The sequence below is a fragment of the Lissotriton helveticus genome, chromosome 8 (assembly GCF_964261635.1).
Source record: "Lissotriton helveticus chromosome 8, aLisHel1.1, whole genome shotgun sequence".
Lineage (NCBI taxonomy): Eukaryota > Metazoa > Chordata > Amphibia > Caudata > Salamandridae > Lissotriton > Lissotriton helveticus.
The window spans coordinates 438,776,448-438,848,536 of record NC_136069.1 but is presented as its reverse complement, the minus strand read 5'-3'; positions in this window follow the sequence as shown (position 1 = coordinate 438,848,536).

Genomic DNA, 72,089 nt, shown 5'->3' with positions numbered 1-72,089 from the left:
ATGCATGCTATGAGGAATATGGTGAGACTTACAACACAGTTATGCGAAGGGTTGCTGCTTCATATTAGGCTGGGCACACCACTGAGTAGTAGTAGAATGGTGAAGCTGCAGCTCAAACATGAAGTTTAAGACATGTTGATAGAACAATTAATGATTAGGCTACTTTGTACAAGTCTGTGGAAAGGTACACTTGAAAAACACCGCACAATTTTTGGAGTCTGCCTGAAATGGGAAGTGCATTTTGTGACTGAGGTATGTCTCTACTTGCACATGTATTCTCATACGTGTCGTGCATTTGAGGATGCTTTACATAGAAAACACAGGTATATGTCTATTTGTATGTTTCTTTTGTATATGATGCCTCTAATGTTAGTACTTGTACTTGTATGTTCATACATGTTATGCATTTGAAGATCCTAGATGTATAAAACACAGGTATACGTCTATTTGTATGTTTCTTTTATATATTGTGGCATTAGCAAAAGGTACAGACACATGCATGCATGTTTGCAGGAATATGGTGACAGTTACAACAGAGACATATGAAGGGTTGCTGCTTTATATTTGGCCAGGCTCAACACTCTCAGTAGTCACTGAATAGTGAAGCTGCAGCACAAAAGTGAGGTTTAAGACATGTTGACAGAGGGATTAGTAATTAGGCTAGTTCGTATGAGTATGTACACTTGAACCTCACTGCATAAATGTAGGTGTTTTTTTGAAATGGCAAGTGTAGTCTTTAAAGTTTAAGGGACTTTATGGTCTTGTGACTGAGGTATGTCTCTACTTGCTCACTTATTCTCACACGTGTTATGTCTATGAAGATAGTAGACAAATAAAACACAGGTAAACATCTATTTGTAGGTTTCTTTTATATATGGTGGCCCTAGCAAAAGGTAAAGACATATGCACACATGTTTTGAGAATCATGGTGAGACTTATAACAGTGACATGAGAAGGGTTTCTGTTTTACATTTGGCTAGGACCAAGATTCTGAGTAGTGGTTGAAAACTGAAGCTGCAAGTGAAAAGTGAGGTTTCTGACATGTTGGTAAAATAATTAGTGATTAAGCTACTTGCTATGAGTCTAGGTAGAGGTACACTTGAACTATGTCGCCTAAACTTAGGTGTTGCCTTGAAATGAGAACGGCAGTCTGTGAAGTTTAAGGGACTTTATTTTCTTGTGAATGACGTATCTGTCTACGGGGTGAATGTTTTGCCATTGTGCAACATTCCGTCCATCATCTTGTGTGTTTTGCTGTTCACCCTATGTGGGAAGGGTATGCCCAGACGTGGGTCCCGTGCTCATTAAGCCACTGGAGTCAAGCTATCCTGGCTGAAGACGGCTGATAGCCAGAAACCGGTCCTAGGATGCTTGATTCCGGTCCAGGGAAGACATGGCTTGGCAGTTCGGGCTGGACTGTTCTCATGAGGCACAGGGTCAAGACTGATTTGCATATGGCCATGTCTGAACTGGGTTGGCTTGGTGAGCAAAATAATGATGGATTAAACCCAGATCTGTGACTGGGGGTGAATGTTTTGCCATTGTGCAACATTCCGTCCATCATCTTGTGTGTTTTGCTGTATCTGTCTACTTCTACATCTATTGTCTGATTTGTTATGCAACTGAACTTGGTTGGTTTGGCTACTGGTAGAGAAATCTTTTAGCTCTGCTCTGTCGTTCTGTCGCATAGCTTGTGATGTCTTCTGAATAAAGGAATTTTGTAGTGTCTGACATAGCTTGTTCAATACCCAGGGGCCACATTTTATGAGCAGAAATGAATACATACACTTTTTTTTTTACAAAAATGTAGACAGCATTCGCTGTGAGACACAATTTTCAACTATATCACTGTCCCACCATATTTATCAAGGCATACAAACATCACTCTGCGCATTTTTGATACCTAAGTTTCACACTGTATGGTCTCTAAATTTGTGTAAAAAAAGTCTATGTACTCCTCTCTGCTCATAAAACAATGGCACCTGACTATTGAACAGGCTATTTGAGCGGCTCCCTCACACCTATATACAGAAGACATCAGAGGTTGAGCGACTGATTGATAGACCAGAACTGATACATTTATCCACCAGTAGCTAAACCAACTCGGTTTTCAAGCTACAATATTTAGATGCATAAGAGATCAGACATTAGATGTTGAAGTAGATACATACCTCAGTTACAAGAACACGCAGAGTTTTAAATTTGACAGACTACATTTTTTCCTTTCAGGTAGACATGTAAACTTATACGGCCCACTTCAAGTGAACATTTCCACAAAGTGATAGTAAGTAGCGTAATCACTAATTCTTTTATCAACATGTCTTAAACCTTACTTTTCTGTTGAAGTTTCAGTTTTCACCAACTGCTTAGAATCTTGAGATTAGCCAAATTTAAAACAGCGATCTCAACCATGTTATTGTTTGAACGTGTGTGTTCTTATCACAGGTTTGTTAATATCTAAAGTATAATATTCTAAATATTTACGTGTTATGGAGACATTTGTAATGTAATTGAAAGTATTCATTTTCTTTATAGATATGAATATTTACACATAATTATTTTAAAAGTATAGAAATTATTTAACAAACTATTTTAACTTTTCTTTGTTTTTCAGATATTTACATTTATTGGTGAGAATGACTGAGTAAGGCAAAAAAAGATCAAAAGAGAAGACACGAAAGAAACTGTACTATTTGAAGGAAAGAGAAAAGAGGACAACTAAAGAGTTTCTTAAAAGACTTTTACAGAATGTAAAGTATTATCAAAATGTTGAAAAGAGAAAGAGAAGTTCAAAAACAGATCGAAAGGAAAGGAAAAAAGGACATGATAATAGAAAATCATGTTATGGGAAAACAATCCATGTTGAAAGAAGGCTGAAAGAATATGAAGACATAAGGAAGAGAATGTAGAGAAGTAGAGTACTGCAAAATGTATTGAAATATTGTAAAAAATATAAAAGAAGATCAGCAGCTTAAAAGAAAAAACAACAGATTGAAATAAAGAGTAAATAATGTATATTAACATTGACGAGAATGAAAACATAGGATAAAACAATGCCGTTTATGAAGGAGAAAAGCAAAAGAAAAAGACTGGTAATAGAAGTAACCTTTGTACATTTTTCACTGGTGAATGGAAGCTTACTTTTAGTACTGAGCCTTTCTTTAATGGAGAAACTTATTTTCAACAGAAAACATTAGTTCATGCAGTTGATATTAGTGGTTGATTCTATGAGATGAAAGATGGTTGTCCCATTGCAAAAAAAAAAAGGATCGTTCCTCGGAATGTGGAAGAAGTAATAGCTGAAGAAGTTTAGGGGAGGCATACACAAGCTCTGGTATATAAGTAGGATTGTAGTAGTATTTGCAGTATTCTGCAGGAATCTCTTGACATATTACACATTGTTTTACTAGGATATGCCACAAAAAAGTCTTAAACAGAAGATTAAGCTGTTACAGGGACAAGATCCATATAAAGTAAGAAAATATACTAACTTGCAGGCTCATTCTCTGGCTTGTCTTTCAAGAAAAGTGTGTCAAAGTAGTTTCCATCATTTAAGAATGTAAGCAGTACACTACTCAGAAATGCGGAAGTTAGTAAGGAGACTATGTAAAAAATCCTGGATTGTCTTTAAGTGAAATGAACACAGCTCTTTTGCACGGTTCACTATCAAATGTAAAAAACTATTGTAATGATATTCAGTTTTGTTTCTTTGGTTCACAAGAGGAGTGTAGAGAAAGTGAGAGCTTGATAAGTGTAGGTGTTGAAGAACAGGTGGAAGATATTAGTACTGACGAGTTTGCAGAAGAAATTACTAAGTTTAAGACAGTTTCATCTGAAAATCCAAACTATGTTTGTGTTTGTTGTCGATGTACTCACTATAGAAGTCAAACTAGGAATATTGATTTGTATTTAAAAAGGAAAAAGGAAAACAATGATAAGTGGCAGCAATTTGGTGCCTATTTGTTGTTAGAAGGTCGGTTTGAGTTGGCTACTGATCAACGTATTTGTATATTGTTACAACAAATTAGAAGAGAACAAAATTCCAGACAGAGCTGTACATACCAACTTAGAGCTATTTCTCGAGTACTGGCAGATTTGAATTCAACCTGTCCACCCATTTCAGGCTATAGTTCGTATGGAGCCTAAAACAGGTAAGCTACCTCCAACAGATTTACAAAGAGGTGTGAAAGGAATAGTTGTGTAATTTCCTTTATATTTTAAGAAACAATATTGAAATTGTTGTTATAGACACAGAGTAAAATAAGCCTGCAGTTATTCTAGTTAATGGTGTACCAACAGAGAGTCGAAAAATATGTCAAGAGCTTGACGATGTTAACCAACTTCAAAAGGCTACATTATATTTGGTACAGAATAATATTTGTTATAAGAATGTAAATGTTGATGAACTGGAAATATGCTTAGAAGATGAAACTGAAATTTTAAGTGGAAATAACTGTTCCTCCTCCCTCCCTCTCCTTACAGGATAAACAATCTCCTTACAGCGCGGGGATGCCCTTGGGTCACCAGGCGCTATACAAATCGCTAAAATAAAAAAATAAAAAAATATATATATATATATTAAAAGTCGACAAGTCGAGGACTGAAGAGATATATGAACATTAAACTATACATCCTCTATATTCAAAAGAAGCAATAGGAAATAGTATCAAATTATTTGAAATGAAGGAAGCAAATGGAACTCCCATTAGTGTATGGGAAAAAAAGGTAGAAGCTCGTTGTTTTCCACAGCTCTTCCCCACTTTAGAAGGTGGATGATTTGATGAGCAAGCTGTACAGATTCCAGCTTCAGAATACCGCTCCACAAGATTGTACTATTAAGATCCGAGATTCTGACAGTGTATTCCATATATATTTCATCTTATGTTTGAAAGTGATCTTTCTGCACTTTCATATGCAGTGAACCACATATTAAAAACAGGAGTTCTTCTTCCACATGTTTCTGCAAAAGAATTCACGGACAAAGTTCAACAAAGGGATGACCATTTAGAATCTCAGTTAATTAATATGATGGCAACGTGGTACCAATGAGTATTGGTATCATCGTGAATGAGAACTTACAAGTATATTAAGAAACTTAGGTATTCCTACATGGTTTGTAACACTTAGCTGTGCTGAATATGCAATCGACTATTTACTTGAATTTCTAGGAGAAGCAAATTCAAATGTAAAAAATACTCAATTGAAGACACCTGGATAACTCGGTTTCTTGTATCCTCTAAATGTCTGCAGGTATATTTAACCATAGGTTTCAAACTATGATGTCATTTATCGGCAATAAAAATATTCCACCTCTTGGAGAGGTAACAGATTTCTTTTGGAGAATATACACATGTTATTATGGATCAACAATGCTCCAAAATTTGTTACTGATACTGATGAAAGTGTTTTGTCTTTCATTGAATACAAGTCTAAAGGGGAATTTTACACAAAATGTTGTTTCGGATTCCCGCATCCAATAATTTCTAAGGCAAGAGTAAATAGTTTTATGTCAGCAGTTTTGAAATCTCCAAAGAATACATAGAATTTAAAAAGAACAGAAGCTTCAAAGTACACTAATGACTACAATCCAGTTATTTTGAAAATGTGGAATGAAAAATGGATATCCGGTATGTTGGAGATAATTCAATTACTGTAGCTCGCTATGTTACATCATATATAACCAAATCTGCAAAGACAGAGATGAGAGAAATGTGGGAAGATATTTCACAAGAGAAAACTCTCAGCAAGAAATTGTACAGCTTTAGCATGAAAACGCTTTCCCATCAAAAGATTGGATCCTATGAATATTCAGATTGCTTGAGTTCAGCAAGTTTATATTGTAAGTCAAGAGAAATCATTTGGGTAAGTCTAGGTCTTGCCACCACACAAAACAGAATATTGAAATCTCTACAAAAAATTTAATACTTAGCACCGAATGAACCAGAAAGTACAGATATTGTTAAAACTAATATGTTGGATACATACTATCCCAAAAGGGGTTCACATTACAGCTTTAAAAGAAAAGTTACAGAAAATATAAAAGAAGAAAAATATGCAGTAATTGGATGTGATGGATGTTTGGCAAAACATGCAAAAGGAAATCTTATTAACCACAGAAAACTTAGTTGCGAAAGTCAAAATAAGAGCACATTTTTCTATTTTGAACTTCTGCATGTTCAAGCCTTGACGTAGTGAAATGGAATTACTTGGAGAATTCAACTGCTATGCAGATTCTTTTAATGCAAGTAAAGATAGTATTCAGTGTACAATATTTCCTATATATCTACACATGTTACATAATGAGATTGAACAAGAAAGTACTATTGCAGCAGAAGTAGCTAGAGAAAGTTCTCAAGATAGTCAAAGTTCTGCTCCACTGAGTCAAGATCCAGTGGGGCAACCAATTATCGAAAATGAAGCAGCAATAGCCATGAATGAGGTAGAAACTGCAATGCAACAAGCACAACAATGTATTATACAGTTGGAAAAGTTAGAACAAATAAATATTGAAAAGAAAGAAATATATCTACAAGTGAAAGAACAGATACAACATGGTTTGCTGCATGAAAAAAAATGCCAATGTTCATCATTTAAACCTATTCTAATGTACATCAGCGGTCAAGCTGGAACAGGAAACAGTTTCTTAATTAAAGTTTTGATCAGTTATCTACACAAAAGTACAGAATCACATTTATCTTGTGTTTTAACAGCTCCAACTGGATTAGCAGCACACAACATTAAAGGGATTACTTTACATCGATTACTTATGCTACTAGTTGAACATCATGTTAAATTGGAATATCAGAAGCTATCAGGAGAAGCTTGTTATGATGTGTCAAGAGTACTGAAGAAAATGAAACTTTTATTCATTGATAAGGTGAGCATGGTCTCAAACTTAATGCTTGCCTTTGTACACGTGAGAATGCAACAGATTTTAAAAAATAGATTACGATGTTCTGTTTGTAGGAAAACATTTAATTGTATTTAGAGATCTACTACAACTTACTCCTGTAAAAGGACAACCTTTTGTTAAAACACTTGTCCATGAAGACACTAGGAAATCTTTGGGAAGTATTGGAAATGTGAACATTTGGTTACATTTTGAATATAAAGAACTTATTAAGAATATGTGACAAGCAAGTGAAGAAGATGATGGAAATATTGTTCAAGATATAAGAATTGGTGTCTTGATGAAACATGGTAAACAAGCTTTAGAAAGTCGACTACTAAGGAACTTGTTTACAACTGAAAACACAGTGGCTGAAATAATGTACAATAAGCTTGGAGAAAATAAGTCTGTAGTTTGCCTAATGCCTACACTGCAAGAGTGTTCTACATTTAGTCAAGAACTTTTGAAACTGGAAAAACAGGAAATAGTGAAAATTGAAGCAATTGGGAAAAGTGAACACCATGGAGTGACCCTTCTTCTCACAGAGAAACTATAGGCTACATTGCATTCTTTGGAAAGGTTTCTATCTAAAACGGCAGGCTTAGAAAAGACTTTACATGTATGTATAAACTGTCGGGTAATTTTACAGCATAATTCGAATGTAGAAGATGGTTTAGTAAATGGGGCAATGGGAAAAATTGTTCATTTTGTAAAATTTCAGAACAGAGATGGAATAGAATTTTTGATTATAAAATTTGATCAGAATAAAGAGATAAGACAGATTGGGCATTGTGTTGTACTTTTTTTGCTTGTAAAAGAGTTGTATGTTCGCAGAAAACAGTTTCCTTCGTCTTTAGCATATGCAGTAACTATTCATAAATCTCAAGGTTTAAGTATAGACACTGCTTTGTAAATATCGGAAGTACAGTGTTCAAAGAGTGAATGGCATAGGTTGCATTATCTCGAGTAAGAACAATGTCTGGTTTGTAGTTGATAGATTTTGATGAGAAAAGGATAAGTGCTGATGCGAATTGTGTAAGAGAGTACAATCGTTTAAGAAGATGTTATGCTCCTAATTTAGGTGAATATCCCATTTATGAGAAACGTGTACTGTGTCCAAAATGGATATATGTGAAAGATGCAACTGAGGTTCAGAATAAGAAAACAAAGAAATTTGAACATGCAAAGAAAAAGAAAATAGAAAGTTTTGATGACATTGTAGGATACCAGTTAGAAAATAGTTCAGTTGTCAACTCTTATCTACAAGATCTTCATCATGAAATCAAGAAAAAAGATTCTGTTATTTACTGCATAATGTATTTTAACAGTTGGTAACAGACAGAAGTAAAATTCATACCACTTCTGGCATTTGGCAACCTTTGGATATTTGTACTGGTTCTTTGACACTACCTCTTAATATATAAAAAGATGCACAACAATTTCTAATCCTCATGCTTGGAGTATTAGAACATGAAGGAATACAAATGGAACACTTTTTTGGACTAAGTTATCGATGGGATTATAAATGTGAAGTGTTCATTTACTTCTACCACTGAAATACAAACAGAACGATTCTTATACTTGACAATACCAGACTGCAAATCAGTACCTTTTAATAAATTGATAAAAACAGATAATCATGACATGAGATGTTCACATTGTAGATCAGAGATGTTGCCTACATTACATATGGAAAGATTTAGAAAATATCTCATTTTAATGCTACAACATTTTAGAGCAAATGGAAGAAAATTGGAAACGAAAATGAACATTTTTGATCCAAGTCAAATATCTATTTCAGGAAGAACTTTTACAGCAGTGGCTATTATTTTCCATGATGGACCTAATACAACATCTGGACACTATACTGTTTTTTAAAGTGTAATAAAGGATGGACATATTGCTATGATGGCCACTTGGAATTCAAACCTAGATAGCCTTATGAATTCCCAAATTCATATGTGTTATTTTTTAAGCCAAAGTTTTGAGTACATCATTCAGCCTATTAGGAAGATGGGAACAGAAAGTAGACAGGACTGGAAACTATTAGTATTTATAATTAGTGTTTGGAATAATATTTGCAATAATTGATATTGCGTTTGGAAAATTGTGTTTAAAAGAAAATACTTTATATATTTGTTGTCTATATTGTACCAGATGTAAATGAGAGTCTACATTTGCAAACTATCAACATGTTGCTAATGTAATCACCAGACAGTCATCCTTTCATGCAAACACTACCTGTGCTCTCATCTATTCTCATTAGCACAACTCTTGCACTAATAGGAGAACCCAGGCATTATCTTTGCATTCTTCCTTTCAGACAGCCACAATGTATACACTTATCCAATCACCCAGGCAGTACCCCTGTGCTCATACATTCACTCAGGCACTACTCTTGCACTTAACATTTCACTCATATACAACCCATGCACTCATCCATTCTCTCAGGTACTAGACATGTACTTGTGTAATCATCTAAGAATTACTCTTGCAGTCATCCTTTCATAAAGGCACTACCCATGCACTGATCTAAGCACTCACACATTACTCTTGCAGTTATGCAATTACCCAGGCAGTACCGCTGCACTTAGAGAATCACCAATGCACTGCCAATGTACTCATGCAATCACTTAGGAAGTATTCTTGCACTCAAGCATTCAGTGAGGCTCTCCCATGCACTTGTGCAATCAAGGAGGTACTACCTATACACATACCTAATCACCCAGGCATTAACCATATATTCATGCAATCACCCAGGCACCAGACCTCCACTCAAACATCAACTCAAGCACTACCCATGCACTCATATATTTACTCAGGCACTACCTATGCACTCATGCAACCACCCAGGGATTACCCATGCAGTCATGGAATCGCCCCGGTATTACCTCTCCACTCATGCAATCACCCAGGTAGTATTTTTAAACTCTACAATTACCCATGCACTACCCATGCACTCATGCAATTACTCAGGCACTACTCTTGTACTGAATTATTCATTCAGGCACTAAGCATGCAGTCATCCAGTGACCCAGGCATTACCGTTGTATTCATCCTTTCGCTCAGGCAGTACCCATGTACTCATCTATTCCCTCAGGAAGTACCCATGCACTTATTCAGTGAACCAGGCATTACCATTGTATGCAGCCTTTCACAGGCAGTACTCATGCACTCATCCAATCACTCAGGCAATATCATTGCACTCGTTCAATCACCCAGGCACTACCCTTGCCCCAATCCATTCACTTAGGCACTACCCATGCACTCCTGCAATCTCCCAAGCAGTACCCCTCCACTCATGCAATTATCCAGGCAGTATTTGTGCACTCATGCAATTACCTAGGCATTACCCATGCACTCATGCAATCACTCAGGCACTAATCTTGCACTAAATTATTCACTCAGGCACTACCCATGCACTTATCCATTCTCTCAGGCACTCATCTAGTGATCCAGCCATCACCATTGTACTCATTCTTTCACTCAGGCAGTATATATCCACTCTTTGAATCACCCAACCACTACCCTTGCACTCATCCATTCACTCAGGCACTACCCATGCACTGATCTAATCACCCAGGCAGTATCACTGTACTCATGCAATCACCCAGGCACTACCCATGCACTCATGCTATCACTCAGGTACTACTGTTTCACTCAACCATTCATTCAGGCACTACCCATGCACTCATCCATTCTCTCAGGCACTACTGTTTCACTCAACCATTCACTCAGGCACTACCTATGCACTCATTCATCCAGTTTTACACTATCCATGCACTCATCCAATGACCTAGACATTACTCTTGCAGTCATCCTTTTACTTAATCACTAACCATGCACTGATATAAACTCCCAGACATTACCCTTGCTTTCATAAAGCCACACAGGCACGACCCATGCACTCATCCAATCACCCATACAGTACCCCTGCACTTATACAATCACCCAGGTACTACCCATGCACTCCTTCATTCACTCAAGCACTACCCATGTACTCATACATTTTCTCAGGCACTACCCTTGAACTCATCTAGTGACCCAGGCATTACCCTTGTACTCATTCTTTCACTCAGGCAGTACAAATACACTCATCCAATCACCCAAGCACTACTCTTGCATTAATCGATTCACTCAGGCACTACCCATGCACTCATCCAATCACCCAGGCAGTATCTGTGTACTCATGTGATCACCTAGGCACTACCCATGCACTCATGCTATCACTCAGGAACTACTGTTTCACTCAGCCATTCACTCAGGCACTACCTATGTACTCATCCATCCAGTCGGACCCTACCCATGTACTCATCTATTTTCTCAGGCACTACCCATGAACTCATCCAGTGACCCAGGCATTACCCTTGTACTCATTCTTTCACTCAGGCAGTACATATGCACTCATCCAATCACCCAAGCACTACCCTTGCACTCATCCACTCACTCACGTACTACCCATGCACTTATGGAATCTTCCAAGCAGTACCCCTCCACTCATGCAATTACCCAGGCAGTATTTGTGCACTCATACAATTACCCAGGCACTACCCATGCAATCAGTCAGGCACTACTCTTGTACTAAATCATTCCCTCGGGTACTACCCATGCACTCATGCAATCTCCCAGGCAGTACCCCTTCACTCATGCAATTACCCAGACAGTATTTTTGCTCTCGTGCAATTATCTAAGTACTACCCATGTACTCATTCAATCACTCAGACACTACTCTTGAACTAAATTATTCACTCAGGCACTACCTTTGCACTCATACATTCTCTCAGGCATTATCCATGCACTCATCCAGTGACCTAGGCATTACCTTTGTACTCATCCTTTCACTCAGACAGTACTCATGCGCTCATCCACTCACTCAGGCACCACCTATACACTCACTCACAAACCCTGGCACTACCCTTTCACTCATCCATTCACTCAGACACTACCCATGCACTCATCCAATCACCAAGGCAGTATCTGTGTCCTCATGAGATGACCCAAGCACTACCCAAGCACTCATTCTATCACTCAGGCACTACTGTTTCACTCAACCATTCACTCAGGCACTACCTATGTATTCATCCATCCAGTCAGACACTACCCAGGCACTCATCCAATGATCATGACATTACTCTTGCAGTCATCCTTTTACTTAGACACTACCCATGCACTAATCTAAGCTCCCAGACATTACCCTTGCACTCCTGATGCCACCCAGGCACTACCCATGCACTCATCCAATCATACAGTACCCATGCACTCATGCAATCACTCAAACACTAACCATGTACTCATCTAATTTCTCAGGCACTTCCCATTAACTCATCCAGTGACCCAGGCATTACCCTTGTACTCATTCTTTCACTCAGGCAGTATGTATGCACTCATCCAATCACCCAACCACTACCCTTGCACTCATCCACTCACTCATGCACTTATGGAATCTCCCAAGCAGTACCCCTCCACTCATGCAATTATCCAGGCAGTATTTTTGCACTCATGCAATTACCCAGGCACTATCCATGCAATCACTCAGGCACTACTCTAGCACCAAATTTTTCACTCAGGTACTACCCGTGCACTCATCCCCTGTCTTAGGCAGAACCCAGGCACTCATCCAGTGACCCAGGCATTACTCTTTTACTCATCTTTTCACTCAGGCAGTACTCTTCCACTCATCCAATCACTCAGGCACTACCAATACAATCATTCAATAACCCAGGGACAACCTTGCACTCATCCATTCACTCAGGCACTACCCATGCACTCATGGAATCTCTCAAGCAGTACCCCCACTCACGCAATTACCCAGTGTTAGACCTGTCTGCCTTTGGATAGCCCCTCCTAATAATTATTTATTTTGTCCCCTTTTTGCCCCTCAAACCTTTTTATCCTTTTGTGTTCACTGGATTTTTGTGGTGTTGACTAGGGGTTAGATGCTCTTTGACCCTCATAGTCCTTTTTCCTGAGGCCTAGGTGCCTTTTCTGACTAGAAAGTAGGGGATACACAAAATGGTGGTCATTAACTGCCATAACTGTTTTCCTCAGAGGATAGACCCATAGGACAATATAGGGACGCTCTAGAACCTTCCAGCTGGTTCTGGAAGCTTGGGGCTAGCCTATAAAAGGGTCAACGCTAGGGCAGCCATTTTAGAAGTGGAAAGAAACCAGAGAGAGTCCAGCTAGGAGTCCAGGCCACTAGTCAGGGAGAACAGTGCACTGTAGGCGGGTTGATGGTCCCTTGGGGCTGCTATCCCCTGTGGTTGATACTTCCCCTGTGTGTGGATCTGACCCTGCTGGGGCCCTCTAAATCTGATTGCTGCTCAGGGACTCCCAGAATTTAGGAACAGTGAGACGCTGGGATTTCACCCCCCCTTCTCTCTCATTACCCCCATTGGCGTCAGAAGACCGGCTGTAGTTGAAGGTGGTGTGCTCACCTGTTGTTAGGAATCGGCCTTGACTTGTGTGATTAGTGCGGTTCTGACACTTTTTTATGGCCCCTTATTGTATGAGCATGTACTTCATAGACCTTCCCTAAGGGGAATAAGGAGGAGCAGCGCACTACCGTCGTTGCTTGGCTTACTCCTTCGTGACCACGCCCCCTCTCCACTTCCTGGTTCCTGCTCGTGTGTTGTACTGGCGTCTTGAGGACTCTCTGCTGGGGTTCTTGAGTATAGACGCTGGTATTCTTGGTTGCTGCCCCTTGTCCCTTTGAATGCCTGCTCTTGGAGTGTGTGTATTTGCCTAAACGGTACTCGGCATTTCTTCGCCGCTTCTAATACCGGTGATCGCGACGCCCCTGCCATCGTTCACGCATTTTGCGGGCGTAGTCCGTTCACTATATTCAGTTTCTTCTTTTGTTTGTGGCTGCAATACCTCCTTTGCTGGTATCATTCTTTTGGGACTTCCTATCGAGTGTGAGCACTCCGCCCTGTATTACTAGGGGCCGGGTGTCTCACCTCCTGAGTGGGTACTGCTCCGCTGTACTTGCCCCCTGTGCAGCCGGTCGGTGCCCCTCACTCCTTCTCTGTGTTTGTTTGCTTGTGTTTGGTGTATGGTTGTACTGCTCCGCTGCACTGGCTCCCCCTTCAGACAGCCGGTCGGTTCACCTCACCTTCCTTTAAGATTTTTGTTTGCGTCTGAGGTGTGTTGAGTCCTTCGTGAGTTCGTTCTGGCCCCCTCCCTGTTGCCTGGACTCATCGATGAAGCTCGCCCGACCTTCAGTTGGGGTAAGATCCATAATTAATCACACATGTCAATGTTTCGCTAGGTTTAAACAGAATAACCGTTGGGAGTGTTACTGTTCATAACTTGCTTTTTGTTTCCTAGCCTGGACCATCCCCTGAGACGCCTTCTGTTATTTGTTACCCCTCGTATGAGGAGAGTGGTGGACACTCCTTGGGTAAATTCCCTCATACTTTTAGGAGACAGTAGACAGGAGTGTTGTATACTCTGATATCGCATTCCTGCTTCTGTGTCCTGGAGGTGGAGGGATTCTTCTTCGCTCCTGTGGAAGTTGGCCCTTCTCCTAACACCTGTGCTGTGTGCACGGCCCGGCAGCTGGCTGACCTACTGCCCAGAGAAGTGGCGTCGGGGTTTGAGGAAGACCTGGTGTGGTGGCGTCGCTAGGTCCGCTGCAGTGCGGAAAGAGGAGAGCTGCGTCTGATCTCCCCCCAGGCTCTGCGCCTCTTTCCGCACTGCAGCGGACCTAGCGACGCCACCACACCAGGTCTTCCTCAAACCCCGACGCCACTTCTCTGGGCAGTTGCCAGCTGCCGGGCCGTGCACACAGCACAGGTGAGCACACCACCTTCAACTACAGCCGGTCTTCTGACGCCAATGGGGGTAATGAGAGAGAAGGGGGGGGAAATCCCAGCGTCTCACTGTTCCTAACTTCTGGGAGTCCCTGAGCAGCAATCAGATTTAGAGGGCCCCAGCAGGGTCAGATCCACACACAGGGGAAGTATCAACCACAGGGAATAGCAGCCCCAAGGGACCATCAACCCGCCTACAGTGCACTGTTCTCCCTGACTAGTGGCCTGGACTCCTAGCTGGACTCTCTCTGGTTTCTTTCCACTTCTAAAATGGCTGCCCTAGCGTTGACCCTTTTATAGGCTAGCCCCAAGCTTCCAGAACCAGCTGGAAGGTTCTAGAGCGTCCCTATATTGTCCTATGGGTCTATCCTCTGAGGAAAACAGTTATGGCAGTTAATGACCACCATTTTGTGTATCCCCTACTTTCTAGTCAGAAAAGGCACCTAGGCCTCAGGAAAAAGGACTATGAGGGTCAAAGAGCATCTAACCCCTAGTCAACACCACAAAAATCCAGTGAACACAAAAGGATTAAAAGGTTTGAGGGGCAAAAAGGGGACAAAATAAATAATTATTAGGAGGGGCTATCCAAAGGCAGACAGGTCTAACACGCGTCCCCCCCAGCTGAAAGTGGGGAGAGCTACCCAACCCCTTGGGAGTCCTCATCACTAAGGCGGAAATACCTAGAGAGACCGTCTGCATTGGCGTGGTCCACTCCAGGCCGATGTTCCACCCGGAAGTCCATTCCCTGTAGGGAGATGGACCACCTCAACAACTTGGGATTTTCCCCCTTCATTTGCATCAGCCAACGGAGGGGTCGGTGGTCGGTCTGAACCAGGAAGTGCGAGCCAAACAGGTATGGCCGCAACTTCTTCAGAGCCCACACCACCGCAAAAGTTTCCCACTCAATTGCACTCCACTTCTGTTCCCGGGGAAGCAGTCTCCTGGATAGGAAGACTACCGGCTGATCCAGACCCTCTTCATTGAGTTGCGATAACACTGCCCCAATGCCATGCTCGGATGCGTCTCTCTGGACGATGAACTCCTTGGAGAAGTCTGGGGCCCTCAGGACCGGTGCTGCACACATTGCCTGTTTCAATTTCTCAAAGGCTTGCTGACAAGCCTCTGTCCAGACTACCCGTCGAGGTTGTTTCTTGGATGTGAGCTCTGTGAGGGGCGCTACAATAGTGCCATACCCCTTCACAAAGCGACTGTAGTAACCTGTGAGGCCCAGGAAAGCTCGGACCTCAGTCTGGGTCTTGGGGGGTTACCAGGCCATGATTGCCTCAATCTTTGCCTGGAGGGGCTGCACTGTTCCCCTACCCACCAAGTGGCCTAGGTACACAACCGACCCCTGCCCAATCTGACATTTGCTTGCCTTGATTGTCAAGCCAGCTTGCTTCAGGGCCTGGAGAACAGCTTGCAAGTGATGCAAATGGTCCTCCCAACTGCTGCTGAAGACAGCAATGTCATCCAGGTAAGCAGCGGAGAAAGCCTCCATTCCGGAGAGGACCTGGTTCACCAGCTGCTGAAAAGTGGCAGGGGCGTTCTTGAGCCCAAAGGGCATCACACAGAACTGGTAGTGTCCCTCAGGTGTGGAGAAAGCTGACCTTTTCTGATTTCCGCGCAGGCTCAGTGGCGCAGAGCCTGGGGGGAGTGTCCCGGAAGAGGAGCAGCCTGAGGCGACTTGCCGGTGTTGAGTGGCGGCGGCGTCTACCTCCTTCGCAGGGCCGGAAGCGCGGCTCTATGGAGAGGCGTCTCAGCGAGTGAGCAGCTTGTGAGGAGACGCGGCGGTGTCTCTGCACGGCGCAGGTCCTGTGGTGAGTCAGCCGGGGGGAGGAGCAAGTACCGGCAGGAGGAGGCGGAGATCTCCTCTTTTTCCGGCAGTCAGCCGCTAAGGGCCCGTCTTGTCCAGAGAAGGCAGCGCGAGGTGGGAACTGAATTCCCTGACTGGCCAAAGACCCAGACCCACTGATTCCCCAACCGAGTGCGCAGTAAGTGGGAAGGGGGAGGCTGGGCAAGCTTAAAAAAGCCTCCGGTCACTTGAGGAAGTGGGGGCTCAGTCAGCCGGCAGGTGAACCAGGAGGGAAGAGCCCCTGAAAGAAAACCAACTGTACTGTGAGCTGACACAAGTGTGTGGGGAAGGTTCATTCGCTCAGGTGCCATTCAATCTAGACTTGGGCCAATCTGAGGGTGGAAGTAAAGAAGATAACTTAAAGAAAGTGCAGACTGTACTATTTTAGATAGGAGGCGAGGAAGTTTGATGGTGCAGCGCCTTTCTCCTTAATGACTGGGTAACCTTAAGGACCTGCCCTCATGGAATGAGTAAGCCTTCCCAATAGATCAAAGCCTATTCCCAGAAGGATCTAGAACTGTGTACTGAACAACAAATGTAAGATGAATGTAAGGAAAGAGTTGGTGGATTCATGTTAACTTGCAATTAACCTACCAGTCAGTAAGCTGTTTGAATCTTTCTTCAAGTTACCAATGTAGAAGTGACCCTAGAGCTTTATACCTTTTACTAGGGAATGTAATGAGGTTATGAAGAATTGTCTTTGAATTGTGTGCCAATACCTTCATAAATGATTATAAGTACAGGTATTACAGAGAAACAATCTAGATGCTGATTTGAAAAATTGTATGCAACTATAAAACTAAACTCAAGAAAGGATAAAGCTTTTCTACTTTTATAAAAAGTAAGGTGTAATGTCATTTTTGGGATGGATGGGCACTGAGTTACTGAGTGGGTGTGGCGCAAACTTTGCACATGTACTTTGGAGTTAAGCCTTGCCATTTAGTGCCAAGCTACCTTATGTGACTTGGAGACCCCAGGTCCAACACCCAGTCAGTATTTTTGCACTTATGCAATTACCCAGGCACTACCCATGCACTCATGCAATCACTCAGGTACTACTCTTTCACTGAATTATTTACTCAGGCACTACTCATGTACTTATCCATTCTCTCAGGCACTACCCATGCACTCATCCAGTGACCCAGACATTACCCTTGTACTCATCCTTTCACTCAGGAAGTATGTATGCACTCATCCAATCACCGAGGCACTACCCTTGCAGTCATCCATTCACTCAGGTACTACCCTTGCACTCAACCATTCACTCAGGTACTACTGTTGCCCTCATCCAATCACCCAGGCAGTACCCCTGTACTCATGCAATCACACAGGCACTACCCATGCACTCATGCTATAACTCAGGCACTACTGTTTCACTCAACCATTCACTCGGACACTACCCATGCACTCATTCATTCTCTCAGGCACTACTGTTCTACTCAACCATTCACTCAGGCACTACCCAGGCACTCATCCATCCAGTCAGACTCTACTATTGCACTCATTCACTGATCCAGACAATACTCTTGCAGTCACCCTTTTACTTAGGCACTACCCGTGCACTGATCTAAGCACCCGGACATTACCCTTGCACTCATGAAGTCAGTCACTGCCCATGCACTCATCTAATTACCCAGACAGTACCCCTGTATTTCTGCAATCACCCAGGCACTACCCATGCACTAATGCAATCACTCAGGCATTACCCATGTACTAATCTATTTTCTCAGGCAGTACCCATGCATTCATCCAGTGAACCAGGCATTACCCTTGTACTCATTCTTTCACTCAGGCAGTGCATATGCACTCACCTAATCACCCAGGCACTACCCTTGCACTCATCCATTCACTCACACATTACCCATGCACTCATGAAATCTCCCAAGCAGTACCCCTCCACTCATGCGATTACCCAGGCACTACCCATGCACTCATGCAATCACTCAGGCACTACTCTTGTACTAAATTATTCACTCAGGCACTACCCATTTACTCATCCATTCTCTCAGGCAGTACCCATGCACTCATCCAGTGACCCAACCATTATCCTTGTACTCATATTTTCACTCAGGCAGTAATCGGGCTCTCATCCATTCACTCAGGCACTACCCATGCACTCATGGAATCTCCCAAGCAGTAGCCCTCCACTCATGCAATTACCCAGGCAGTATTTTTGCACTCATACAATTACTCACTCAGGCACTACCCTTGTACTCATCCATTATCTCAGGCACTACCCATGCACTTATCCAGTGACTCAGGCATTACCCTTGTACTCATCCTTTCACTCAGGTTGTATGCATGCACTCATCCAATAACCCAGGCACTACCCCTGCACTCATCCATTCACCCAGGCACTACCCGTGCACTCATGTAATCTCCCAGGCAGTACTCCTTCACTCATGCAATTACCCAGACAGTATGTTTACACGAGTGCATTTATCCAAGCACTACCCATGCATTCATTCAATCACTCAGGCACTACTCTTGCACTAAATTATTCACTCAGGCACTACCCAGGCACTCATTCAATAGCCAAAGCACTACCCTTGCACTCATCCATTCGGTCAGATACTACCCATACACTCATGCAATCTTACAGGATGTACCCCTTTACTCATGCAACTACCCAGACAGTATTTTTACACTCATGCAATTACCCACGCACTACCCATGCACTCAGCAATCACTCAGGCACTACTCTTGCACTAAATTATTCACTCAGGAACTACGCACCTAGTCATCCATTCTCTCAGGCACTACCCATGCACTCATCCAATGAGCCAGACAATACCCTTGTACTCATGCTTTCACTCTGGCAGTACATATCCACTCATCCAATCACCCAGGCACTAGCCTTGCACTCATCCATTCAACCAGGCACTACCCATACAATCTTCCAATCACCCAGGCAGTACCCCTGCACTCATGCAATCACCCAGGCACTGCACATGCCCTTATGCTATCATTCAGGCACTGCTATTTCTCTCAACCATTCACTCAGGCACTACCCATGCTCTCATCGATCTCATCAGGCACTACCCATGCCCTGATCTAAGCACCCAAACATTATCCTTGCACTGATGAAGTAATTCAGTATTCCGATGCACTCATCCAGATAGTACACTTATGCAATCACTCAGGTACTACCCATGCACTCATGTAATGACTCATGTAAGTACTCATGCATTCATCCATTCTCTCAGGCAGTACTGATACACTCATCAAGTGCCCCATGCAATACCCTAGTACTCATCCTTTTACTCAGGCAGTAAGTATCCACTCATCTAATCACCCAGGGACTCCCATTGCACTCATTCAATAACCCAGGCACAACTTATGCACTCATCCAATCACCCAGGTAGTACCCTTGTACTCATGCAATCACCCACGTACTACCCATGCATTCATGCTATCACTCAGGCACTACTGTTCACTCAACCATTCACTCAGGCACTACCCATGCACCCATCCATTCTCTCAGGCACTACCCAAGCACTCATTCAATACCCAGGCACTACCCTTCCACTCATTCATTCACTCAGGCACTACACATGCACTCATACAATGACTCAGACATTACCCTTGCAGTAATTCATGCAACACATACTAGTTTTTCTATCTTTAACCAAAAAAGCAGTTCTAAAAAGAACCATTTTTTCTTCTTTTTTAATTTATATTGTGTTTTCTAACTCTTTTATTTATTTTTTGGGTGTTTTAAAAAAAAAACAAAGCAATGAACTGCAGTAAATGTTTTAAACAATTTTGGAATTAAAACGTCATTGCAAAAACAAACAAAAAAATTACATTCATGATTTTTTTGCAGCTACAACAACTGCTGCAATAGATTGTTCTCCTGCGCAAAGAAGTTTTTGAACTTTATGCAGTGCTGTTCCATTCCTGCAACCTCTGGTACAATGAAAGATGTTTGCGTTGTTGGAGTAGATCCCGCAGAAGTACTTGTTCCTGGGACTTCATCATCCTGTTGTGTTTCTTGCAGTTGTCGTCGGTGTTGTTCACGAGCAAGACGGTTAGGATGCATAGTTTGTAGATGAAGTTCCACAAGAGTACTTTTTCTCGGAGCCCTGAGATAAAACGTTGTCGCACACAGTGAGCTCATTCACTTTTTTCTCCCCGGGTGGAATCGAGAAAAAAGCCCACACAATACTTTCCTTACGTTTTTTTGTTGGTTCTTCCAGCTCTTCTTCATCTTCAAGGATATCTTGTGGTAAATTTCCAAATGCCATTTGTAGTGTTAAAAAAAATACCCAAAAAATAAATCAAGAGGGACAGAAAACACAAGAGGGACTTCTTCTAAAGATGGTCGTCCTGGAAAAATAAAACAAATGGGGTGGGGTCCTCCAAGAAGGAGAATAGAAAGCTTCTAAACCAATTAAATCCTTTCTTTTGAAGTCACATGGGATTCGTGCACCCGTCGCGATTCCCAAAATTATGTTTAAACAGTGATATATATATATTTATTCCAGTTACAAATATAGTAAATTTACAAATTTGAATGTAAATCTGTGATGGCACGGACCCCCCAGCTGCGGAGACCACCATCTTTTTGGTTTTTTTAATGTTGGGAGGGGGTCGCGCGGCCTCCCTTCTGGAGCTCTTGAAGGCCCTGGGGTCCGACACCTCCCAGGAACGGCTTCTGCAGTGTCCCGGGGTGCCTACCCCCCGGGACACTGCTGTTTGCTATGGTAGGGCGGGAGCGTCGCGGCTCCCACTTTAGTACAGCAAACCGCTTTCCTATTTGAAAGAGAGAGCAAGTTAATATGCTGTCTTTTTTTAAGTAGGAAAGCAGATTGCTTTTTGTTAGAGAGAGGAGCATATAACCTGGTCTCTCTGACAAAGCAATGCCGGCTTTCGAACGACGCGGGGAGCTGGCTTGGACCATGGGGGGTATTGGGGTTCCCCACATGGTCCCAAATTTTATTTTTTGAGTCCCGGGGGATGGGGTCCCTTTGTAGCGCCTTAAACATGCGAGTGGCGAGGCGCTCTAGTTTACCAGAGTGTGCGGCCATTGCATTCTGGGAACATAGGCGGGCACGGGAGTTGCCGCGAATCTAGCAATGGGACATTAAATCCTCATATTTTTATCTCTGTGTCCGTGTGGTTATTATGGTAATTGTCCTTCTATTTGACAATATTCGCAGAAGAGTTGCTTCTTCTTAGAAAGTGAAAGTAGAATGATTAAAATGGGACGGAACTTTCAACAGTTGGAATAGGAAGTGTTATGAACCAATGAAATCTCTTCTTTTAAAGTCTCATGGCTTTGCGTACGCTTACAATGTGGGTTCGTATGACGTTCCAGCGCGATTTGTGTAATTGCTTTTAAAAGTAATGTACGATTGTTGAAAGTTTAAAAAAACTATTTTCATAAGTATCCTACATAATGTATTCTATTAGTATTTTCATTAAATACATAAATATATGTTTTTAAACAATTAAAAACATTCGCGTCTTTCGCGTACGGGCGCAGTACCTGACGTCATACGTTAGCTTTGATGCGACGTGTAACGTGAAAGCGTATTCGTAGCGTATGCTGAGAATGATTAGCAGTACAAACTATGGTGCGATCACTCTCTCACTGTCAAATCAGAGCACATGGCGCGCTATGAGAATGGTTAGAAGTGGTCACTCATTGGAAATCCGATTCAGCAGTGTGGCTTATCCACAGTATCATAACGTTACTTTTTTAGGCTGTTTAAGTTTGAGGTTTGAGGTTTGCATGAAATACTATGCTATTGGCAGATATGGATCTTTAGGGAGCGCTTATCTCCATGAAGGTTGGTTATTACCATTTCAATATAAGAACTCAAATATTCAAAATATTTATGTACTTTTATAACTCTTTCAATAAAACACATAGAATTGATAAAAAAAATATTCAGTATATAACATGTAATTACATTTTTTTTAAATGAAAAATTTGGGAACCGCTTACCCATCATGCACCCTACGTGCATGCTATGTGGACAAAAAATATGGTGGCACAATGCTGGATTCGCGCACCCACCGTGACCGGTACGCGATCGGTACGTGATTCTCAGTTTTTAAAAAAGAATATATACATTTTTAAATATATATTATAAAAGGATTACAGAATTACATTACTTTTATGAATGCAAAAATATTTTGAAGAAGCCTTCTTAACATGTACTGTAACTTATATACACTGCAATTCCTCAGAAATGGTTGAATATGTAGCGGTATTTCTGTTCCACTCTAAAAATTTCAGTACTAATTAAAAAACCTTGGATTTTCACTTAAAAAACCACAGGTTCCAAGGACATTGTAATTAGTAATTAGCATTTGAAAAACCTTAGAAATTCACTGAAAAAAACACAGGTTAGGTTAGGTTGACATTTCACTCATACAAGAGCACAGAAATTCAGCTGTTATAGTTAGCTGATCCATATATATATATATATATATATATATAACCCGATATCAAGGTCGAGGAGGCAAGGTAAAAAACCAAAAAACGACGGCAGCGGCGCAGCAAGCTCAGAAAATACTGGAGTGGGAAACAGAAGCCAGATACAGAAGAACAAATAATGGATGCACAGAATACGGAATTAACGGTAATGAATTTATCGAATAGACAATTAACCGAAAATGAGGAAAAAGTCCTTAGATTAGGATTGACATTTTGCCCTGATCTACAATTTGACTATACGCAGACACGTATAGATATGTATATGTTTGTCAGAAAGCTAAAATTGCATAAAATACACTCGCATAGGAAAGTTGACCAACAATTGTCTAATAGTACCAGCATAACATTGAATCAAGGTATTGAATTGCAAAATGTCTTAGATACTCTCCATGAGGAAGGTGGGGTAGACCTGACACAATCACAGATCCCCGCTACCCAAGACAGCATTGAACTTGTGTCTACACCTGATAATTTGGTATCTGCTACCCCTGTAGCCAATCCTATGAAAGTGACCACACCCTTCAGACCTAAATCTAGATACAGACCACAGTTACCACGGGATAATATAGATCTGTTCCATGACCTAGTTAACAATGACATGCTTAAACTTCTTAACAGACCTTTAGGTAAACAAAACATCACACCAGAAATGAGGGCGGCACTAATGGATTTAAAGAATAATGACACAATCGTTATAAAGCCCTCTGACAAGGGAGGAAATGTACTTTTGTGGGATAAGAAAATGTATATCAATGAAGCAATGCGACCGCTATCTGACACCACATGCTACACTAGAGTGGACCATACCTATTTGACTAAACTACAGAACAGGGTACATCAGAACATTCGTGAGTGGGAAAGTGAGAAGTTGCAGAGTTGGGATGAGACAGGGGGCCAGATTTAGAAGGCAAATACCGGTCGGTAACGGACGATTTCGGCCGTTACCGACCGGTATTTGAAGATGGAGATGTAGGGCCATGTTAAAATACAAAATCGGTAATTTTACCGATTCTGTAAAATACCGAATCGGTAAAATTACAGATTCTGTATTTTGACATGTAGGTAGCACTGCAATCAGTGCTACAGGGGTCTGAGAATTCGTTATTTACCACCAACTAGAAGTTGGTGGTAAATAATGAAAACCCTTTAAAAAGCATTTTTTTTTGCTTTTTAAACAGTGCCATGTTGCAGACATACATGCCCTAAGGGCATGTATGTCTGCAACATGTGCACCCATTCACAATTGAGGGGTGCAACAGGGTGTCAAAGTGACACCCTGCCACCCTTCAATGTTTCCCCCAATTACCGAATCGGTATTTACCAATTCGGTAATTGCAATTCATTCCTATGGGCCTACAGGCCCATAGGAATGAATGGCAATTCCCGAATCGGTAAATACCGATTCGGTAATTACCGAATCATACCGATTCGGTAATGAAATCGGTAAAATTACCTAAATCCCGATTGCCAGTTCTTAAATACCGAATCGGTATGATTCGGTATTTAAGAATCGGTAATCTGGGCTTAAATTTCTTATTAATGAAAATCCTACTACTCCTACATTTTACCTCTTACCAAAGGTACATAAGAACCAGACACAACCACCGGGGAGACCTATAGTGTCCTCTATTAATAGCCTTTTAGAAAATGTCTCGCATTACGTGGACCATTTCCTCAAGAACTATGTCAGAGATCTCCCCTCACACCTAGAAGACACCAAAGACTTCCTACAAAAGGTAGAGAATATAAATTGGGAGTCTCACTTTTGGTTAGTGTGTTTAGATGTGGAGAGCCTGTACACATCCATTCGACACAGGGATGGTTTGAGGGCATGCGAGTACTTTCTTAGAACAAGGAGTAGACATTTGGAAGCACACTCTAAAATGTTACTCCAAATGATAGAACTGTGTTTTGTGGAAATTGTCTTTTTGTTCAATGGGCAATTGTTTAAGCAAATCCAGGGCACTTCGTTGGACACCTGCTTTGCCCCTAGCTACGCCAATCTGTTGGTAGGCTGGTGGGAGGAGCAGGTGCTCAGAAGTGATGACCTGAAACACTGGACCGCCGGCGTGAATGTTTGGCTCCGCTATATCGATGACGTTTTCTTTGTACGGGAGGGGAGAGAACAAGAACTATTGAAGTTTGTGGACGCACTCAATTTGAATTGTCTAAATCTGAGATTTACTATGCAATATAGTCAAAAAACCATTGATTTTCTTGACATCAAACTTAAAATTGTTGAGAATAAGATCGAGACAGAAATCTTTAGGAAAGAAACAGCCGGGAACTCTGTACTCCACTCCAATAGTTGTCACCCCCCAGCTTCAGATGGGCAATTCCTTTTGGCGAGTTTCTACGCGCCAAGAGAAATTGCAGCACTAATGAAACGTTCATGAAACACAAAAAAACAATGCATGAAAGGTTCACTATGAGGGGATACCATCCCAATATGCTCAAAAAAGGAGAAGAGAGAGTGGCCCTAATTGATCGCAAGGATGCATTGTTTAAAACATCAGAAACCAAACATTCAACATCCAAAGCTCCTATAAGACTAATAACAACTTATAATACTCAATCCTCCGCATTCAGCCAGATAGTAAGAAAGAGATGGGACATCCTCCTACAGGACAAAGTTTCAAAGGATAGATTAGATCCACACCCGTCGATAACTTACAGGAAAGGTAGATCCGTCAAAGACCTAATAGTGCAAAGTCACTTAGAAAAGAAGAAAACATGGCTTACAGCAAAGGGAGGATTTTTCAAGTGTGGAAAATGCAAAGCCTGTAGTCACAGCTCGAATGTGAGGGAGGTAGAACCCAAGAGAGTGAAGAAAAAATGGAAAATCAATAAGAACATCCAATGTACCACAGACCATGTTATTTATGTAGTAACTTGCCCTTGCGGCAAATGGTACATTGGTTCAACAACCTTCCCTGTTAAAAAGCGAATCCTTGAGCACTGGCGTGTAATCACGAACAAGGATTTCGCTTACAGCACAGCTAAATATTTCCACCAATACGATGATGGGGATTGGACTAAGGCGAAGTTTTTCGCCCTAGATTCAATTCCCAAACATGTAAGAGGAGGAGACCGTTTAACAGCGCTACGCAGAGCAGAATCCAGGTTCATTCTACAGGCAGGCTGTATCGTACCTTTTGGGATGAACATTGATGAGGAGATGTACGTACACCTATGAATTATCTGACCGAGACTTTCCAAAACCCCTTCTTGATGCTCAGATTCCATGACAAATCTGATTTTAAATTGTTTATTATTGTTTATGCTGAAATCCTTGGTGTTTTGTTGATGTACTACTAAGTTTGGTTTAACTATAAGTAATGAGGAAATCATTTCGTTTAATAAGGTTAACAGAGAGCAGGGCATTATTAGGTTGTTTTTTATATAACTTGTCTATAGTTACGAATATAATCGCAACTCTTTTCCCTTTTTTCATCTCTCTAGAAACCGTGCTGTCGCGGAAGGAATAATACAAACCACAAATAGCGAATAATGTTACGAGCACCACTATTCCACTAAAACTTACAAATTACGACAAAGAGCACGGGATAGCATTTTTAGAATGAATCAGCAATAAGGGTTGATGAGAATGAATTTATTTGATTTCTTTTTGAATATTTATGGAAGAAAATAGCAAACCTTTTTTAGACAAGTTAAAACTTATAAACTTTTTTCATATAGTAATAAGAATGGACATATAGATGTGGGAATGAAATCAGAAAATGAATAGACTGGAGACAATTTTGATATATAGGTTTGATTAACCTATAAAAAGGGTACTACACCCAAATCACCCTTTCATCATCCTCTCCCTTCTTCCATTTTCCCTCTCCCCTCCTTTATCTCTATCTTAGATACTCTTTCTCTGCCCTGTTTCTCACCTTTTTACTTTTTCTTTTTAACATCTTTTCTCCATATTGTAAAAATGGGTACTATACCATTATGCGAGTTTCGCTTCCAATATTGTGTTACTTAAAAAACCTAAGACTGTTTTACACCAAACACTTGGAAGACGTGCACTAGTTATTTTTATTAACATTTGATTTATTATTTGCACTGTTAAACTTTCATGTGAAAATTGTAAACACGGAGGCTTTCTTCCTTTTCTATTGTTTGCATTGCTATAACTATGGATCAACTTAAATGGTGGTCATGTGACCAAGAGCCCGTGAGCTCGAAACGCGTCTGTTTGTGCCCAAATAAATATCTAAATCGTACTTGGTTGGTGTGGCTTGTCGTTCCTCTGTTGGAAACAAGGAGAAATCTGTGAATATATATATATATATATATATATATATATATATATATATATATATATATATATATATATATATATATATATATATTCACTCAAAAAACTATAAGTTTTAGGGGTGTTATAGTTAGCTGGACATTTCACTCATACAAAACCATTGAAATTGCTCCTATATAGTTAGTTGTACTAACTATATTTCGCGCACCCGCAATGCACTGCTGATGATGTCACATATTACATCATTCATGACATGGTCAGTGACATCACTGATGACATCTCAAATGACATCACTGATGACATCATCCACGTGACAATCACATACACCTTTTCATACACTAGTAAAATCTTTCATCACTCTTTGTAAAATACAGAGTATCATATTTGAATCCATTGTTACATTGTGACCATGTCATGAATGATGTAATATGTGACATCATCAGCAGTGGATTGCGGGTGCGCAAAATATAGTTAGTACAACTAACTATATAGGAGCAATTTCAATGGTTTTGTATGAGTGAAATGTCAAGCTAACTATAACACCCCTAAAACTTATAGTTTTTTGAGTGAATTTTAAAGGTTTTTTAAATGCTAATTCCTAACTATATAAGGCCTGAAACCTGTGGTTTTTTCAGTGAATTTCAAAGGTTTTTTAAATGCTAATTCCTAACTATATAAGGCCTGAAACCTATGGTTTTTTCAGTGAATTTGCAAGGTTTTTTAAATGGTAATTCCTAACTATATAAGGCCTGAAACCTATGTTTTTTTCAGTGAATTTCAAAGGTTTTTTTAATACTAATTCCTAACTATATAAGACCTGAAAGCCCACCAGGAATCTCCAGTATGCGCCAGGGGACTGCATTGCAGAGAAGTGTAATGAAGCCACGCCCCTTTTTACACCTCTCTGCAACGCAGCCCCCGTGCATGTTTGAAGAGGGGGAACTAATTCCCCTTGCATACTGGGGGCCCCTGGGGGCCAACTAGCCCACCTTGAACCTCCAGTATGCGCCAGGGGGCTGCATTGCAGAGGTGTAATGAGGCTATGCCCCTCGTTACACCTCTCTGCAACGCAGCCCCCTGGCACGTTTGCAGAGGGGGAACTAATTCCCCTTGCATACTGGGGGTCCCTGGGGGCCAACTAGCCCACCAGGAGCCTCCAGTATGCGCCAGGGGGCTGCATTGCAGAGAGATGTAATGAGGCCACACCCTTTTTTACACCTCTCTGCAACGCAGCCCCCGTGCATGTTTGAAGAGGGGGAACTGATTCCCCTTGCATAGTGGGGGTCCCTGGGGGCCAACTAGCCCACCTGGAGCCTCCAGTATGCGCCAGGGGGCTGCATTGCACAGAGGTGTAATGAGGCTATGCCTCTTTTTACACCTCTCTGCAACGCAGGCCACTGGCGCGTTTGCAGAGGGGGGACTAATTCCCCTTGCATACTGGGGGTCCCTGGGTCATATCTGCCCAAACTCCGAAATTCTGAACGATTGAAAATGACTTTTCTTGAGAAACATTTGGATTTGGATTATCATGTCCTATACTTTGGAATTTTTGAAAGACTGACTTTGAGGATGCTATAAATTACTCAAGTCTGCCTGAATTGTGTGGGTAAAATTGATACCTAGTCAATTTGAATAAGAATGTACTTATGTCTTGTCTAACATTTGGAAGAAATATCTAGTTATATGACAACAGGATACCTACATAACTTGAAGGAAATAAGAACGCCCTGAAGAAGTTCTGTTGTACAGAACGAAACGCGTCAGCTGGCGGTGGTACATCAATGGAAAATAAAAGCATTTGAATGTACACCAAGATTCAGCGCTTCAATAAGGACTCTTAGTGATATGATTTGATTGGACTTATTGTGCAAGTGGTGCTGCGCCAAACTTTGGAATATTCTCCACTACTCTCTACTACTTACTCTCTACTACTCCACTACTCTCTAATACTCACTCTCTACTACTCATTCTCTACTACTCTCTACTACTCTCTCTCTCTACTAGTCACTCCCTACTACTCACTCTCTACTACACTCTACTCTCTACTACTCACTCTCTACTACTCGCTCTCTACTACTCGCTCTCTACTACTCACTCTTTACTACTCACTATCTACTACTCTCTACTACTCACTCTCTACTTCTCACTCTCTACTACTCTCTACTACTCACTCTACTACCCTCTCTACTATTCTCTCTCTACTACTCTCTACTACTCACTCTCTACTACTCACTCTCTACTACTCTCTCTCTCTACTACTCTCTACTACTCACTACTACTCACTCTACTACTCACTCTCTACTACTCTCTACTATTCTCTCTCTCTGCTACTCACTCTCTACTACTCTCTACTACTCACTCTTTACTACTCTACTACTCACTCTCTACTGCTCTCTACTACTCACTCTACTACTTACTCTCTACTACTCTCTACTACTCACTCTCTACTACTCACTCTCTACTACTCTCTACTACTCACTCTACTATTCACTCTACTACTCTCTACTATTCACTCTCTGCTACTCTCTCTACTGCTCTCTACTACTCTCTACTACTCACTCTCTACTCTATTACCCACTCTCTTCTCTCTACCTCTCTACCTCTCTCTACTTCTTTCTCTACTAGTCTCTACCTCTCTACCTCTACCTCTCTACCTCTACACCTCTACCTCTCTACCTCTCTCTACATGCACACATATACACATATATATGCATATGCATTTATGTATGTATATATATATATATATATATATACATACATACATATATAAACATATATAATCTGCATATCTATATAAATACAAATATAAATGCATGCATACATATACATATATGCATACATATGCATGTTATTTACATGAAAGTTTTAAAAACACTAATAAAAGCAAAGCTAAAAAGCTACCTCATTACAAACAGAATGGCTTTAACTTAAACGAGGGCGAGATCTATTGCATTTTCAATGCTTGTTTACTTTGGTTCCATCAAGAAGGCATTCAGATGTGTCACACATTTGCCATAAAATCTGAATGTTAGCACTCTAGTTGCTATTTAGATCACTGTAGTAAAGCTACTGCTCACCAGGGAAGTCTGCTGCTAATCATACTTTCTATGGCAAAATGAACCCCCTCATTTTGTTCCTTTTTAAATTAAATGTTTTCCGACTTACCACTACATTCCAATCAAGATGGCTTCTGGTGTGCCATACTTTGTCATAAGTAAGACTGTTAGCGCTCTACTTGTTCTTTAGAACACTCTGGGACATTCTGTCATTGGGCTATACTTGGGCTACATATGGGTGATATTTGGGCTACATATGGGCTCTTTTGTCTCTGGTGGCCATCTTGGGAGACTGCATGTCAGAATTTTTTAATGAAATAGAAGAGGATTTGGGAAGTCACTCAAAATGTGCCCACATTTTTCTTTCTGCAGCACTAATCATACTTTCCATGGCAAAATATACCCCCTCATTTTGTTCCTTTTTAAATTAAATGTTTTAAGAGTTACCACTTTATTTTAATCAAGATGGCTTCAGGTGTGCCATACCTTTGTAATAAGTAGGACTGTTAGCGCTCTAGTTGTTCTTTAGAACACTCTAGGAGGCTGCAGTAGAACACAAATGAATCAACTGACAGTCTTTGTCCTTGTTGGATGTACATGTTTTACTGAGAATGTCAGACTTCATTCTCACATGACTGAGAAAGATAATGTGAATTTACAGAAAATATGCTTTCAGTTTAGCTTATAGATCCCCTTCCAACCCACTGTGGGAAAAACATGAGATAATAGTTTTCTTTCAAACATGATTCATGATATCCCAGCAGAATGCTTTTTCACATGGTAAAATCACCTTAGAACACACCACAATTCCTAAAATGAGTATGGTACCATCAACAAATGATTTATAATGTAACTAAAGTCCTAAAACCCTCTATTAACTACAATGCTTTTTAATGAGGTGCTATCATGTATATTGGTCCCAAGATGGCTGCCAACACTTCTTGGATGAAGTGCTGACAGCCAATCAGATCTCACGATGAGATGTGTGGTTAGGCTCCGCCCAGATATATATGTGTTTTTGAAGTTAATTTTCATAAAAACCACTGGAGCAATTTTCACCAAATATAGTAAAGGCACTTCTGCGTACCAGTCTCTACTATTTTGCCAAGTTTGGTGTAATTCCGTTCAGCGGTTCTGGCTGTAGCCTTGTCAGAACGTCCTATGGAAATTAACACGGGGAAAACACGTTTTGGGACCCCCTTTTTTCTCAGCCCCCACTTCACGAATCTCCCTGAAACTTTCAGGGAAGGAGCGCAGCGGAGCTAGCCAAATGTTTGGAAAATTACACGCAAATTCCTCAACCGGCTCCAAAGTTATTCTCAATAGAATGTTGCGGATTTCCTATGGTAGCTAGGTCCTAACTATATATACCTACTGGCTATCGCCAGTAGGTAATATTTATATATATATATATATATATATATATTACCTACTGTATTACCTATATTACCTATATATATATATATATCCAGCCAAACACATTTGCTTCGGATCCCTGCTGCTTTCAGTGGCGGGCCTCGGACGGGGTAGCGAATCCCTGTATTTCCAACCAAACACTCTCCTCCATAAAAAGAAAGAAGTCCGGGCCACTTTGGAGTTGCAAAGCCAGTTTTAATTCAGAAGGCTTTTTCTCGACGCGTTTCGCAGGTGAAACCTGCTTTTTCACGCAATGCACTGGTGATGACGTCACATATTACATCACTCATGACATGGTCAGTGACATCACTGATGATATCACTGATGACATCTAAATGACATCACTGATGACATCATCCAGTGAATGTGTGTTTCAGGAAAGTTTAAATATTTTTCATATATATCTATGCCAAGGTGTATTGAAGAATGAGTGGATTTACAAGTGCCTGAATGGATTATTTAGTAGGTGCGTGACTGACTGTATAATTGAGTGATTAAACGTGTCTTACTGAATGAATGGGTTAGTGACTAAACTGTGTGAAAGTCTGTATTAGTCTCTCAGTTGGTGTGTAAGCAGCTGCATGCGTTGGCGAGTAGCTACATGAGTGTCTATATGGGTTATTGATTTTTTGTCTGAGTATCTGTTAGGTACCTGAGTGTCTGTGTAGGTGGGTGGGTGGGAGGGTGTGTGACTCTGTGCATAGATGTCTGAGTGGGTAATTCACTGGTTGTATGGATTCAAAAATGCATCTCGGAAGGGCTGTATGGGTGAGTTAGTGTGTGTTGGTGAGTGAATGAATGTCTCAGTGGTATATGTGTGAGTAACTACATATGTTTTAAGGCAGTATATGTGAGTGTTGGAATATATAAATGACTATACGTGAGAGTAAGTTATTTGAAGAGTGTGTTTATAAATGAGTGTCTGCTTGCATCAGTGATTGTATAAGACAGTAAGTATGTGTTAGTATATGCATAACTAAGTCATGTGGTGTGTGTATAAATCGGTACAACAAAAGGAGGAGTATCCCCAACTGAGACTTTGAAAAAATCTCTGGAGGGTGAACTTTCTGGCAAAAAGGAAAAGGAAAAATTCAACCTTTTGTTTAAAACCCCTCACTCACCCACCTAGTGGTGACATGCTTCATCATCGGGGTCCACCCTGGTGACCTAGCGTCACCAGGATGTGCTTCAACACCTGTACTACAGTGGAGCGGGTTGTGACTGTAGGTGCAAAAAAAGAAATGTTAAAAATTGTCCTGGTTTAACTCAAAACATAATTTTTATTTTAGAGCAACTGAACAATGTTTAAAAAAATTGTTACTAGCGACACCCTGGTAGGTGAGTTACGACCAGAGAGTCTCTATATGTGTTGGTGTGAGTTGGTCGACATGTTTCTACCAAATGGGCGGGTGCCCGGTATTCATCAGGACCAAAAACAGGTGGATGGAAGGTGTGCACCCCCTAAAAGGCGCAACCTATCCTGTACCCCTGTGTACCTAATGGCAAAATGGCCAATGGTATAAATGCTCTATCAAATAGATGAGCTGGAAAATGAAAAAGGAGACCTGTAGGGAAAGAAATGTTAACTTTATTCAGTTGTGATCATGCTTACTCTCCTGTAACGTCGTGACGTGTCTCCGTGCTCTGATAATTCATGCCATAGAGGTGCCGACCCTCCGTGTGATAAAATAACGGGGTGAGTGTCCGTGGGGGGTTCCTGGACACTAGCACTTATCAATAGGTGCGTGCATAAATTCATGCAAAATAGTTTATAGCTCTTGTATAAATTATTGAAAGCGCACTTAGGACTTAGTGCATGCATTTCAACATATATTATAGTTCATTGCATTCGTGTCTATTCATGAACGCGTGTGGAAATAATAGCCGTGATCCGCAATCATTGTCTTGTGATTACAAAGGGTCGGCGCTGCATATTGTGCACATAGTCATTGAGTAACGTGAATCGACGTATAATAACGTACAAGACTAACACACATGTAAACAAATAGGAGTACATACAAGTTCCATGGTATGGGCGAGTGCTTACTTAGTTATAGGCTCTAGCGTACTTCAACGGGCAGGGGGTAGGTGCTTCACGCCGTAAAAACATATTCTGTAATGACGGAATATGAAATGGTAAGTGGCGTTTCTGATAGTCGAGCACACGGAAGTCTGCCCGGCTCCATAGAGCGATCTGTGCCAGAATACCCAATAATGTGTCTGGTTCTCTGTGGGGGAAGAAGATGTCTACTTACAGTTAACGGGTGAAGAAAATGGCCATTCACCTACTGCTACCGACCTCTGCTCGGCTAGTGCTGCCGTGCGGAGCGTGGACGGTAAAGAGGAGTCTCCCGCTTCCGGGGTGGGCGTGGCTACACTGCGGAAGGGGGCGGAGAGCTACTGACGTCACGCAATGACGTGACGTGTATGGAAGGGCTCAGATCATTGACAGGGAGCATAGCAAAAAAGCGTAAGGCAGCTGAGAAATGAATTTAGTTAGGGACCATAAATTGCACGATGTATAATAGGAATTGTGTGGGACACTGTGCTTCGGGCCAAGGGTTGGGCAAATGTGTCCCGAATCCTGCCGGTTTCACGGGAATGAAACCATATGTGAATATATGAGTGTGGTATATCTGGAAGAAAGCCAGATTATTGGCGGACTCGCCCTCGTAGTGTATTGACTATAGGGACAGGGAGCAAAAATGGATATGGGGGTTCTCAGTGAGTTGAATGGGTATTGAAATTGCTGGGTCTAAGGGATTTATTTAAGTACAGAGCCCCATGGGATATTATCGTTCATTCCTGTCTTATGGGTGGAAAGTCTATAAATCCACCGTTGTTCTTTTTCGAATAGACGTGTCTGTACATTAGGACCCGGTTGGATTTGTTCAATCACGGTCCACTTCATGTCATTGGAAGTGTGACGCATTGTAAGAAAATGATCTGTAAGTCTCGTATTGTTCTTCCTGCATCTAATTGTGCTGCGGTGTTCTGATATACGTTGCTTCACTTTTCGTGTGGTCATTCCTACATAGGATTTTCCGCAGGGGCATTTGATCAGATATACAACGTTGTGACTGTTGCAGTTAGTGTGCGATTTTTGCACCCAGACTTTCCCTTCTTCGAGATTCAGGGTCTTGGTGTTAGCAGTGAGGTGGCAGACGCTGCAGTCCCCACATCTAGAGTGTCCAGTAACTGGTGGAAGTCCCCATGTTGCTGTGATGGTTGGATTGGTGACAGTCACTGCTTTGTTTGGTCTTGTGTTGACCAGGGTGTCCTTTAGACTGCGTGCTTTTTTATAAGAAAACAGAGGTTTGTCCCATTTGTAGTTGGCAGTGTGAAGTATAGACCAATGTTTTTTGATGCATTTGCTCACCTGGTTGGATACCACATTATATGTTGTAACACATGTGAGTGGAATGTCTTCATTACTTTTAGGCGTGTCTTCGAGTAGGGCTTGTCGGGGTTGATTCCTTGCTCTTTTTTGACATTTCCTGGTGATTTTTTCAGGGTAGCCTCGATTGGTTAATTTCCTCGTAAGATCTTCTGCCTGGTTTTTGTAGTCAGACAATTTACTACAGTTTCTTCTCAATCGAAGGTACTACCCATAGGGTAGGTTTTCCCTGAGGGGGCGGGGATGAAAACTATCATACCTCAGCAGCTTATTTTTTGCTGTTGGCTTGAAGTGTGTTTTGGTTGTCAAGCTGTTGTTTTCTCTCTGGATTTCAATGTCCAAGAAGCCCATCTTGTTCATGTCTGAGGAATGCGTGAAACGTAGATTGGGGTCACAGTTGTTGAGCCAGGTTATGAAAGACATTAGTGTCTCTTGTGGCCCTTGCCAGACGGCAAAGACGTCGTCTATGTACCGTCGCCAAAATTTGATATGGTTACCATAAGGATTGTCAGTGGCCAGAATGTATTTTTCTTCAAAATCATATACGTAGAGTCCCGCTACGCTTGGGGCAAAAACACTGCCCATAGATGTACCCCCTACTTGGAGGTACAGAGAGCCCTCATATTCAAAAAAATTCCTTTTGAGTGCGAGGGTCGCACATTCTATGATGAATTCCTTTGGTGTATGATAATCCCATAAGGAATTTTCTAGTATTTTCTTCAGCACATTTATGGTAGCATCCTGCGGTATGTTGGTGTAAAGACTTTCTATGTCGAAGCTTAGTAGAATTGAGTCTTCTTCCATATAGATGTTCTCCAAAAGTGTAAGTAGGCTCTTTGTGTCTCTCAGATAGGTCGATGTGCCTTGGACGATGGTTTTTAGAAAAAAGTCACAAAATCTTGACAGAGGTTCTAGGAGTGAGCCTATGCCCGATACGATCGGTCTACCGGGAGGAGGAAGCTTTCCTTTGTGCATCTTGGGGACCACATAGAAGTATGGAATCTTTCCTTCTGTTTTGCTCAGGTAATCCGCTTCCTGTTTAGAAATGTGACCTGTGGCTTCTGCTGTTTCTACCAGGTTAGTGATTTCAATGCGTAGGTCTTCAGTTGGGTCCGTTAGTAATGCTCGGTAATTCTTGGTGTCCCCTAACAGGCGTCTGCATTCTGCATCATAATCATTTCTGTTCATTACAACCAGACCGCCGCCTTTGTCCGCTGGTTTGATTATTATATTTTCGTCGGTTTTCAGGTCGGATATTGCTTTGTTCTCAGCTCTGCTGTTATTGTGGTACTGTGTGGTAGCTGTCATGGCTTCTATACCATTGAATACTGCTTGTTCAAAGGTATTGATTTCTACCGGGACAGAGTGCGGTGGGGGTATGAAGGTTGACCGCAGCCTGAGACCTGTTTCATTGGGAGTCTCAGTGGAGGCATCAGTTATGTTTTTTTCAAAGAATGCTTTCAGCTTGAGCTTGCGAAAGAAAGATGCTAGTTCGCAATGTAATTTGAATTTATCAAGTGCCGCAGTGGGCACGAAGCCTAGTCCTTTGTTGAGGACCTTGGATTCAGTAGTCGTAAGTATTCGTGAAGATAAGTTCGTGACTAGCTCTTCGCATTGCTGGGGCCGGCTTTGTTCGCTCCTGATTTGCTCCTGGTGACACTGCCCATTGTGTCTTCCTCTTCCCAATGGACGTTGTTCCCTCGTCTGTTGTGTCCTCTTCCACGCCTGCCTCTGTTGTAAAAAGGAGGACGGAATTGCTTTTGTGGAAAGGGAAATTGTTGGAAGGGTGGCTGCCATCCATATATAGGAAATTGCGGTAGTTGTTGGAATTGGTTTGGCGGTGGTTGTTGGAATGGGTTTTGGTGGGGGTAATTGTATTGAGGCCACTGGTAGTTACCTCTGTATGCACCTTGCTGTCTTTGTTTTGGGGTCCCATTATTGGATCCTCCACTTCCATTCGAACTATTGGAGGCATTGCTCGAGACATCAGAATCTTGATCTGGTGCTCCTGTTGCTTTATAACCTGGATCAGAATAAGGGTACACCTTCACGAATGAGAATTTCTTCAGGTCTTTTTGGAACTTTTGGGCTTTTTGTTGCATGAGGTTATCTTTATATTCATTTATTTCTTTGTTTAAGTCATCCAGTTTTTTCTTGTAACTGGTGATGCTGGTTTTTATTTGAGACTCTGTGACTTGGATTTCTATCTGAATCTTTTCTGATAGACGCACAGCTGTCTTTAGGATCAATATAATCCAATCGTGCGTGCAGTGCCACGCAATGAGGGCCCAATCTTTCCTAAATTCTGGATCATCTAAAAAGATGCGTGGAGCGTTTGTAACTAACAATCCCTTCGGGGCTATGTTATTAGTGACATATTCCTTTAATATTGTTCCGTGTAATATGGTCCTGATTCGATTACGCTTCATTTCTGTCAGTTTTTCCTACTCAGATGTTTGTGAGATGGTGTTGCTGATATTGGCATCAGCGAAGACGTTAAGGTCACACATGATAGAGTCTATTTCTTCCGAGGAAAAAGTTAGACCAGGGTTCTCAGCCATGTTGGCTATGTATGTACTCTGTGGTATTTACAGTGTGAATTGAACTCTCGCAGCTGTGCGCTGCCAGGAATTGGAAAACAAAAGAGAGAGCAAGGGATATTTTTCACTGAGAGTGAAAGCGAGATTACTCCTATTCCCCTGAAAGGAACTCGGTACAACAAAAGGAGGAGTATCCCCAATTGAGACTTTGAAAAAATCTCTGGAGGGTGAACTTTCTGGCAAAAAGGAAAAGAAAAAATTCAACCTTTTGTTTAAAACCCCTCACTCACCCACCTAGTGGTGACATGCTTCATCATCGGGGTCCACCCTGGTGACCTAGCGTCACCAGGATGTGCTTCAACACCTGTACTACAGTGGAGCGGGTTGTGACTGTAGGTGCAAAAAAAGAAATGTTAAAAATTGTCCTGGTTTAACTCAAAACATAATTTTTATTTTAGAGCAACTGAACAATGTTTAAAAAAATTGTTACTAGCGAGACCCTGGTAGGTGAGTTACGACCAGAGAGTCTCTATATGTGTTGGTGTGAGTTGGTCGACATGTTTCTACCAAATGGGCGGTTGCCCGGTATTCATCAGGACCAAAAACAGGTGGACGGAAGGTGTGCACCCCCTAAAAGGCACACCCTATCCTGTACCCCTGTGTACCTAATGGCAAAATGGCCAATGGTATAAATGCTCTATCAAATAGATGAGCTGGAAAATGAAAAAGGAGACCTGTAGGGAAAGAAATGTAAACTTTATTCAGTTGTGATCATGCTTACTCTCCTGTAACGTCGTGACGTGTCTCCGTGCTCTGATAATTCATGCCATAGAGGTGCGGACCCTCCGTGTGATAAAATAACGGGGCGAGTGACCGTGGGGGGTTCCTGGACACTAGCACTTATCAATAGGTGCATGCATAAATTCATGCATTATAGTTTATAGCTCTTGTATAAATTATTGAAAGCGCACTTAGGACTTAGTGCATGCATTTTAACATATATTGTAGTTCATTGCATTCGTGTCTATTCATGAACGCGTGTGGAAATAATAGCCGTGATCCGCAATCATTGTCTTGTGATTACAAAGGGTCGGCGCTGCATATTGTGCACATAGTCATTGAGTAACGTGAATCGACGTATAATAACGTACAAGACTAACACACATGTAAACAAATAGGAGTACATACAAGTTCCATGGTATGGGCGAGTGCTTACTTAGTTATAGGCTCTAGCGTACTTCAACGGGCAGGGGGTAGGTGCTTCACGCCGTAAAAACATATTCTGTAATGACGGAATATGAAATGGTAAGTGGCGTTTCTGATAGTCGAGCACACGGAAGTCTGCCCGGCTCCGTAGAGCGATCTGTGCCAGAATACCCAATAATGTGTCTGGTTCTCTGTGGGGGAAGAAGATGTCTACTTACAGTTAACGGGCGAAGGAAATGGCCATTCACCTTCTGCTACCGACCTCTGCTCGGCTAGTGCTGCCGTGCGGAGCGTGGACGGTAAAGAGGAGTCTCCCGCTTCCGGGGTGGGCGTGGCTACACTGCGGAAGGGGGCGGAGAGCTACTGACGTCACGCAATGACGTGACGTGTAGGGAAGGGCTCAGATCATTGACAGGGAGCATAGCAAAAAAGCGTAAGGCAGCTGAGAAATGAATTTAGTTAGGGACCATAAATTGCACGATGTATAATAGGAATTGTGTGGGACACTGTGCTTCGGGCCAAGGGTTGGGCAAATGTGTCCCGAATCCTGCCGGTTTCACGGGAATGAAACCATATGTGAATATATGAGTGTGGTATATCTGGAAGAAAGCCAGATTATTGGCGGACTCGCCCTCGTAGTGTATTGACTATAGGGACAGGGAGCAAAAATGGATATGGGGGTTCTCAGTGAGTTGAATGGGGATTGAAATTGCTGGGTCTAAGGGATTTATTTAAGTACAGAGCCCCATGGGATATTATCGTTCATTCCTGTCTTATGGGTGGAAAGTCTATAAATCCACCGTTGTTCTTTTTCGAAGAGACGTGTCTGTACATTAGGACCCGGTTGGATTTGTTCAATCACGGTCCACCTCATGTCATTGGGAGTGTGACGCATTGTAAGAAAATGATCTGTAAGTCTCGTATTGTTCTTCCTGCATCTAATTGTGCTGCGGTGTTCTGATATACGTTGCTTCACTTTTCGTGTGGTCATTCCTACATAGGATTTTCCACAGGGGCATTTGATCAGATATACAACGTTGTGACTGTTGCAGTTAGTGTGCGATTTTTGTACCCAGACTTTCCCTTCTTCGAGATTCAGGGTCTTGGTGTTAGCAGTGAGGTGGCAGACGCTGCAGTCCCCACATCTAGAGTGTCCAGTAACTGGTGGAAGTCCCCATGTTGCTGTGATGGTTGGATTGGTGACAGTCACTGCTTTGTTTGGTCTTGTGTTGACCAGGGTGTCTTTTAGACTGCGTGCTTTTTTATAAGAAAACAGAGGTTTGTCCCATTTGTAGTTGCCTTCGATTGAGAAGAAACTGTAGTAAATTGTCTGACTACAAAAACCAGGCAGAAGATCTTACGAGGAAATTAACCAATCGAGGCTACCCTGAAAAAATCACCAGAAAATGTCAAAAAAGAGCAAGGAATCAACCCCGACAAGCCCTACTCGAAGACACGCCTAAAAGTAATGAAGACATTCCACTCACATGTGTTACAACATATAATGTGATATCCAACCAGGTGAGCAAATGCATCAAAAAACATTGGTCGGGGGCGTGGCCAAGATGGCGTCGGAGTAGGACGCTTCCTCGAGCCTCTCCGACGCCGGACCTGCATAGCACCGTATAGCGGGGTCCCAGGACGGGCTAACTGGTGGCATTTGGTCGGAGGGGGCTGCCGATCCCTGGAGGCGTGCTCCGGTGCCATCAGCGGGGAAATTCAGAGCCTCCGGTGGCCGACAGTGAGGGACCGAGTTGCGGCCTGTGAGGCGGCGGCCTTGCATGCTCAGGAGGCCGGCCGGGGACTGAGCGGATCCTGGTCCTGAGCGAGGACGCCGGACGCTGGTGTCCCCGCGTCGGACTGGGGGAGCGGAGAGCTGGACTCGCCGGCGGTGTCGCTGGCAACGGCAGCAGTCCCGAAGAGGAGTCAGCAGTGCCTGCGGGTGGCTGGGAGCCCGCCGGAGCTCAGCGGATTGGAGCCGAGCTGGGGCCTGTGTGGCAGCGGCCTTGAGAGATCTGGGGCCGGCCCGGGCTGAGCGGCGTTTGCCCAGCGGGGGAGCGTGTGTACTAATTGCCCCCTTCGTCACCAGCGGTGCAGATCGGCGTGCCTGGCCTGCGGAGGAGCTAGCCGCGGGGCGGAGCAGGGACGGAGCCGGCATAACTGGCCGTGGCAGCTGGGTGACACGGTGCCTAGGTGGGCCGGGGCCGGGGGGGGCCTACCGGCTGGAAGATCCTGCGTGACGCTGCTCCTGCACCCGTGGTGCGCAGGGTGAGTCGAAGAGGCTGGAAGGAAGGCAATAACGGTGGCAGTGCATTGGGTACTGTAACGGGACAATAACTCTGCTGGTCTGTCCTGTGGCGGGTCCTAGCCTCGGGTCTGAGGTGGACCTCACCTGCAGTGCCCAGGGGACTTCATCGGAGTGGTTGCACCATTGGCCTGAACATTGGTTCTCCAGAGTGGCGGTGGGACTGAGACCGGAGGGCACGGAGACCAGATTGAGGGGAGCTGACGCTGCCACCCGCCCGAGAGGCGGACTCAACTTGCAACCACGCACATGGCGCCATTTTGGAGGGGCCTTGCGTAGCAGCGCTTGGCGGCCCGGTCCTACTTGCCTCTGGAACTGGCTGCTGACTGGGGAACTTGCTATAGAGCGGTCACCCGCGTTCTATGGTCTGGGCGCCTTACCTCCCATTATCTGCCTCTTGGATTGGAGAGAGCCTCGGGTGCACGCGGCACTAGCCGGCTCGTGGTTGCCCTGGGGAAGGGGAGGCCGCGTCGCTGAAAGGACGAGCCGAAACGGAGAGTCGCCTGCCTGAGAACTACCCCCGGTTGCGGCCACATCGGAGTCTTGTGATAAGAGTGCTGCAGCTACTCGCGGCCATGTCCTCCTCGCAGCGTAGGGGGAAACTGCTGAAGGATGGGACCTCTAAATCGTCGCAGCAGCCGGCGTCGCCGGGTGCCAGCGGATCCTCAAAGCAGTCGGACGACGAAGCGCCTGCGACTAAAGCGTTCATGACGGAGCTCTTCGCCTCCATTAAGGATGACATCTCCGAACTCCGTACGCAGTTGGCCTCGCACCTCCGGGAGGTGCGGAGGGACGTAGATGGGATTGGTGAAAGGGTGGCGACGCTGGAGGATCACGACCTAAGCATGGAGAATGAAGTGCACCAGCTCCAAAAGGACGTCATTCGCCTCACGGAGCAGAATTTGGATCTGCAGACCCACGCGGAGGACTTGGAGAACCGCTCTAGGAGAAATAATATTCGTATCAAGGCGGTGCCGTGGGACGGTGAAGCAGGGGACCTGCGTGGGTACGTTCAGGCCTTGTTTATCCAGATTCTGGAGGATGGAGAGGTGCGTGACATTCAGATGGACAGAGTGCATAGAGTGGGGTTGCCCAGACGGGGCGGGGGCCCGCCCCCGGATATCCTCGTTTGTGTGCATGACTTTCAGATGAAGGAAAGGATTCTGAGGAAAGCTAGAACCATCACCTCATTACAATTTAGAGGCCACCGCCCGCAGCTCTACCAGGACCTGGCGGCGACGACATTGCAGAAGCGGAGGGACTTCCGGCCTGTGACCGCCTTCCTCCGGGAGCGCGGGGTCTCCTACTCATGGGGCCATCCTTTCCGGATTATATTTCGCTGGGAGAATAGGCTGAGGCAGATCAATTCCCTGCAGGTGGCGAAGGATCTTCTGGGCATCGAGGAAGCGGAACCTTCTCAGGAAGCACGCGGCTCGCCATTCCGGAGGCGGCGTCGTTCTTCTTCCTGGCACAGAGTGGGCCCATCACCGGAGCGACGACGACCAGATCCTACGACTAGTGTGCAGGAGAGGGGAGCCGCAGTGGCTTCGGTGGCCTCCGTCACTATGGCGGACTCCCAGACAGGTTCTGGAGCAGCGTGACCCCGGTACCATTGATTGGCGTCGGAGGGGCTCTTGGCCTGAGGTCCCCGGGGTATGATGGTACTTTTGGAGGAGACACCCCGGACCTTGGACCTGGGGGTCACCAGGTTGACACCCCAGCCCCGATTCCAGACCAGTGGGGGACTTCCGAACCTTGACCTGCTGGAACTGATGACTACGAGGTTCAGGTTCAGTGCCTTGAGTTGTGTTTTGTTGTTTCTCTGTTTCTTGGGGGGGGTGGGGGGGGGGGTTTGGGGCTGGGGGACACGTTGGGGGGGTTGGGGCACAGGGGGGGGAAGGGGGGCCAGCGGTGGCGACTGTTGTCTGTGTGTATGGGGTGCTGCATGTGGGGTGGGCGTGTGCTTTACAACTCATTCCTAGAGTTCTGCTTTTGGGGGTCATACTTGACTTGCATTTCACTATGGAGGGCGGGCTGGTGGTGGGGAGAGGGGTGCGATGGGTGGTTGGGGACGGAAGTGGGGTGGGCAGAGGGGGGATGGATGGGCCCCCGGGTGGAGAGGTACGAAGACCCCATCCTCGGCTGTATGTGTCATGGTGCGGGGGCTGTTCCTTGATTTATTATGACTATTAGCATAGGCACCTGGAACGTGAAGGGGCTCAATTCCCCGCAGAAGCGGCAGAAAGTGTGGAAGTACCTGGCGGACCACCACCTGGATGTGGTTGGTCTTCAAGAAACTCACCTAGCCAGGAAAGATGAGCTTAGGCTCCGGCATCGACATTTTCCACTTATATACAGGGCGTCCGCTTCCACTAAGCACAGGGGGGTGGCTCTATTGTTTCGGGCGTCCCTCCACTTCCAACCGGGGGGGGTGAGCGGGGATAAGGAGGGGCGATGGCTGATGGTGAAGGGATTGCTGTATGGACGTATGTGCACGTTTGTGGTGGTGTATGTGCCCAATGCCTCGCAGAACGGCTTTTTGCAGACTTTGTTGGGAAAAGTGGGGGAGTTCGTGGAGGGCCAGCTGTTCCTGTTGGGAGACTTCAATATGGTGTGGGATAAAGTCCTGGATAGCTCGTGCTCACAGAGGTCCGGGGCGGGGGTGTTTTCCACGGAGACGCAGCGGCGGGTGGGGGAACTGGGGCTGATTGATAGCTGGCGTTTCCTTTATCCCCAGTCTAGGGACTACACCTATTTTTCCCACGTTCATTTGTCTTATTCTCGAATTGATCATGTCTTCATAAGCCAAGCATTGCGGGGGGACGCCCAGGTATCCAGCATCTTCCCACTCTCAGTGTCGGACCACAGCTTGGTTGTGCTAGGGTTGCAATGGTCGATGGGGGGGGACGGATGGAAGAAATGGTATTTCCCCGAGGCTTTAACTCGGGATGACGCTGCATGTAAGGACCTGAGGAGGGCCATTCGGGACTTCTTGGAGCTTAATCCGCCTTCGGACACCTCGGTGTATACCACTTGGGATGCCTGCAAGGCCTCACTGCGGGGTACCTGCCTAAGCCTTAATGCTAATCTTAATAGGCAAAGGAGGAAGGAACGTGAGGCTCTTGAGTCTGAACTGGCGGTGCTGGAACAGGCTCATAAAGCCAATCCGTCCCGGGTGACCCTGCGACCTTTGACTGCGGTCCGGGGGAAGCTCCGGGCTCACTATAATAACAGAGCGGAATTTACGCTCCTGCGGCTGCGGAGGACTTCCTACTCGTTGGGGAACAAGGTGGGGAAGCACTTGGCGAGACAGCTTCGACATAAACGGGAGCGTGAATATGTAGGAGGGATTAAAGATGAGGCGGGAAAGGACCAACACAGGGATGGGGACAAGGCTGCTATCTTTAGCCGCTTCTATGCTGCTCTATATAGAGGGGAGGACCTGGATCGAGCTGCTCAATCCGCTTTCCTAGCTAGCCTCCCTATACCCCAAGTCTCCAGGGAGTGGAATGAGCTTCTCTCAACCCCTATTTCGGGGGAAGAGGTGATGGACGCTATAAAAGCTCTAAAGCTCCACAAGGCCCCGGGCCCTGACGGGTACACGGCCTCGTTTTACAGGTCATTTGCGGGAGAACTCTGTGATTTTTTAGTTACCCTCTTCAACTCCATGGCTGCAGAGGGGCGGACCTCGGGATCGATGGCCGAGGCTTTGGTCACCATTCTCCCCAAACCGGGGAAGGACCCCACCCAGTGCACCTCCTACCGTCCGATAGCGCTACTTAACCTGGATGCCAAACTGTACTCCTCGATTCTTGCAAAGCGGCTCCAGGATCTGATGCCGGCCATTATTCACCCAGACCAGTCTGGGTTTATCAAGGGGCGGCAAACCCATGACAATCTGCGACGGGTGATGCATTTGATCGAAAAGGCCGACCGGTTTCGCTTACCTGCCGTATTGGTGGGTCTGGACGCGGAGAAGGCTTTCGACCGTCTTGACTGGGGGTTTTTTAATTTAACACTGGAGGCATTTGGGTTCTCCCCCCACTTTGTACGAATGATCCGGGCTAATTATGATCGGCCTGTGTCTAGGGTGTTGGTTAACGGACATAGATCTGCTTGCTTCCCCCACTCCCGCGGCACGCGGCAGGGGTGCCCACTTTCCCCGCTCCTCTTCGCGCTCAGCATAGAGCCTCTGGCGCTTGCGATTAGGGAGAGGGAACAGATTACCGGCCTTCCCTTCACCGGCGAACAGCATAAGATTTCTCTGTTCGCGGATGATGTTCTCTTGTCATTAGGGGATCCGGGCCGCTCGCTGCCTCATGTTCATGAGGTTCTTTCTGAGTTCGAGAAGGTTGCGGGTTTTAAGGTTAACATGGATAAATCGTACATTTTGAATTTGACACTGCCACCTGACGAAGTAGACCGTGTGCGATCGCTTACGTCTCTTTCGTGGTCATCCTCATCCTTGCTCTATCTGGGTATTAGGTTAACCCCCACCCTGGGTGGGCTGTTTGCAGCTAACTTCCCTCCTGCATTAGCGGCGGTCCGTGGGGAGCTGGAGAAGTGGAAGCCGAAATTCATCTCTTGGCTCGGTCGCATTCACGCGATCAAGATGGTGCTGCTGCCCAAATTCTTGTATCTTTTCCAAGCTCTCCCCATACCTGTGGAATTGGATTTCTTCCGGCGCTTGAAGACCCTGATGTTGAAATTTTGTGGCAGGGAGGCCGGGCGCGGCTTTCGTTTGCTGTACTTCGACGACCGCGGGGGGAGGGGGGAGTGGGGTTCCCCGACATGCACTTATACTATAAGGCTGCGCAGTTGAGGGTGCTGGTGGAATGGTCTCAGCCCCTTTCGGAGAAGCATTGGCTACATATGGAACGTAGTGTGGCTGGGAGGTCCATTTGGGACTTGGCCTGGAAACCTAAAGCGGATCGGCCCAAGAATGCCTATGTATGCACTCCCACTAGCACAGTCCTGAAGGTCTGGGACACGGTCAATAGCGATGACCGCTGGACCACCTTTCCATCACCGTTTACCCCTATACATAGGAATCCGTCCTTTCCGCCGGCAGAGCGTGATGGACCGTTTACGCTTTGGAGTGAGGGGGGCTGTAGGGCGCTTACCCACCTGTTCCATGGGGCGGATCCCCTTACCTTCCACAATTGCATGAGGGACTATGGGGTCCCGCCCACTGAACCGTTTCATCATATTCAACTCCTGCACTGGGCTACTTCGCCGGAAGTGCGAGATGCGGCCACGAGACAGCTGACGTCCTTCGAGGCGTTTATCACCCGTACTTCTTGTATGAAAGGGACGATCTCCTTCCTATATAGATTGCTCCTGGACACTGTTATATTTCCAAGGCCCCGTTATATGGAGCACTGGGAGACTTGTCTTGAAAGGGACATCTCGAGAGCCGAGTGGGAGGGGTTATGGCGAGATATCAAGGCACATAACCATTCGATTGATCTTAGGGAGGCTCATATGAAACTTATGTATGACTGGTACCTCTACCCGTCCAAGCTACATTGCATATTCCCATCGTCCTCTGACAGGTGCTGGCGGGGATGCGGCTTATTGGGAGATTTCCGCCATATATGGTGGGACTGTCCAACCATTAAGCCTTTCTGGTCGGAGATACTGGCTCACATCAAAGAGGTGGTTGGTTATCCGATCCCGGAGTCCATGGACTATGTCCTGTTGGGACTTCGTGATCCAATGTTGGCGCACCAAACTAGAGCCGACAAACGGATTATTTGGCTGTGCTTGGGAGCGGCTAAATTGACACTGGCGGCGGCGTGGAAGAAGCCGACGGCGCCGGCGACCTCATTGTGGCATGCGCGGTTGTGGCGATTACTGAGTTTGGAGAGGGTGTCCGATATATTTCTGGGCAACTTTAAGAATTTCTTGTTTAAGTGGGGCCCCTTGGTCATGTTTCTTTCCCGGGGCCTTCCGTCAGCAGTATGTCCTTCGGCACTGCGAGCGCTACACCTATTTCAGATCTGATTAAAGGGCTGTATGCTTCCAGGTATGATTGTGCAGTTGGTCACCACCACGGGTGGGGGGTTGGGGGGGAGGGTTTTGGTTGGGGACTGTTGATGTTTATGGTTTGTGCGATGCCCGGCAGTTGGTAACGGACTATAGAGGACTCCGGTGCTGATGCATGCCTGGCTGGTGGCTTGGCCTCTCAAATACTGCCTCTGGTGGAGAGCTGGCGTCTGGTGGGCTGGGCTTTGACCTAGACTGTTCCACTGTTACGAATGGACATTGGCTTTGCAGTAACTTTGCAGCTTATCCTTCTTGCATTCCGGTGGTCTGTTGAGAGGACATCCCCGGAGTCCCCCTTGTGGGAATTGTTGATCTTTGTCGCTGTGTCTGATTGTTGTTTTTTTTCTCTGATTTTGAAATCAATAAAAACTACTTTGAAAAAAAAAAAAACATTGGTCGATACTTCACACTGGCAACTACACCAAGAATGACCACACGAAAAGTGAAGCAACGTATATCAGAACACCGCAGCACAATTAGATGCAGGAAGAACAATACGAGACTTACATATCATTTTCTTACAATGCGTCACACTCCTAATGACATGAGGTGGACCGTGATTGAACAAATCCAACCGGGTCCTAATGTACAGACACGTCTCTTCGAAAAAGAACAACGGTCGATTTATAGACTTTCCACCCATAAGACAGGAATGAACGATAATATCCCATGGGTCTCTGTACTAAAATAAATCCCTCAGACCCAGCAATTTCAATCCCCATTCAACTTACTGAGAACCCCCATATCCATTTTTGCTCCCTGTCCCTATAGTCAATACACTACGAGGGCGAGTCCGCCAATAATCTGGCTTTCTTCCAGATATACCACACTCATATATTCACATATGGTTTCATTCCCGTGAAACCGGCAGGATTCGGGACACATTTGCCCAACCCTTGGCCCGAAGCACAGTGTCCCACACAATTCCTATTATACATCGTGCAATTTATGGTCCCTAACTAAATTCATTTCTCAGCTGCCTTACGCTTTTTTGCTATGCTCCCTGTCAATGATCTGAGCCCTTCCCTACACGTCACGTCATTGCGTGACGTCAGTAGCTCTCCGCCCCCTTCCGCAGTGTAGCCACGCCCACCCCGGAAGCGGGAGACTCCTCTTTACCGTCCACGCTCCGCACGGCAGCACTAGCCGAGCAGAGGTCGGTAGCAGTAGGTGAATGGCCATTTCCTTCGCCCGTTAACTGTAAGTAGACATCTTCTTCCCCCACAGAGAACCAGACACATTATTGGGTATTCTGGCACAGATCGCTCTACGGAGCCGGGCAGACTTCCGTGTGCTCGGCTATCAGAAACGCCACTTACCATTTCATATTCCGTCATTACAGAATATGTTTTTACGGCGTGAAGCACCTACCCCCTGCCCGTTGAAGTACGCTGGAGCCTATAACTAAGTAAGCACTCGCCCATACCATGGAACTTGTATGTACTCCTATTTGTTTACATGTGTGTTAGTCTTGTACGTTATTATACGTCGATTCACATTACTCAATGACTATGTGCACAATATGCAGCGCCGACCCTTTGTAATCACAAGACAATGATTGCGGATCACGGCTATTATTTTCACACGCGTTCATGAATAGACACGAATGCAATGAACTACAATATATGTTGAAATGCATGCACTAAGTCCTAAGTGCGCTTTCAATAATTTATACAAGAGCTATAAACTATAATGCATGAATTTATGCACGCACCTATTGATAAGTGCTAGTGTCCAGGAACCCCCCACGGACACTCACCCCGTTATTTTATCACACGGAGGGTCGGCACCTCTATGGCATGAATTATCAGAGCACGGAGACACGTCACGACGTTACAGGAGAGTAAGCATGATCACAACTGAATAAAGTTTACATTTCTTTCCCTACAGGTCTCCTTTTTCATTTTCCAGCTCATCTATTTGATAGAGCATTTATACCATTGGCCATTTTGCCATTAGGTACACAGGGGTACAGGATAGGGTGCGCCTTTTAGGGGGTGCACACCTTCCGTCCACCTTTTTTTGGTCCTGATGAATACCGGGCAACCACCCATTTGGTAGAAACATGTCGACCAACTCACACCAACACATATAGAGACTCTCTGGTCGTAACTCACCTACCATGGTCTCGCTAGTAACAATTTTTTTAAACATTGTTCAGTTGCTCTAAAATAAAAATTATGTTTTGAGTTAAACCAGGACAATTTTTAACATTTCTTTTTTTGCACCTACAGTCACAACCCGCTCCACTGTAGTACAGGTGTTGCAGCACATCCTGGTGACGCTAGGTCACCAGGGTGGACCCCGATGATGAAGCATGTCACCACTAGGTGGGTGAGTGAGGGGTTTTAAACAAAAGGTTGAATTTTCCTTTTCCTTTTTGCCAGAAAGTTCACCCTCCAGAGATTTTTTCAAAGTCTCAGTTGGCGATACTCCTCCTTTTGTTGTACCGAGTTCCTTTCAGGGGAATAGGAGTAATCTCGCTTTCACTCTCAGTGAAAAATATCCCTTGCTCTCTCTTTTGTTTTCCAAAGTGTGTGTATAAATAACAGAGTTGGTGTGTATAACTTTATACCTGAGTAAATTGGTATGTGATTGATTCCTTGCATGACTCACTAGGTGTGTGAGTAACTCTATGGATGAGTGGTGGAGTGTTACTGTATGACTAGGTGCATATTATAGTACTGTATTGGGGAGTAACCACATGTATAAGTGACTGGATGTGTGTATAGGCCTAGGAAATAGTGGGTGGTATGTAGTATCTGGCATTGTTGTGTGTATGGTTTCAAAAATAGTAGTCTGTATTTTAGAGTGCGTGTATCAAAGTTTATATTAGGGCATCAGTATATGCATCAGATTTTCACGTGGATGATGTCATCAGAGATGTCATCAGTGATATCATTTGAGATGTCATCAGTGATGTCACTGACCATGTCATGAGTGATGTAATATGTGACGTCATCGATTTTGGAAAAAGGGGGTGGTGATGGACAGAGTTTCTGAATGATGCAGAATACTCTTACCAAGTCAAGAGATCATGGTTTTAATCCATCACCTGTTTTTTAGCTCATTGCACCATCCCAGCTCAGAACCTGGCTATATGCAAATTAGTCTGTTCCTGTCCCAGTGCATGATGGGAACAGGGCAAACCAAACTACCAAGCCAATTCTTATAATGGGAAGGAGACAAGCTTCCGGGGACCGGTTTCTGGCATCACAGCCTTCGTCGGCCCGGCTTGCTTGAATCCTGATGGTGCAATGAGCAAGGGACTCACGTCTGAGTATACCCTCCCACACATAGTGTGGATAAAATCGATTTTGGAAAAAGGGGGTGGTGATGGACAGAGTTTCTGAATGATGCAGAATACTCTTACCAAGTCAAGAGATCATGGTTTTAATCCATCACCTGTTTTTTAGCTCATTGCACCATCCCAGCTCAGAACCTGGCTATATGCAAATTAGTCTGTTCCTGTCCCAGTGCATGATGGGAACAGGGCAAACCAAACTACCAAGCCAATTCTTATACTGGGAAGGAGACAAGCTGTGACGTCATCACCAGTGCATTGCGGGTGCACAAGTTATATTTAGCTCAACTAACTATAACTGGCGAAAAAAAAAAATTTGGGTGAATTTCTAAGATTTTTTAAATGCCTAATCCTAACTATAAAGTCTGTAAAACCTATGTTTTTTTCAGTGAATTTCAAAGGTTTTTTCAATATTAATTTCATATTTTTATGTTTATAAAACCTATATTTTTTCTATTATTTTTTTTAATATTTTGGAACTCTATTATACTTCTTTTTTTTTACTTTAAAAATTCTGTAATGTTTTATATCTTCCCCCAAAAATATGTATCTATTTTGTATTGTTGAAAAAACTGCACTCCCATATCGGTAGCATACCAAGCTCCATCACCACGCGAATCCGATCCACCATATTGCTAAACTCGTAAATGATGCGCATTTTATATCCGACGGGTTCATGGCACCGCACCCCATGTAACATCATATACGCTTGGAGTCGCCCCATCTGCTACTTTGGTATCCGATGCTTACGCAGTACCAAGCCACGTGTTACATCATGTACGTATGGGCTTGCGCCCACTGCGCGTTGCGTATACGACGAGTGCACGCCACCAGGCCCTGTGATACGTCACAGACGCATGGTGTTGCGCCGGGCACGCAATTCCATTTATTTTTTGTCTCAAAAGTATATCTAAATAACTTTAAACAGTATATGAAAGCAAGCGATAATCTAAAACATTTTAACTGTAATAAACTTATATTATGATAAATATATTTTCTCAAAATAGCATTGGGTGCGGCCTCCTTGCACGCTCGGTGCGCGATTGCCATGTGCCTTAATAAAAGCATTTGATTGCTTCATAACATTTCCCATTGTAACAGTTGGACGACCCCACCCATTTTAGTCATTCTCTCTACAGCGTTTGATGAGACACACCTCTTCTGCTTAAAGAGCTTTGTTGAAAAGTTTTTTGCTGTATACACATATCTTATACTAGACACAACATGCAACGATCATCTTGATCAATATTCATGGTCTTTACATTAGCATTCCACGTGTGATGGCCATGCATCTCAAACGTTACATCAAAAAACAAATGTGTGTTACACCATGCCCCTGGTGTGTGTATGTGCACATTATTGTGCTGCCTTTCGGCCTGGGTATTGGTGACTCTAAGAAGTATCATCAGCCACGGTCAGAGTGCACATCCTAGATCACATATGACAAACAGTAAACAGTAATGTGTAGATTTGTATTGCTGTACGCTCTGTTGTCAGGCTTTACCAATATAGTAGTGTGTTATATGTGAGACTTTCAGAATCACGTTTGACATGAGCGGATGACAGAGCGGTTCCGTCATCAGCATCGGTTGGGCTGTGCTGATGACAGAACGACTCTGTTATGAGCACAGCCCCCTGGGGCATCGATCTTGCCCCCACAAACAGGGATGGCAGCGTTTTCCGCTGCCACCCGACCCCCCCGCGCTTCCCCATGACGTCAGTGCGCACAGCTCGCTCCGACCTCATCAGGAAGCGCTGGACGCGCTGGAAACCATTTGTGTCCAGCGCGTCCAGGGAGAGGAGGTAGGTTTGGGCCTCCGGTGGGGCATTTCTTGGTGCCTTGAGGCATCGGGTGGAGGAAACAGTGTTTCCTCTACCCTGATATCCCAATGCAGGGCATTCCTAGTGCACGATCGCGCATAGACTTTTTTTTTGTACAATTACAATGTAAATGTATTTTTTGCAAAGTGTGTAATAACACCAGTATGTTTGGTTTCTGTTTTTTGAGTGTCTAAAATGTTTTGCCTTTGTGCTTGATGTGTATTTTGTTTTCTGTAGATTAATTGTTTTTTTTTTATTCTTTCTAGTGGGATATAGTTGACTATTTGCTGTGTCTTTGCAGAGTAGGTGCTGGTGAGTGTAGCTGTCCCTTGTAAGTGAATTGTATAGTTTTTGAGTATATAGATCTTTGTAATAAAGGCACACATTTTTTTACTTACTTTGCACAGTGTTAGTTGTTGACTTGTTTGTGCAGTCTCTGTTGGGATCGAAAATGTGATAACATGCATTATTGGCCTATTATATGCAATATAACATCGTAATTATATAATCATGTAGTTATAGTTCACTATGATCACCTATTAACTCATGATTCACTTTTGACTTGTTCGCTCCTATTGGTATAAACGGAGCCATTTTGTTTCGTTTCTCTATGTGCAAGTGCTGTTTCCCTGAAATCACGTGATTACGCTTTCTGCTCGAAACCACGACGGCAGCCAAGCTGCCTATTGTAGTTGTTAGCTGGTAGCTCAAGGAAACCCAAGGTCACATCTGCCCTTCTGGTGGGATGAGCACATTCTAGCAGAGCCCGTTCCTGTACTCCCTGGGCTACAGATAGACAGGGATGCACCTTACTGACCTGCCCCCGGAATAGCTTAGGCCTAGGCTACTAGAAAACTATTGTGCCTTATATGGGTATTCCTCTTGGCTTACTGACAAGTTGTATTTTGACTTGTAGGGTGTCATCTTGAACGCACGAAACGTATATATGCTTTGTATTTTGAACATGTAATCAGTCTCCTCTGCGCACCTCCAAGGGTCGTGTAGACTGAGGCTCCCCTGCCAGGGCTTGTATTCGATGAATAAACGATTGAACCTTCTCCATTGCCGACTGAATTATTATTACGAAGAGAAGCATATGGGCTATTGGTGAGTATAGCCCGCTAGATTAATTTTGAATCCTTCAGTTGGCGACTCCGCCGGGACTCCGCGATAGGGTCGTCCCCTCCTGTAAACAGGGGTGACGGGACAAGGAGGAGTTCTGGCCGAGTGGGTGGACAGAAAGAGGATCCTGATTCGAGACACCCGTTTGTGGTATGAAAGCAAGCCGTTCCACTCTCGAGCCCAGTATCCCTCCCAGCTACTGAAGACCCTACGCCGGAGTCCTATGGGCTTAACCCAAGTGAAGAACAGACTGTGTCGGTCTGTCTAGGTGTCGGCAGTGGAGAATTCGCAATCAACCTGAGTGCACCAGGTAAGTGATATTTGTGATTGGATTGGATAAGGATCACTTAGAGGAAGTGTTTCTTTTTGGATAACAGTTAACCGTCTTTGTTTGAAGGTGGCCGGGGAAGCCGGACCACGAGGGAATCTGGGGATCTACCGTTGCGGCAGAGGGGCTGCACGGGTAGAGACCCCACAGACTTGTTTGGTGAATAAGTGAGACTACATCTGATGCCTTAGCAGAGTACGGCGTTGCTCGCTCGGCCGAATTCTCTCCGGGAAAGCCCTGGGAGCAACTGGGTAAGCTAGGGTTCTGGAGACGTGTCCAGATGCCCGGCCCAACCAGAACAGGACCATGGGATGGCCTGTGAGAGAGTTCATGGTTCGCCTATCAGGTGCTCTCAGAACAGTCTGAAGACTGTTCCCTTTTGGTGAGATTTTATTGGTCTGGAATTCTTTTGAATCGATTCCCAGAATAAGAGTCGACGGGCTCTGTTCGTATTTGAAGACGTCATTTGCATAGAATAGGTTCCGAGAAGTATTTGCCTTGCACTGTATTACAGCACTTTATTGTGCCGATTGAATAAAGAGTGTCTAAGTGACCGGTGAAAAGGGACGCGTCCGAATGGGCATGTGTTTTGTGATTTTGTGTAGACAAAACGTATAAAAATCATCATTATGTCTTGTTTTAGTAAAATATGCTTTGGGTGCTGTTGTCGGCGAGGTGCACGGCTTGAAGAAAGACAGCCGGCCCCTCCTGAGGGCAGTCCCAGTTTCGATATGTATGTCAAACATGGTCTACAACCAATTTTGTTTAATACCCTTTGGAACAAGTACACTAAGGATAATTCGGATTTACAATGGCCTCTTACGGGGTCTTTTGATGAGAAAAAGATTCATTATATCCAGAATAAATTATTTATGAAGAAAAGCCGTCAGTAGAAGTTTGATTCCTTGAACTTATGGTTGAAGGAAGCAAAAAGACGACGAATTTGAGAGGAGAAGCTGGGGAAGGTGAAATCAGGTCAGACAGTCACTCAGAAAGCAGTGGCGTATGATAAGGAAAAGGTGGAAAAAAAATTGAACGAATGGATAGGCAGTTTCGGTTAGAGACCGATAAAAGCTATGTGGCTAGACCAGAGACAGGAGATGGATTAGAAGAACTGCTGGAAGCCCGGCCACCTCCTCCTTATGCCCCGCAAAGGCCTGTATCCGGCCGTGCCTGTGGTACGAGTTGATCAGACGGGAGCCGCTTCGACCACCAAACCACAGATAGGGGTGGTCGCCACGGCCCCCGTTGGCAGATCGGGACATGATGTTCCGTTTTCCCCTCCTTCTCTTCGACCAACTACCTCACCCTTAATATCCCTTCAGCCGGACGCGGCTGTCCCTTCTCCCTTGCACCCTGTGTTTCTCTCCCCTCCGACTCAGACTACTCTAGATCTCCGAAATGCAATTAGTCCGGGTGCCACGCCCAAGCGACCGTTGTCTGACTTGAGTGATCAGCGAGCTTTCACTCGGTCGTTGTTGGGACAGGAAGAGAGGAGAGCTATTATAATTCAGGCATCCCAGTGGATGCGGAATCCTATTTATACTTTGGAGGATATTTGGAGTACTATGAAGGATTTTGAACCCATTGCACAGCAGCTGGCTCTAGAGAGCATGGCGATCCGATTGATTTCATTATGGGAACAGTGTTTCGAGGAAGGATTACCTCCTCAAATACTGCGTGACATCAGGGATCATGCTCATAAATTCCATCTCCAAATTGAGGAAGTGTATCAGAATGTGACGACGCTTCTGCATTATCGGGAACGGATGCACCGAAAGAGTGCCGAATGGGGAGCGCAGCACCCCATGAGAGAGGTGCATCCTCTTTTCTTCCCGGAACTACCTGAAATAAAGGATAACAGAGCAATGTCACAAGAGCACGAGTGGACGCTAGACTTCAGGAACAATGGGTCTATACCCCTTGGAAACGAAGTGTGGTCCTTACGCTAAAAGCCCAGCTCCCTGGCCCCCATAAAAACCCTACAGCTTATTATAAAGAATTGGCCGAAGCCGCCAATTCCGCCATCATGACCATAGCTGATATCGAGCTATTTTTTGGTCTCCTGATTCCGGTGGATATTTGGAGACAAATACATGATACGGACCATGTCCCCGAATTAGGAGGAACATGGGATCAATTAAAGAATTGGGATAAGGAACGAAAGCCAGGTGAAAAACCCCGGGATGAAATATTAGCAGTACCAGATAAAATTGTTACATACATGAAGACTCTTCTCTCTCCTAGAAAAGTAGACTGGGATAAATTGACAGCGTGTAAACAGAAAAAGGATGAAAGTGTGTCTGATTTCTTTACTCGGTTTGAGAACGTTTTCATAGATTTCAGTGGCCAGGACCTCTCTACAGAGGGAGGAATTTGATAGTTTGTAAATAGATTTGGTACAAATTTGCTCCCGGAGGTTATGACCCGTCTCCAATCAGCTGAAAGCACGTGGACCACGGCTGCGCCATCCGTTATTCTTAGTATGGCCCAATATTATGAGCATCGTGAAAATGAGAGTAAGGAAAAATCAGAGAAAAAGACTAAAGATCTAAAAACAAGAGTACTATTGCAGCAAGTCAGTAGAGGGCAAAATTCAGGACGGGGAATGCGAGGCACATTTCAGAGAGGCCAGATGACAGGAAGAGGTAGAGGAGACCCTCCGAATATTGGGATAAACCAATGTTCCTATTGTAAAGAGGAAGGTCATTGGAGGGCGGATTGCCCTCTGTTGTCGGCAAGGAACGGACCTAGTAGAGGACGAGGGAGAGGTCGAGGGAACATAGATCACAATAGCATGAGGAGGGAGGAGTCACAACATGAAGGTTCTCGTAAGAATCATTTTGATGACCCCCAGAACAGACAATACTACAATGAGACTTATCAGGATGACAGGTATGATGAACGGGATTATGCATGAGACAGCCATGGACAGAGCGGGGGCCATATTACAGTACCAGTTGACCAAGAGGGACCTTATGTAAAAGGAGAACTGTTGGGTACATCAGGGAAGTTTTTAGTGGATACTGGGGCGATGAGTAGCTCAGTCGCCCATACACTGGTCCCAGGGGCAGCTCTGTCTGGCCAAAATAATGTATCAGTAGGATTCTCTGGAATACCGGTAGTGAGCCCTGTTTCAAAACCTCTGCCTTTTACGATAGGTCCCATCTCTATGCAAACACCCTTTCTTATGACTTCTAATTGTGGTGAAAACCTCTTAGGGTTAGACATTTTGAAGAAATTACATGCACGTATTTATTGCTCCCCTGATGGTGTTTTTCTGACAATGCAGAAACCACCTGTGAAAGAGACTCAATACTTTGCTAAAAATGAGACCTTGCCCCCTGAATTTTCTATCATTCCTCGGACACTGTGGGCGACAGGGGACACCGATGTTGGTCTGTTAAGAATAGCCCCTGTTTAAATAACATTGAAACCAAATGCACAGATGCCACGCATTCCCCAGTATAAGATTTCACCAGAAGGTGAACAGGCCTTGTTGCATATCATTCGTGACCTCATTGACAAGGGGGTGATGGAAGAAACAGCTGCTAACGTTTGTAATAGTCCAATTTTGCCGATTCTAAAAAAGACACCAATTGATGGTGCCCCTGATTACAAGACTGCATATCATTTTGTGATTGACCTTCGAGCGGTCAATAAGATAGTAGTCCCTCAATACCCAGTGGTACCGGATATTACAGCGATTCTTACAATGATTCCCCCTGCTGCCCAATATTTTTCTGTAATAGATTTAAAGAACGCTTTCTTTAGCATTCCAATTCACCCTGATAGCAGACATATCTTCGGATTCTCCTTAGGAGGCCGAAGCTTTAGATTTACGCGTGCACCTCAAGGCTATACAGAAAGTCCCAGCATATATAGCCAGGCTCTGAAGGCAGTCCTGGATGAATTAATTTTGCCTGCGGGTAATGCAATTATCCAGTATGTGGACGATATTTTAGTGGCCTTCGATACAGAGGAAGGCTGCAAAGAAGCAACTGTGAAATTGTTACATCATTTGGCTGATAAAGGAAATAAAGTCTCCCTCTCCAAATTTCAATATTGTCAACAGGAAGTGACCTACCTTGGCCACTTACTGTCGAAAGTGGGGAGACGACTAACACCAGAACGAATATCTGTAATTACTAATATGTCTGTACCTCGTACTCAACGTGATGTCCGTGCTTTTCTTGGCATAACCTCTTACTGTCGCCAATGGATTCCTAACTATTCACTCCTCTCTAAACCCTTGTTGTATTTGACTACCAAAGATGTGCATGAACCCCTACCCTGGACGGATGAATGCCAAGAAGCCTTTGACTCTTTGAAATCTGCTTTGTGTTCTGCACCTGTCTTGGGTACCCCGGATTACCGGAAGCCTTTTTCACTCTATGTGCACGAGGTGGACGGTTGTTCCCTTCCAGTATTAACACAGGGTTTTGGCGGAAAACAGAGACCCTGTGCTTTCTTTTCATCAGTACTAGACATGGTCGCACAAGCCCTTCCCAGTTGTCTGAGGGCCACTGCGGCGGTAGCAGTGGCCATCCGGCAATCAGAAGGTATAGTTTTGAATACAGAGCTCACAGTCATGGTACCGCATGCTGTGGATATTCTGTTGAATAGAACTAAGACCCAGCACCTTACGAGTGCTCGTTTAAAAGATGTGCTACATTGAATCCAGCAACATTATTGCCTCTCCCTTCCAATGATAAAAAGGACAATATTCATGATTGTATATTTAGAACTGAAGAGGAAACAAAAGGGTGTGTTGATCTTACTGACACCCCTCTACCAGAGCCCCAAGGAGAATTGTATGTTGATGGTTCTTGCTTTAAATTGCCAGATGGTACTGCCACAGCTGCGTATGCTATTACTACTCTAAAGACAGTGGTGGAAACCGCTAGGATTTCACATCACTCAGCCCAGGCAGCTGAACTAATAGCTTTGTTACGAGCATGTGAGATCAGTAAAGGCTTGAGAGTAAATATTTACACAGACAGCCAGTACGCCTTCGGTGTTGCCCATAGTTTTGAGAAGCTGTGGAGGGAAAGGGGTTTCTTTACCACGCATGGCCAGAAAATTCAACATGGTCCTTTAATTGACCGTTTGTTATTTGCCTTGACACTACCAGATAAAGTTGCCATCATCAAATGCAGTGCTCATAAGAAAGTCATTGATTCTACGGGAAAGGGAAATGCTTATGCTGACTCAGTAGCTAAGGAAACAGCACAAACTAAGATGACTCCCATGTTCCCTAGTGCTTCAGCTCGGTGGGTGGCGGAAACATCTGTGTTTGACAATATCATTGAAAGTGTAAAAGAGTTGCAGAAAGAAGCTACCATAGACGAGGCACAAAGATGGGAACAGGAAGTGGGACAACTGGACAGGAATGAATATTGGATAGATCGAACTGAGAAGCAGCATTGGTTACTTCCGAATGCATTGGTATATGCTGTAGTGACCATGGCTCATGGTCCAGCACACATAGGAGCAAAGGGTATTTGTGCAGTATTAGACCCAGTCTGGAATAACCCAAATATTCCCAAAACTGCAGTACACGTGGTTAAGTATTGCCCTGTGTGTTTGCGTTACAACTCAGGGGGCAGAGAATCTGTCCTGAGTGGAAATTTTGCACCGCCATCTATGCCATTTGAAGTTATACAAATTGATTACATACAAATGGAGAGGGTTAACAATTTGAAATATGTATTGGGGGTGGTTTGCGCTTTCAGTAAATGGGTTGAAGCCTACCCCACTAAGGAAGCCACCGCAGTTGCAACTGCCAAAGCCTTGGTTAAAGAATATTTTCCCAACACTGCTTGCCTCGGATTATCTGGTCTGATAATGGGACACATTTTAACTCCTTGCTGGTTCAGAGTGTTTGTGATGGTTTACAAATTGGACAGAAATTTCATGCAGCCAAGCATCCCCAGTCAGCTGGTTTAGTCGAGAAATATAATGGTACATTGAAACTGAAGATGGCCAAGATTTGTGCTAGTACTGGATTAAAGTGGCCCGATGCCCTCCCTGTAGAATTATTGTCTCTAAGAACAACACCACACACAAGAACGAGGTTATCACCCTATGAGGTAATCTTTGGCCGTCCTGCCAATGTGTGGGGGGTCCCTAGGCCCAGGTCCTTTAGAGATATTGATTATCCTTTGATGACAGACTATTTGTATGCCTTGACTAAAGATCTGCGCTCTATTCATCAACAAGTATCCGAGACATTGCGGCCGCTACCAGAGGGTCCTGGACATCGATTGGAACCAGGCCAGTGGGTTCTGGTGAATAACTATCAACGGAAATCGAGTTTGGAACCGAAGTGGTCCGAACCCTACCAGATTCTACTTGCCACGAGGTCGGCTGTGAAGGTGCATGGGCGCAAGCATTGGATCCATGTGAGCCATCTGAAACGCCTCCCGCTCCCTTTGCCCTTTGATTTGCAAAACCGCGAAGGAATTCCAAGCCAAGAAGGAGAGTCGCTTCAGAGCCTTGTGCCTTTTTCAGAAGCCCGAGAAGAGGGGCAGCCAAGTGAAGCGTTGCCCCCAGGTGACAGGGCGGCGGCTCAATCAGCGGAGGCCGTTGTTTCTGGTGCATCACCGAGTTCGAATGCATCTGATGCCCTTCCAACCGAGTTGTTTTCTGACCAGGAGCAACCTGGTTGCTGTAAATATGACCTGTGGCCCCGAAAACAGCGCAGTACCCCAGATTCTTATTAGGGAAAGACTTGAGTTGAGAAACATCGGATAGACACACACTGGGGTACTGAGCGAGACACTGGACTGAACCCGTTGAGAGCTTGGAACACTGTGCTAAGTAGCTCTGTTCAGAAAGAAAGACTGAGTTGGGGGCTGCGGTTGTTCTACAGGACGAAGGAAGTTGTTTGCCGCCTTTTTCTTTTGATGGATGACGAGAGTCTGCCTGTGAGGCTCTAAACTGACACAGGGAAGAAGAACCCCTCTGGTGGCGTGCGTGCTTTGTGGATACAAAGATAGTTTTTGGACTTATAGAGAGAGACAGAGTTAGATCTGGACTTATAGAGAGCATGTTTCCCTTTGCTCGATTTGCAATGGAGGATGAAAGGCCACTAGCCCCTCGGCGATATGTGGATAATATGCATTTGTTTTCCAGATGGTCCACCAGAGTGAAGGTGGCATTCGTTGCTTTTATCGTTATCATTACAGTAATTATGATGTGTTATTTGTATACTTAGAGTTTCAGCATTCTGTACAGAAGCTGTTAGGTACTACTGTTTCCCCGGAAGAGCATATCTTCTATTCTTTGCCCCCTCATAAGGCAAGACATAGAGAAACCTATATGAAAAACGCTTTTATTGAAATGTTGTATCAGACTCACTGCACCACGAACAAAACGAATTGTTGGGTATGTGGGTTACTTCCCTCAGTGATGCATCAGCATGAACTATTCATCTCCTTACCAATGTCTTATTTAGCTAGTTGTGAAGCCTGGTTCCAATTATTGTCTTTGATGTATTCACATTATGTAGCCGAACCAAAGATTTATACTGAAAAAGATTATGAGGCCATTTTGAAGTATATAGAACGACACCAAGGATTTGATGCAGAAGGAAATGGCGGAGAGGGCTCTTTGGACCTCAATGCATGCATGAATGTATATACAGAATATAAGAATATTACGTGGTTGATGGAGGAAATGCAGGATTTTGAACTTTTTAATGACACTATGTATTTCCAGCATTTTAAAGAACGAAATGTTACGAATGACAAAGCACTGCCGATCCCCTTTATCAATACTACCTCCCCCTTCTGCATACAGGGACGAGGCCATGTTAAGGTAGGAAAAAGCAGGTGTAATTATACCTACACTCTACAGGTATATAGTACCCCACCTATGATTACTCCACCGGATGTATATTTTGTATGTGGTGAGAATGCATACACATGGCTCCCACGGGGATGGGCAGGAAGTTGCTATCTCTCGTTCTTTTACCCTCCTGTGTATATTGCTCCGCCAGATTATCACAGAACTCATCAGTTAGTTCAAAAGGGGGAAGTGGTTAGCCGAAATATTAGGAGCTTTGACACCGATAGTACTGATCAAACAGACACCTCCCTGCAGCAATTCGAGGATTTTGCCAAGGGTCTCACCCCCTTTTGGGGACCTATATTCAATAGCCGCAGTATAAGGCGCCTGTCCCGAATAGTTGAGAACGTGGTCCAGACCACCAAGGGGATCTTAACTAACATTACTGTAGAGCTTCAGGCGACGAGGCTTGTTTCGCTTCAGAACCGGATGGTTCTTGGCGTCATCCTCGCCGATAGAGGAGGAGCCTGTCGTGTGATCGGCAGCGCTTGCTGTGTGACTCAGCCCCTACCATTCATCTTGCCATACAAAAGCTGCATCGACTAGCCAGCGAAGCACATGTAGATAATGGCACCTGGTCCCTTAGCAGTTGGTTTTGGTGTCTTTTAGCTACTTGGGGTTGGAAGATATTTATGGTGCTTGCTGGAGCTTTTGGAGTAATATTTACAGGTTGCCTGTGTCTCCAATATGGCCCGGCCTGCTGTTAATTCTGTGCAGCAAGGATAACATCTGCTTTAAACTTTTCTCTTCATGCAAAGGCTGAAAAGAAGATGATCCAAAAGGAGGTGTCAGACCTCATGCAGATCGATGAAGGAGTTTTCGTCGAATGAATCTAGTTATATTGGCTATAATAGGCCAAAAGGGGCGTCTGTTGGGATCGAAAATTTGATAACATGCATTATTGGCCTAGTATATGCAATATAACCTCGTAATTATATATTCATGTAGTTATAGTTCACTATGATCACCTATTAACTCATAATTCACTTTTGACTTGTTCGCTCCTATTGGTATAAACGGAGCCATTTTGTTTCGTTTCTCTATGTGCAAGTGCTGTTTCCCTGAAATCACGTGATTACGCTTTCTGCTCGAAACCACGACGGCAGCCCAGCTGCCTACTGTAGTTGTTAGCTAGTAGCTCAAGGAAACCCAAGGTCACATCTGCCCTTCTGGTGGGATGCGCACATTCTAGCAGAGCCCGTTCCTGTACTCCCCGGGCTACAGATAGACAGGGAGGCACCTTACTGACCTGCTCCGGGAATAGCTTAGGCCTAGGCTACTAGCAAACTATTGTGCCTCATATGGGTATTCATCTTGGCTTACTGACAAGTTGTATTTTTCCTTGTAGGGTGTCATCTTGAACGCACGAAACGTATATATGCTTTGTATTTTGAACATGTAATCAGTCTCCTCTGCGCACCTCCAAGGGTCGTGTAGACTGAGGCTCCCCTGCCAGGGCTTGTATTCGATGAATAAATGATTGAACCTTCTCCATTGCCGACTGAATTATTATTACGAAGAGAAGCATATGGGCTATTGGTGAGTATAGCCCGCTAGATTAATTTTGAATCCTTCATCTCCTTTCTTAGTAATGATAATGACAGCCGCCAGATTACAGCTCAGCAGGTTGTTGGAATGCTTTTTGATAATTCCTCTGACCGTGGTTCAGAGACTGACTCTGATTCTGAGGCAGAGGTAGGAGGGGAAGACTCAGGCAGTGAGTTTTCTCTCCACATGGCATCATCCGATGATGAAGATACTCTCAGTGCAGATGAAGCTACTCTTGGTGCGGATGAAGTGCCTGTGTTAGAGGAGGACATTGATGTGCCGATAGTGTGGCAAGAGGCATCTGGGCTGCAGCCTGGGGCTGAAAGACTTCCCGTTGGTATAGTGAGACAAGAGGCATCTGGGTTGCAGCCTGGGGCTGCAAGACTTCCCGTTGGTATAGTGATACAAGAGGCAGCTGGGCGGCAGCCTGGAGCTGCAAGGCTTCCCGTTGAAAGTGCTGATGTCTGGGTTGCCCCAGGCATGGTGCAGCTGGTGTTCCAGGGTGCAGGGTGAACACTGAAAACTTTTTGCCAATAGATTTTTTTTCAGTCGTTTATGGATGATGTGTTTTTGGCAGAGATTGTTGAGTAGACTAATTTGTATGTCGAACAGTTTTTGAGGGACAACAGTGCCAGCATTAAGCCCCACTCTAGAGCTACCCGGTGGACTCTCACAAATCTGGAAGAGATGAAGAAGTTCTTGGGTTTAACTTTTTTGATGGGCCTGCTAAGGAAGCCATCAATGGCTTCATATTGTTCTACTAGTCACTTGATGGCAACTGCTATATTTCCGGCAGTCATGAGTCATGATAGGTATCTGCTTCTGCTTCGGATGATGCATTTTGTCGATAATGGATTAGCTTTGCCACGAGATCACCCTGAATGTGACCGTCTTTTCAAGATTCGGCCTGTCATTGATCACTTTGTTGATCGATTTTCTGAGATCTATGCTCCAGGGAAAGAAATTGCAGTGGATGAGTCTTTGGTGTTGTTGAAGGGCCACTTGCTTTTTAGGCAATACATTCCTAGTAAGAGGGCACGCTATGACAGTCAGACTGGATATGTCTCTAATTTCAGGGTGTACACTGGTAAGGAATCCAGGATTAACCCCCCTGGTTGTCCGTCCACTTTTGGAGTGACTGAGAACATTGTGTGGGAACTTGGTAGAGGATTATTTAACAAAGGCCACCATTTATATGTAAATACCTTCTACACTGGTGTGGGGTTGTTCAGGGAACTGGCCAAAGTGGGCACTGTTGCTTGTGGCACAATCCGCTGTAACCGTAAAGGTTTCCCAAAATAACTTGTTTGTCAAAAGCTTGTGCGGGGACAGTGCAGTGCATTGCGTTGCGAGGAGCTTCTAGCTGTGAAGTTTTCAGACAGGAGAGGTGTCTACATGTTGACTACCATCCATGATGAAAGCATTGAACCGGTGACTGTTTGGGGTGAGATGGCTAAAGCGCGCAAACCGGTGTGCATTTTAGACTTTAATAGGCACATGGGTAGTGTTGACATAGTAGATCCGAGGTTGGAACCTTATGCTGCTCTTCGTATGGCTTACATTTGGTACAAGAAGTTGACTATCCATCTTTTCCACTTGGCAACCTTTAATGCTTTTGTTGTGTTCCAGGAATCTTGTCCTGAGCCAAAGATGACTTTTGTAAAGTTTCAGGAGTCTGTAATAGGCAGCCGTATTTTAGTGGAACAGGCAAGTGTTCCTAGAGTTGGAGTGGTGGAGGATGTTGCTAGATTGAAAGATCGCCACTTTCCTGATCACATTCCTCCTACATCCTCAAAAGACTTTCCTAGTAGGAGATGTAGAGTCTGTTGGCGAAGAGGTATGTGGAAGGAGGTTCGTATGTACTGCCCCGAGTGTCCTTCTAACCATGGGCTGTGCGTGCCTGCTTGGTTTAGAATGTACCACATGCAAAAGAATTTTTGGGAGCATCCATGAGTGGTAAAGTGAACTGCCTGGCCTCTATTGTTTAATAATTTTTGTTCAGTTTCAAGGTTGGCATTTGTGTAGTGTATTTAGTTTTAGTTGTTGTGTTAGTAGATTTGTATCAATTTGCAATTTGTTTGTGTTTTCTTATTTATATAAAAAAACATCCTAACTGTGATGGCGGTTTGCGTGGAGTGGCGATTGTCTGGTGGTGTGCATGGTCTGGCGCTTGGCTGGCGGTATGTGTGGATTGGCGCTTGGCTGATGGTGTTTTTGTACTGGCTCTTGGCTGGCAGTGTGTTTGTACTGGCGCTTGGCTGGCAGTGTGTTTGTACTGGTGCTTTGCTGGCAGTGTGCGTAGATTGGCGCTTGGCTGGCGGTGTGGTTGGACTGGCATCTGGCTGGCGGTGTGCGGAGACTGGTGTTTGGCTGGCGGTGTGCGTGGACTGGTGCTTGACTGGCGGTGTGCGTGGTCTGGCGCTTCGCTGGAGTTGTGTTTGAATTGGTGCTTGGTTGGTGGTGTGCCTTGACTGGTGCTTGGCTGGCGGTGTGCGTGGACTGGCGCTTGGCTGGTGGTGTGTTTGTACTGACTCTTGGCTGGCAGTGTGTTTGTACTGGCGCTTGGCTCGCAGTGCGCGTGGATTGGCACTTGGCTGGCGGTGTGCGTGGACTGGCGTTTGGCTGTCAGTGTGCGTGGACTGGCGTTTGGCTGGTGGTGTGCGTGGACTGGTGCTTGGCTGGTGGTGTGTGTGGACTGGCGATCAGCTGGCGGTGTATGAGTAGTGACTTGATGCTGGTCACTACACACACTGCTAGCTGAGCGCCACTCCATGCAATCCATCAGTTTGTGTAGTTGCTGTGTCAGGAATGTGGGCATGTGAAAGTGATGGGCCCTTGAATGGCACTGTCTGCTGGTGGAAGTGTAATGTGATGGGCCCAAGGCTGGCGGTGTGAATGTTTTGTATGTGTCACACATATGAAAGGTGTATGAATGTCGTGGCTTTATAGCTCACGAGCTGTGAGTCAATGGTTCAGTTTCTCGTCCTTTCATTTATTAACAGTGCATTTAATTTTTGTGAAATCACTTGCTAATACAATTGTATATACCGAACCATCACTCACACTCATGTCAAATCCCAGCAGTATGTGTGTGTTTGAGGAATAGATGGCTGTGCAGTAATATTTGTCTTTTCTGTATTTTTGAAGCAGGGTGCCCCTTGTCCCTTTTTGTGAATGTTGTGATGTGTTGCTTTCGTGCCTGGTGGTGTGAATGGTCTTCTGTGTATCAAGTATGAAAGGTGTGTGAATGGCCTGTAAAGCGGTTCGTGCCTCGCTGTGGGTTTACAGCTCACAAGTTTGGTTCGTTTTTTTGTCCATTTAATTGACAGTGCATTTCATTTTTGTGAAATCTCTTGTTAATAAAATTTTATATACTGAACCATCACTCGCCCTCGTGCCAAATCCAACCTGGAGGAACGCTGGGTGGTAGGACATTTGTGTGAGCCCGGTGATGCCACACTTTCCCACACAAAATGTGTGAAAAAACTTTTTTTTTTCAGCTAACATTGAGGTTTGCAAGGGATTCTGGGTAAGGGAACGTTGGGGGATCAACGCAAGCCAGACCTCCTTGGAAGCCCCCAGGTGTCTACTTTTCAGAAATGTGTGGGCTTGGCAGGTTTCCCTAGATGGCCGTCGAGCATGAGGCCAAAAACCCAGGTGGCCCCCCTTGCAAAAGCAGGTGGTTTTGAGATAGGCAACTTTGATGTTGCCTCACTACGATTTGGGCCCTTGCCTGTCACGGGTACTTGCGCCTCCCACACAAGTGAGACACCATTTTTATCGGGAAACCTGGGGGAACGGTGGGTGGTAGGAAATTTGTGTGAGCCCAGTGATGCCACACATTCCCACACAAAAATGTGTGAAAAATAGTTTTTTTCAGCTAAAATTGAGGTTTGCGCGGAATTATGGGTAATGGAATGCTGGGGGATCCATGCAAGCAATACCTCCTTGGAAGCCCCCGGGTGTCTTCTTTTCAGAAATGTGTGCGTTTGGTAGGGTTTCCCTAGATGGCCGTCGAGCATGGGGCCAAAAACCCAGGTGACCCCCCTTGCAAAACCAGGTGGTTTCGAGATAGGCAATTTTGATGTAGCCTTACTATGTTTTGGGCCCTTGCCTGTTGCGGGTACTTGCGCCTCCCACACAAGTGAGGCACCATTTTTATTGGGCCCGGTGATGCCACACTTTCCCACACGAAAATGTGCTAAAAAATTGATTTTTTCAGATAAAATTGAGGGTTGGTAGGGATTCTGGGTAAGGAAACGTTGGGGGATCCACGCAAGCCATACCTCTTTGGAAGTCCCCGGGTGTTTACTTTCCAGAAATGTGTGGGTTTGGTAGGTTTCCCTAGGTGCCGGCAGAGCTAGGGTTCACAAACTACAGCTAGGCACTTTGCCAAAAAAGGGTCATTTTTCACTGCGAAATTGAGGTGTGACCATGTTGCGTTTTGCACCATTTCCTGTCGCAGGCACTAGGCCTACCCACACAAGTGGGGTACCATTTTTCTCTGAAGACTTTGGGGAACGCAGGGTGGAAGGAAATTTGTGGATACACGCAAGATTCTGGAACTTCCCACCACAGAAATGTGGAGAAAATGTGTTTTGTTTGACCATTTTTTAGGTTTGCAAGGGTTTCTGGGTAACAGAACCTGGTGGGAGGCAGTCAAGTCACCCCACCCTGGATTCCCATGGGTGTCTAATTTTAAAAAACTGTATAGGTTTGCTAGGTTTCCAAAAGGGCCGGCAGAGCTAAGGTTAAAAAACTACAGCTAGGCACTTTGCCAAAAAGGGTCATTTTTCACTGTGAAATTGAGGTGGGACCACGTTGCTTTTTGCACCGTTCCCTGTCGCAGGCACTCGGCCGACCCACACAGGTGAGGTACCATTTTTCCCAGAAGACTTTCGGGAACGAGGGGTGGGTAGAAATTTGTGGATCCACGCAGATTCCAGTACTTTCCACCATAGAAATGTAGGGAAAAGTTTTTAAAAAAAATAATTTGTTAGGTTTGCAAGGGACTCTGGGTAACAGAACCTAGTGGGAGGCATTCAAGTCACCCCATCCTGGATTTTCCTGGGTGTCCAGTTTTCAAAAACGTATAGGTTTGCTAGGTTTCCCTAGGTGCCGGCAGAGCTAGGGTTCAAAAACTACAGCTAGGCACTCTGCCAAAGAAGGGTCATTTTTAACTGCGAAATTGAGGTGTGACCACGTTGCGTTTTGCGCCGTTTCCTTGTCGCAGACACTAGGCCGACCCACACAAGTTGGGGACCATTATTCTCGGAAGACTTTGGAAAACGTGGGGTGGAAGGAAATTTGTGGATACGCGCAAATTCCAGAACTTTCCTCCACAGAAATGTGGAGAAAATGTGTTTTTTTGGACAATTTGTTAGGTTTGCAAGGGTTTCTGGGTTACAGAACCTGGTGGGAGGCAGTCAAGTTACCCCATCCTGGATTCCCCTGGGTGTCTAGTTTTAAAAAATGTATAGGTATGCTAGGTTTCCCTAGGTGCCGGCAGAGCTAGGGTTAAAAAACTACAGCTAGGCACTTTGCAAAAAAAGGGTCATTTTTCACTGCGAAATTGAGGTGTGACCATGTTGCGTTTTGCGCCGTTTCCTGCTGCAGGCACTAGGCTGACCAACACAAGTGAGGTACCATTTTTCTCAGAAGACTTTGGGGAACTCAGGGTGGGTGGAAATGTGTGGATCCACGCAGACTCCAGAACTTTCCACCACAGAAATATGGGGAAACTGTGTTTTTTTGTCAATGTTTTAGGTTTGCAAGGGATTCCGGGTAATAGAACCTGGTGGGAGGCAGTCAAGGCACCCCATCCTGGATTCCCCTGGGTGTCTAGTTTTCAAAAATGTATAGGTTTGCTAGGTTTCCCTAGGTGCCGGCAGAGCTAGGGTTCAAAAACTACAGCTGGGCACTTTGCCAAACAAGGTGCATTTTTCATTGCGAAATTGAGGTGTGACCACGTTGCGTTTCGCGCCGTTTCCTGTCACAGGCACTAGGCCGACCCACACAAGTGGGGTACCATTTTTCTCAGAAGACTTTGGGAAACGCTGGATGGAAGGAAATTTGTGGATACACACAGATTCCAGAACTTTCCACCACAGATATGTGGGGAAAATGTGTTTTTTTGGATAATTCTTTAGGTTAGCAAGGGTTTCTGGGTAACAGAACCTGGTGGGAGGCAGTCAAGTCACCCCATCCTGGATTCCCCTGGGTGTTTAGTTTTAAAAAATGTATAGGATTGCTAGGTTTCCCTAGGTGCTGGCAGAGCTAGGGTTAAAAAACTACAGCTAGGCACTTTGCCATAAAAGGGTCATTTTTCACTGCGAAATTGAGGTGGACCACGTTGTTTTTGCACCGTTCTCTGTCGCAGGCACTTTGCCGACCCACACAGGTGAGGTAACATTTTTCCACGAGACTTTAGGGAAAGCGGGGTGGGTAGACATTTGTGGATCCACGCAGATTCCAGTAGTTTTCACCACAGAAATGTAGGAAAAATGTTTTTTTCTAATAATTTGCTAGGTTTGCAAGGGATTCTGGGTAACAGAACCTGGTGGGAGGCAGTCAAGGCACCCCATCCTGGATTCCCCTGGGTGTCTAGTTTAAAAAAATGTATAGGTTTGCTAGGTTACCCTAGGTGCCGGCAGAGCCTGGGTTAAAAAAAAGGGTCATTTTTCACTGCGAAATAGAGGTGTGACCACGTTGCGTTTTGCACCGTTTCCTGTCGCGGGCACTAGGCCGACCCACACAAGTGAGGTACCATTTTTCTCGGAAGACTTTCGGGAACGCGGGGTTAAAGGAAATGTGTGGACCCCTGCAGATTCCAGTAATTTCCACCACAGAAATGTAGGAAAAATGTGTTTTTTTTGACAATTTTGTAGGTTTGCAAGGGATTCTGGGTAACAGAACCTGGTGGGAGCCAGTTAAGTCACCCCATCCTGGATTTCCCTGGGTGTCTAGTTTTCAAAAATGTATAGGTTTGCTAGGTTTCCCTAGGTGCAGGCAGAGCTAGGGTTAAAAAACTACAGCTAGGCACTTTGCAAAAAACGGGTTATTTTTCAATGCGAGATTGAGGTGTGACCACGTTGCGTTTTGCACCGTTTCCTGTTGCGGGCAATCGGCCGACCCACACAAGTGAGGTTCCATTTTTCTCGTAAGACTTTGGGAAATGCAGGGTGGGTAGAAATGTGTGGATCCACACAGATTCCAAAACTTTTCACCACAGAAATGTGGGGATAACGTGGCTTTTTTGACATTTTGTTAGGTTTGCAAGGGATTCTGGGTAACAGAACATGGTGGCAGGCAGTCATATCACCCCATCCTAGATTTCCCTGGGTGTCTAGTTTTCAAAAATGTATGGGTTTGCTAGGTTTCCCTAGGTGCTGGCAGAGCTAGGGTTAAAAAACGACAGCTACACACTTTGCAAAAAAGGGGTACATTTTCATTGTGAAAATGTGGTGTGTTCACGTTGGGTTTTGAGCCCTTTCTGGTCGTGGACACTCTGCCTACTCACACCATTTTTATCGGGAGACTTAGGGTAATTCAGATTTGTTACTGTTATTACCTATTGAGTTTTGATGCATTTCTGCCTTCCAAATGAAAGACATTGTGTAAAAAAGAAGTCATTTTGAAAAACGACCAATAATTCTCATGCTAGTATGAGTATTCCCAATTTTGAAAATGTGCAAATATGTACTGTTTCTAAACTCTAAAATTTGTACCCATTTCAGAAATACATAGGTGTCTTTCATACCGATTTTTCATGTATACATTTTCGCACAATAATTGCTATATACCTGGTGCATAATAAAAAGCCATTGCAATTTTGCTAGCTACCGTCCCTGATGATCTAGCCTCTCAGAATGACGCCTGGGATAGGAAGCTAGTTTTTGTTTGAAGAGCTTTATTTCGATATATAAACATATCATAAAAGCATTACATTTGTAAGATAAAACACAATTAACAATACACAGTTAAGAAAATCAACAAGTCAACAGAAATATCAAGGAATGGTTTGATAATTCAGACATAAGGACAAGTTTAACAGACTCAGCAAGAGGACATAATTGGAGCAACAGTTTCTTTGCAGATCTTATCCGCCAAGCCCAGCCCAAAAATTTTGCCAGGCAACAGGCGAAAAAAGGACGAGCATCTGATCGTAATATGCGTAGTGCTTCTACATGTGATCTAGTGCCCAGGGTCCTACATAATGGCTTCAGCCAACTCGACCTGGGTGCTGCATATGCGTGACACTCAAACAACAAATGGTTGATGGACTCGACCCTTGAATCACAGAAGGGGCAATATGGGATGGTTTGTAGTGGTGGCTTCCAAGTAGAGGTTAACAGCCCTAGGGGAAGCACTCCTACCCTAAATTTAAAGTACAAAGATCTGTCTCCCGGATTACGAATTAAATCCAGATATAGTTCTCTATAAGGGAGCTCTTTAATTAGAAGGAACTCAGCAACAGATTTACAATGCTTAGAGTTGGACATTCTCTCATTAGCCACCCAGGACCAGTACATTTTCTTAAGCAACTGTTTAGATGGTGCTGTCCTATTAACCCAATCGTCTCCTAATCCCAATTCGTAGAGAAGCCGCTTGACTTCCCTGAGCCAGCTAACCTTGTGCCAGCCTGGTAAGGATAGGAGTTCTCTTAGGGCATCTGCATAGCTGCGCAGTTCTGGAACATTCCATATCCGGGCCCATAGTAAGAGGGGGCGCAACCTAACTTGCTCACATATTGGGCGTGTGCCTGCATCAAGCAAGAGGGGGAGTGTCGGGGTACTGTGGGGTAACTTCATAAGATCTTTATGGAAGTTATTTTCGAGGTAAGTTAAGGTGTTGACTCTCTGTACACCCCACAGT